Below are 72089 nucleotides of genomic sequence, written 5' to 3' on the forward strand. Positions count from 1 at the left end.
TTGGTTTTATTATATGTTCTCAAATATATCTGCTCCAGTTGGAGTCAAACTTCATTTCGATTGTATGGTTTTCTTTGACTGGGGAAATGTATAGAGGTCTGGGTGAAATTTCAAAACAAGTCAAAACTGTTGAATTTGGATGGAATGAATACCTCAGACCTGCAAACTCCTCAGAGGAAAAAAGGTGACAGTGTCACGGGGGGATTTTTTTTTTATTGTAATATACAAATAACACTAGTCTGAGCGTGACTTAACAAAACTCAGCATACTTTATCAAAAATCAATGTCAAAACATCCTTGAGGCTTATAAAAAATATTTTATTTACAACTGTCACAATTTTTTTATTATTATTATTTTTACTTATTGGAGAGACAAAAAACTATTATTATTCTGTGAAGTTGATGAATTGTCACTTTTAGGTTTTCTACCCAGTTACCCAAAAAATAAACACTTGGAATAGTATGCGCTGTGGCAAGCACATGGTTTGCATGCGTTACTTCGAAGGCAAAAAAAATCAAAAATACAAGAAAACACAAAAACCTACATTCAACCAGTGGGGTATGGCCCCTGACTCTCTGAGGAGGTAGGTACCTCCAGGTACCCCCTCCATGCCAGGGCGCCCTGAATTTATGTTTATTAACAGCTCCTCCACCGGGGTCAAGACAATTTGAGGGCCAGATCCAGTCTACCGACTGTCGGCCTTTTCACGATTGGCTTAAAAAATTTGCTTATTTAAATTTATACCAATACGATGGTGGGAAAAGCTTACCAGTTTGTATGTTTTTTATACTTCCTTTTTATACTTGATCCGCTGACCGCTTGGAAGCCATCGGAGTACATATTTTTTAGAAGAAAGGGGTTATGTGGTAGGATCTTTAAGAATGCTTAACTGGGATATTTATATATTCATGGCTCAAATATTAACGATCATGCTTTTGACGTGTAACTAACGCATTCACACAGTCAGCGATCCGCTGCCAGGCTTTGGTTCTCCGGGTTGCAGAGGCTTTAGCGTTCCCTTTTCTTGTGATAATGTCCTTCTCCTCGTCATAGCTCCCCAGGAGAACCTGAAGTTCCATTTCATTGAAATAAGCGGCCCGTTTCGCCATTTCGATCTGGGTTTCCATGACCCATACATCACGTCTTTTTAGGTTTGGCGGTGACGCGCACGACCCTGTGTTAACCAACCCCGAGTTGGTTGAACTAATGCATAACCGCTGCTGTGGAACCGAAAACTCTGGGTTAGTCGGCACTGGGTAAATCAACCTAGAGTTCAGCGTTAACTCAGTGTTTGTTAAACCTCCGTTCGTGGAACACCCCTCTAGACGAGTGTTTCGCAAGCTCTCTTGCTTTGTTTGGCCGCATGCATGCGCGGTAGCCAGGCGACCGCCTCATCCAATGGCTCAGTTGGCGCTGTGTGCTTCAAGATTCCGATTGGCCCAGAGAAATTTCAATTATAAGAAAGATTCTGAAGCAAGTGCTGAGATTCCGATTGGCCCAGAGAAATGTCAATTATAAGAATGATCGCCGAATGATCGCCGAAAAGCGACAAGTTTGCAGCTTTGATACCTATAGTGATATGTCAGTGAAATAAAATTAGTTTTACAGTCTGGTACCTTAGAAAGGTCAAATGGCACTGATGGTGCCCAAAAGTGCCCAAATGGCACCATTTAGTCCGTCTGGACCTACCTGTACTAAAACCTCTCTAAAATCACTTTATTTACTTGATTAGCATTTATCCTGGAACAGGGTACTCATCAGATGTTGTTACATGTTTCCCTAAAGGTTCTGGGCTACTATCCCATAGTTTCAAGGTGGTATTCACTCTAAATAATGTGTTTTCTCTAGGCGAAAATTGAAAATTGACATTTCTTACTATGTTCTAGCTGAATTTACTCTGACACAGTAACATCTATATTGATTCTGACACTTCTGCAGCCACCTCACAGGTGTTAGCTTCTTTTTTAAACCAACTTTATTTATATAGCCCTTGTAGTTGTGGAGGCATACTCTATTCATTATGGGCATGTCATTTCGGGCAGGAGGCCTGTGAAATAGGCCTAGGGCTTAACAGGTTAACAAGCAAATAGTTACATTTTACAGCAAGGTCAACACATTCATAGGTTAACACAAAATCCTACATAACTCAGTGTTCTCTATTTTCCAGAGTTCCTTACATACCACAATTCCATATCGTTCCTTGTCCCTCCAAACATAATCATTTAACAAGGTTATGCTCAAATTAACTATCGATTCCGCTGAAAACAAAAGGCTTTTGTACACCATTAGGTTACGACACCTCCAAATCGACTCTTTTATGCAATTAATCAAGGCCCACCATAGGGCTGGGCGATATATCGAATATATGCGATGTATCGCGAGATGTTCTCCAGGGGATGTATAAAATGCCCATATCGCGAACATCGAATATAAATTGGGACGCAATGTTTCTTTTTGCCGCCGCCGGCATACTCGTTGTGCTTTCACGCGACGGGGCAACAAGATCTCATACAAAGTGAACGTAGAGACGCGTATCTGCCAATCAGCGTTCAACAGCGTGGCCACTGAGTGACATGTGTAACGTAACAGCCAACCAGCGTTCAACCGTCAAACTCGGTGCAGTGCAGTCCGGGGTGAACTGCAGCACGGAGGAGAAAGTGATTGTTGCCGTTTGCGACTCCCGGAGCTCTATATATAATAATATATAATATAATATAATATAATATAATTATCAGTGATGTTGCTAGGTACGCGTCCTGCGTCCCTGACGCATTAAAATCTGAAAGGACGCACTAAACTCACTATCCATGCGTCCCGGGGACGCATCTCATTTTCCCCATGAAAAACGATACATTGTGAACATTAAACAACTCGTGTTTAATCACAGTAACTGGCCAAAGAAACCTTATTGTGAGCAGATCGGACAAGCGCTGTTTCAACCCTCTGCGCATCTACTCGGCGCAGACGTGATCCCCTGTACAAAGTATCGCGACATGCTAATTTAGCCGCTACCAAAACAACTAGCTCGTCACCGCTGATTTCATTTCAACAATTAAAAATACGAACTTCATAGAAAATAAACCCACGTTTCCACTACTCGATGCTGTGCTCATTCGTGTCGAATGAGAAAATCAAACAGGATTTTTTTGCAATCCTTCTGATTGAATATATGTACATTTATGACAAAATCGTGAGGACTAGGCTTGTGACCCTTGTGACACACACACACACACACACACACACACACACACACACACACACACACACACACACACACACACACACACACACACACACACACACACACACACACACACACACACACACACACACAAATGTGGCGCTCGCGAGGTAATAGCTCATTGGCGCCACCTAGTGATCATTATGTGCAAATGCACAGCCTCTCATTAAAATGACTTAGGGGTCATTTGACCCCTCTTGCGGCGCTAGGAGTAAGTAAAAATGGCCCGGCGTTTCTAGTGTTAAACATGAACGGTTGAGTACTCCAGCTCTAACCATATCATACCACCATCAAGGAGTTTAACACTATTAATTTAATTTAAGAAATAGAATAATAATAAAAAAGAAACACATTTTTTAAACTGGGGAGTCGGGACCCATTGAATTTCTCAGGGACCCACCCAACTCGCCACCTGTGGGTCCCGGGGACTCACTACATTGAAAACCTATCAACATCACTGATAATTGGTTATATAAAACGGATAAAAGCTCTGTGCGCCTCCTGATGGCCGTAGCGTGGGGAGCTCTCATAGGGATTGGGCTTCTCGGGGTTTGTTTAACGCACAGCGTTCCCTTCTCTCGCTATTTCCGGTGGCTCTCTAAACTCACTCCCCCCGCCCATTGCGAGTCCACGAGATTCTCATGGACGCGCGTGTGTGACGTAGTCTGGAAGGCGCGCTGCTGTAGGTGCGTGTACCTCCGACTGGTGAGTGACAACAGCCAGAAAGAGAAAAAAGGATGGAAACTGAGGATTTGGTTTCGAAAAAGAATAGCACTGGATCCTTCGTCTGGCAGTGTATATATAATGATTATTATTCAAACTGTTAATAAATAATTAACGGTTAGAATAAATGCTGTGTTGGTAAATCTAACTTGCTGTGATTTTCCTTTTCTTATGTGCAAGTTCTAAATTGTTCCAATAGAAAGCACTGATGAGTTTAAACAATATGTTGTTTCATGTAATCTACATGCAGACTTATGTTTCAGTAATACTAGAATTATTACTGACGTAACATTATGCCAGACATGGTTGAATCGAGCATTTATGATGTGCTCTAGAGGAGATTCAAAATATATCGAGATATATATCGTGTATCGAGATATAGTAAAAAAATATCGAGATATTCATTTTGGCCCATATCGCCCAGCCCTAGCCCACCATCTTTCCCATCCCTTACAATCACCACTCTGTATAACCCCATACAGGACATCTGATTCCGTGGGGACTCTAAACAGGTCACCCAGCCATTGCCCCAATAAGCGCCAAACCCTCCGAGCCACCCCACACGACCACAACAAATGCGAAACATCCTCGTCTCCACCTCACCCCACCCTGGGACATCTTGCGCTCTTAGATGACCCCTGTCTCTTCAGAAATTCTCGTGTAGGGAGACACCTCTGAACTGCCTGCCAAGTGAGATCTCTATATGCATTGAACAAAAAAAGCGAATTAACATTTCTCCACACCCTAAGGTAGCTGGCTTCAGCCAGCGCGCCAACAGTAACCAGTCTTGACCGTTCGGGGCTCTAACAGCTCTCTACAAAGGCTCGGTCTACCCGACCAACATCCCGCCACTTTCCAGACTTTACAAAGGTCACCACCCTTTCATATAGCAGAGGCCTCTTCTCTGCATGAGGTCTTTTTAGGCACGGTCTTAAGGCACGGCCTTAAGGCATGGCCTAAGGAAAGTGGGGACTTTCCTTAGGACTTGATGGCCTATCCAGAACATGGAGAAATTTGGTCATAGGCTCCTCTTATTTTAGTTTAGTACTGCTGCCTGCAATATGGGCGTCAGAAATGGAGCTTTCATTTTCTTTGCTAGATCAGGGACATTTTTACCCCCTTTCTGTAATGGCCTACACCAAGCAAGTTAAGTGGGCGCCAGTTCTTAATGTCTTTTTTGTCTCCTTTTTTGTAAAGCAAGGAGATGATACCTGTTCTTAAGGATAATGGTAGGTTATTACAATGCAAACTTTCATTAAACATCTCTAAAAGTGGGTCTTTTAATTAGGGCCCGACCGATATTGATTTGAGTGGCGATGCCGATTATTTTCAGAGAAAAATTACGATTACGATTTAATCGGCTGATTAAAAACAAAACAAAAAAAAGCATATAAAACGTAGTTTTTGATACCTTAAATATACTTTAAACACTTTTGACGAATATGTGAATTGAATGCAGAACCTTTGAGTGTTTTAGAATACATTTACAGTCAAAAATTAGTGTAATGTAAAATGTAAAAACAGGCACAACATGCTCAAACAACGCGTCTTGTGTACATTGGTGAGGTGAGCGCGCAGCTGCCTGAGCGAGCGTGCTTTCATTTTGTACGGTAAAATTCAATCTCCTCTTTTTTACTCCAGCTAAAGTTGTTAGTTAGCAAGGCGAGTAGGAGCGCACTCTGCAGGATACTAAGCGCAATAACATTTCTAAAAAAAAGAAAGAAAAAAATCGGTTGTAATCGGGGTCTTTTTGGCAGATGTTGATTATTTTCAAAAAGGCTATAATCGGCCGATTAAATCGGCAGGCCGATGAATCGGTTGGGCCCTACTTTTAATTCATCCCCAAAGGTAATATACAATTACTTGGGTAACCCATCAGCTCCTGGGGGCTTATAATCTTGCATGCTCTGTATGGCTTTGGTCAATTCATTTACATTTAAGTCACTTTCGAGTTCAGAGGCAATACCGACGTTTGGCTTAAGAATCTCAATAGGTTTTCCAAGGCGGTTATCAGTCACCTCTTCTTTATACAATTCAGTATAAAATGTATGTATTAAATCAAGGATGTCTTTAGTTTCTGTTTGTTCTTTTCCATCCTCATTCGGAATGGATAACATAGTATTCCTGGGCCTGGCTAATTTCCTAAAGAAGTATCTTGAATTTTTTTTGTTATTTTCTATGTGTTTAGTCCTGCTACGCATAAGAAGGCCTTTTGAATCCTCAGCAGTAACAGCTATCATCTCCTTCTTTAGCCTCAAAATCTCTACTGCCACATAAAACCCTGAATGGGCCATCATAAATAAACGCTGTAACTTTGCCCGTTGTTTTTTGTATTTGAAACACTTTTTCATTGCAATTCTTTTCCCTTCTTTAGTGAAAAAGTTTTTGGTCCGACTTTTTAAGTCTTCCCACCACTCTCCGACTGACTGGAATAAAAACTGTAGTGATATCCATCTTTTTAACTTGTCCTTTAGTCTTTCTGGTTGCTGCGGGTCTGCTTTCCCGAACTCACCGTTGTGTTTCAGGAGCATATGTTGCTGCATAGTACTTGTAGTACTCTGGTAGCTCGATTTCGCTTGGCATATTTAACATTTCACCTTATGATCTCCTATTTCTTTAAAGTATTTAAATTCTTCGCTGCGCTTTGCTTTAACCGCTATCTCTTAACTTTTTTAATTCTGGCGTGCTTGCACACGGCACGGAACGCGCCACACAGAAATTTGATACATTTCATTTGCTTTGTGCCCATGGCTTGCGTTAGTGGCGCAGCACAGAAAATTGATACATTAGCTTCAGAAAACTTTGTTTGTGTGTGTATGTGCAAACTCGAGTTTGCCTGTCCACCAACCGAGTTCATTTGTAACGAGGAGTACTCGAGTAATCGAGTAATCGATTCCTCACGCCCATCCCTACTTGGTAGTCAATTTTTCACCACCACCTCAATATAAAACGAGTTTCCATTTTTTTGTTTACATGTTTTAACTTAATTTAGCCTAAAAAATACAGTATACGGTGCTAACAGGACCTGAACTGAGTAGCCGTTAAGAGTTGGCGTTGCTGGTTGCTATAGTGACGCCGGTGTTACACCGAATTCTGCGACCCACCGAAAAGTGTGACCCCAGGGGGCGCTGTTGCATATTTTCTGCAATATGCACGAGTTTGAGGCGTAGACAGGCGTGACAAAAACATACATAAAACGTAAGATCTCCCCAAAACCAATTACCTTTTTATTAAAGGTGCTTAATAAATACAGTTGATTTGATTTGATTAGCATTTCACAGACCCATACAATGGATAGGGCGTTTAGTAGGGTCCTTCACCGTTGCTTTTTTTACCCATAAAAAGCTACAGTCATGGTTAAATTCCGCTGATTTACCTTTGAGCATTTCCTATTATAGGCTACTGTGTAAAGTGCTGTTTAGAATTAATGTTAGTATCAAGAAAAGAAAGACCCACCGGAGATCTTATGTTTTATTTATGTTTTTGTTATAATGCACATGTGCATGTTGCAGAAAATGTGCAACAGCGCCCCCTGGGGCCACACTTTTCGGTGGGTCGCAGAATTCGGTGTTACACCAGCACCATTTTCCGCCTTTTCCCCTCAGAGTTCTATACGGCTGAGTTTCTAGCTCTATGAGAGAATGGGTAAATGCAAGTTTTCGCAAACATGGGTTGACAACCCGACATTTAAAGACTGGCTGAAAACTGTGATGGGAAATGACCGAGAAGCTTTTTGCTCGTTGTGCAAAAAAACTATCAATGTGACATGGAACAGCATTAAAGCGATTAAATCACACAACGCTTCGAGCATTCACCAGCAGCGGCTTCGTGCGAAGGGGGAGCAGCTCTCTATTAGAGGTCTGCGCGAGACACAATATTCACTCCCACTCCCGCCTTGTACAGTGCCGCTCCCACTCGCTCCTCCAAAGAGCTGTAATATTTAGTCCCGCTCCCGCCCGCATCTATGATATTATATCCCGCTCCCGCCCGCAAGGATGGATGTTTACTTTCTGTCTCAGGAAAGGCCTGTCCATTGGCTTGGAAAAAACGAGCGTGCACATAATTCATTAGGCTACCAGTATTGGTAGAATATTTATTGGTAAGCCTGCGTGTTTTCAACCATGCAAAACATTAAATAGGCCTCAGTAAATGAAACACGAAACAGTCACATATTTAAAAAAATAAAAACTCTGCAGGTCGGTACCAGCACGTCTAAATGAAAAATGAAAGGTAAAAGAATCAGCTGCTGCTTCGACCATGAAGGAAAAGTTGTTGGAAAAGTAGGTTTTGCTTATTGATGAGGGCCGCATGATAATTTGTATATTTTACTTTACCCTCATATTTGATTTGCGGGAGTGCAGTGTATCATCCCGCACCCGCAAATGCACCTCTATCATCCTGCCCGCAACCGCAATGAGCTTTAATTTTTTGTCCCGCGCTGCACTATTTTGCGTCGCGTCCCGCGGGAGTGAAGACCTCTACTCTCTATGTCGCTGTTTTGCGGTGCTAGCAGCAGCAGCACTAGGGCTACAGGGATCGCGGTGTCACATTTATACCTTATAGTAAGTAGTAAGTGGTGCTTTGCATACCCCCCGCCCCGCTGCTTGATGTCGTGTTGGTAGTAAAAAAATATTGTGGAGGTAGTAAAAGGTAGTAAATTCATCTCTATGATTCCTGCATATACCCTGATGAGCCTTGACATGGCACGTTATTGTAGTCAATTTTTGAATGGTCGCTGAAAAATACTGGGGTAACAGCAGCATCAGAAACTAAAATGTTCTTTGTCGTCAACAGAAAATCAATACGTGAACAAATGGTACCATTTGACCATGTATAGCCTGGTGTGTTAGGGTTCTTATTGCGCAAGGTATCATTAAGTTTAAAATCCTTGATGAGGTTATTCAACATTTCTGAACTTGAGTCCAGCCTGACCGTAGCAACGGTCATTCTGTCCTTTTTGTCCATGAGACAATTGAAGTCCCCGCCCAGGATCACATCGCTTCCACACACAAGAAGTGGCTGTAATTTCTTTAAGAACCTCTAGGCGTTCATTTAGATCAGGTCAGAACCTCTAGGCGTTCATTTAGATTACCCATACCAAGTCTGTAGTCGAGCGGTGTATGGGACACAGTGAATTGCGGACAGAACACGCAGTCTAGCTAAGCCGGCCATGGCTTCATCAACTGCTCCGGCAGTTGCCATGGCCTTGCAACAGAATTGAAGGAATGCAGTGAAATTCCACCTCCTAGAAGATCTCGAAATGGACCGGCTTCAGTTCAGTAGACAAATTCTCCTGAAAGACCTTCAGTTTTCCACCAACGAACTGGATTACATCTTTGCCTTCCCGGGCAAGAAGGTATATTAAGTTGTGTTTACAACAGTACAGAACTTTGACCTTTGTATGCAAAGATTTGAGGAGAAGAAGAGATCAGCACCGAGCTTCAAGAAGATCACAATGATACCACTGGCAGAAAGAGATGTGAAGACAGTCAACGTGATGATCCTTTCTGAAAAAGTTAGAAATCAAGATGTGTGGACCTGGTTATCGAGGTTTTGCGATGTCACCAATGGAAGGTAGGTTACAGACATCGATGGAGTGAAAACAGGAACCAGACGTTTCCAGGTGCGTTTATGACGGGCTGAGGGAGCAGTCCCAACACATCCCTAACACAGCTGGGAGCCTTCCGTAGCTCTGCGTTCTACCCTGGCCAGCCCAAGCAGTGCAGGAGATGTGGAAGCCTGGACCATCTTGCAGCCTCCTGTAAAAGCAACAACTGCAAAAGGTGCAAAGGATCAGACCACAACACAGACCAGTGCACAACCCCACTAGAATGCAGCCTGTGTTCTTCAACCAGCCATAGATTCAGGGACTGTCCCAAAGCCTACTCCAACCGAGTGAAGCTCAATACGATCACAAACAACCTTCCGATGAACCAAGGTCCGAACGATGACCAACCCTTAAACCAGGTGCCGCTCGCCCCCCAAGGACCGGATGCAGCCCCAGATAAAGGACCGATACCGGATGATGTTGTAGGGTCCACTGGCATTGACACCTCCATTACCACAGCCACCGACCAACGGCCTGCACAGCAAGCGGAATCCAACCGAGCGTCAGGGGTTGTGACTTTGAACTTGATGTTAGGGTCATCTGTCCATGAACCTCTTGATTAGATGTCTGATAAACTGGGTGGTGTGTGGCGTGAAGATTGTTTTCATTATCCATTGCTTGGACTTCTTGCAGTGCACCCGTTTGAACCGTGGTTCTCCTGTAAATGACAAGGAATATGATTGCACAGAAAATCTGAATGAAGATTTGTCTAGTAGACTTCTCTCCCCAGGAATAGATTAAACCTTTCAGCGACGTATGCCTATCTTCTGGTGTTGACATCATTGGTGCTGACTGGTGTTACTCTTCTTCTGACGACGAGAAAAAAGCCGCAGCAGACGTCGTTTGAGTCTGAAATGCGATACGTCCAATAAACATTTTAAGAACATCAAACTAACACACGTGAAACATCGTAAAACATTGATAACAGCAAACGTATATAGAACATAGCTAGTCTAACGTTAAATCCAGTGTTGTGCCTGAACACGTTCATTGAACGATAGTTCATGAACTCGTTCATATTTTCGGCGAACGTGAACTGAACGTACTGTATTACTGCCTGATGAACGTTACTGTGAACTCGTTCATTCTGGTGTCTGTGAACGGCACGCGCACTCGGTTTAACTTCGTTCAATTGGGGGGTTATTTGTTTATCAAAACGGCGGATGCGCGCGCAGAATGATTTGTTTGACCGGTTGCCATGGTTATCTCCGTGTGTTTCATTTGCAGTTGCGGCGTTGTCAGCTTACTGTTACATTAAACTGCAATCAGAAAATGCGGTTATATGCTATAGACCCTATAGTGTCTGTGGTGTAAAGGCTGGGACGAATTAAAAAATATAAATACACTTTATGTTGAAAGTATAGACCGTCCCGATTCCCATTGAAACGAATGGCGCGGTGATTATTCTTCAGAACGAGATCTGTTAAATAGTGAAAAATGAATCAAACTGTAATCAGACAACACGGTTATATGCTATGGACCCTAAAGTGTCTGTGGTATAAAGGCTGAGACGAATTTCGAATTATAAATATGTACAATCCATAACGTTATCTCCCGCTGGCTCATAGCTCAGCGGACTAGAATACCTCCTAGAATCATTGCTTGTTGGCCGGAAACGTAAATGGGGGCTGTTTACGTTTGGTTGTAGTCTTTTCGCTCGGTTCTCAGACTCAACAGTAGGGCTAGAACCGAGCGAAAAGACTACAACCAAATTTGAACTACAACCAAACTAGTTCCCTTTCCGCTTCCGGCCAACGAAGCAATGAGTCTTCCAACAGAAATCAATGGGATTTACAAAATGCGCTAAATGTACAATACATTTTCGCTACGATGCTTGATTCAACCACTCTATATCATCCTAGACAAATCACGAAGTGGGCTCGATGTTCAAAATACCGGAAAAAAATAATAGCTCACACAGCAACATATTGAAAAAAAGAACTATGAACTAGTTCATTTTTTGGAACTTTTAGCGCTGCTAGTTGCAGACATCCCAGGCGGTTCGTCGTCACATGGAAAGGTAAATATCGACGGAATTGCGGTGTTCAAAAGAGCGGCTCTCTTCATTCCCAGGACATTGAATTCAAAGTTTTCCGGCTTGAAATGGAGACTGAAAAGCTTCTTGTGTTTTACGGCTTCCATGGCTGTGTCTTCTTCAAACTTTGGATGATTGATAGCCCGTAGCCACTGTTAGCATCGCTCAAAATCTCTAGGTAGGAGATGAAGACTTACTGCTTGTCCTTTCCTTGTCCTGCTTGAACATCCCGGCAATTCACTAATGAGTTCACCAGAGTTCACTAGAAATGTTGTGTGAATTGATTTTCAAGCTGTCTTGCGGTATCAGCTTGGTAGATGGAACCGCGAGGTCTCTGATAGGTGGAGATCTAGATCAGTGGGAGTGGCATGCGCAGCTGTGCATCAGGGTGCATTGTGGGAGTTGTTGTCTTCAATCCACAAGCACCAAAAAGTCACTTTCTGCCTTTTCTCGGTCAAGACGGCACCAAATTAGAAATGTATTTTATTATTCAGCTACATATACGACCCAATTTCAATACATATTCATTTTTTCACCGGTGAAATTCCCCTTTAATTTTACGATGCAGAATTTTTCAACAAAGGATCTGGTTGTTTTTTGAGTCTAAGGATCCCTTCAACAATGCAATAATATAAAATAATACAATTTATAAGAGAAAACAAAAGTCAACTGAGACATGAATAAACACATAGTGCAAAGAGAAATAAATATCTCTTTTTTTTTTCTCGCTTTTTCTATATATATTTCAAGACAGGGTTCTAACTAGGGATGGGCACGAGTAGTAAATTCCAAACTCGAGTGATCGAAGGAATTCCTCAAGGATCAATCGAGTACTCGTTAAATCAAATCTATTTTTAGAATGCAACGCATCTGCAGCAGGAATAGGCCTGATGATGAACGGCAATATTACCAACCAAACATGTAGGCCTAATGCTTATTCTCCATCAAAACAGTCAGGGCCCTATTTTAACGGTCTGAAACGCAAGTGGGAAGCGCAAAGCGCAAGTAGCTTTGTGGGCGGTTCTACGGCGCTATCGCTATTTTACAGGCGGATAAATGACACTTGCGTCGCGGCGCAAGTGTCAAAAGGGTTGGTCTGAAGCAGCCTAATTACCCGTAGGTGTGGTTTGGGCGTAACGTCCAACAAACCAATGAGAGTGCCAGCTCCCATCCCCTTTAAGAGCCATGAGCGCATGGGTTGATATTTTGACAGCGCGTCTGCAGTCTCCGATGAGACAGATGCACATGAATTTCAAACTGCAAATGGCTCAGTTTATTGCCAAATAATATGGCCTAATTCACACATGGAATAAGGGGTTTTCTTCCACAACTTCAGAAATACTGAGTCTTCAAATAAATTTCGCCAAAGAAAACGTATATGATATAACATATGATATGCTGTAACTGTGGTTCTATTTAATGATATACGCAATACATTATAAACATTGTTTCTTATCAGTATTGTATGCTATCCTAATATGCATGTGTCCCCGCGGTAATAGACATTGCCATTGATTGTATTATGCGTTACGTGTTTAGTTTGCGTGTGTTTAAACAGAGCACACACGCGCGCCCGCATTCATTCATTCTTTTTAACACTCACTCGCGGTAAAACAATGTTTTTCACGATCAAATACTCATCAATCCTAAAAGTTATGGGCATGTAGGCCTACACGATGTCTGTGTCAAGAAAATATGTTTTTGCTGTACGGTGTTTGCAGATGCATTGATTTAAAAGTACAACTTATTACCGCTGCATCAGCTGTTCTTTCCCAAATAATTTACCAAGAATGTGCGGCTAGGTAGATCAGAGAAGCAAAGTGTATGCGCGAGGTGCACAAGCAATCCGTATGCATCGCATGCGCATGTATGCATCCGCCCTTAAAATAGCATCTGAACAACGCGCCACTGACTTTAAACCAGGTATTTCCTGGTCAGTAGCGCAATGGTATTCAGCAACGGCAAAATAGCGTTTGCGCCAGAACACGCCTCCTCCTTCCGCCGAACCGCCCCTTGGGGCGCATGATCAATCCCTAATTTACCGGCGAGTGGCGCTGGTGGGAAAAGAACGCTCTGCGCCAGTTGTAAACTAGCAACGACACATGCGCCAGTGACTAAGTCGCTTGCGCCGGATGCAAGATAGGGCCCTCAGAGTTATCAGAGTATTCATTATTTATTTTTGCAAACGTTCAAAACACATTTCCCTTACAAAAATAAATATGCGTCTCACAATTTAAATCACGTCGAACCAAGGCCTGTAACAGTTTAAAAAAAACGAAACAAGTAGCCTAACCATTGCAAATAAATGCTTAAAGCTGCAAATAAAACGGCAGCAAATGGACTATGGAAATACTCAGCGTTGTGATCTTCTCTACACGCCCGGGATTACAGCTGCGTCTTGCGGCGGTGAAAATATAGCCGACACACTTTCACTTTCACCGTTGCTGCGGGTCTGCTTTCCCGAACTCACTGTTGTGTTTCAAGAGCATATGTTGCCGCATAGTACTTTCTGGTAGCTCGATTTCGCTTGGCATATTTTACATTTCACCTTATGATCTCCTATTTCTTTAAAGTATTTCAATTCTTCGCTGCGGTTTGCTTTAACCGCCATCTCTTAACTTTTTGAATTCTGGCGTGCCTGCACACGCCACGGAACGCGCCTGCACACGCCACGGAACGCGCCATGGAAATGGATGCATTTAATTTTCTTTGTGCCCACGTCATGCGTTAGTGGCGCCGACAGAAAATTGATACATTTGCTTCAGAAAACTTTGTTTGTGTGTGTATATGCAAACTCGAGTTTGCCTGTCCACCAACCGAGTTCATTTGTAACGAGTAGTACTCGAGTAATCGATTCCTCACGCCCATCCCTAGTTCTAACGTGTCTGGGGAACGGGAATTGGGAATCGCTTCTCTATAGCAAATCCAGTGTAGCTATTGCAGTACCACAAAGTTGACATTATATTTGTGCCTACTATTAATATGAACATCTAATTTATTGTCCATGAAACAGTTGATTTGGTTAGGAGCATGACCCATAGATAGCTATAGATAGATAGCGAGGCATATCTAGTTAGGAAAAGATCTCGGTTTAGCTTCTAAAAATGTGCATTTCGGTGTAGTTCCACAGTTTGCATTTAATTATTTTCTTTCTTTTTTTACAAATAACAAGCACCATATCTTTATCAATAAGGTGGCATTCATTGCATTTGGTTTGTAGAAAACAATGAGGGTAAAATGGTTGTTCCTCAATGCTCCTGCAGAGGGCAGTGATGCCGCATGATGGCTTTAAATTATGGGAAATCCCAGAAGATGAATACTACAGTGCATGAAACATGTTTGACCTTTATTCAATATGTTACTGGTCATTTATGTTTGAATTGTATCTTCGGGATACAGATATCAGACTAATGTCATTTGTCAGTCCAGGCATTGTGGGTTTTGTTTTTAGTAAAATGTTAGCACCATGATGTAGACTCTGATGTGGGAGAATCCCTACAGCACGAGAGCCGTGTAAAACTCATACTTACCTGGCAGGGGAGACACCATGATCAAGAAGGTGGTTCACCCAGGGCGAGGCTCAGCCATTGCACTTCGGCTGTGCTGACCCGTGCGAATTCCTCAAATGTGGGAATCTCGACTGCATAATTTGTGGTAGTGGGGGACTGCGTTCGCGCTCTCCCCTGAAATTTTTGTGGAAATTTAAAAAAGGAAATTATTGCAGCGCTTAGCATTTGTCAATTGTGTGTGCTCTTACATTAGAATGCTGGATTGTATGGGTGTGACGAGATCTCGTGCCACGATATCTCGCGAGAATAAACTCGACGATATTACCCGTCGCATTAAAAATCTGTCTCGCGAGATTTGTGAGCTATCCAAACTTCTATTTCTGCCCAGTGGGGGCAGTAATGCGCCTTTGCTACGTCTAGACTGCCAGAACCTAAAGAAGGAGAAGGAAAATCAGAAGAGGAGAAGGAGGGGAAGCAGGGGAAGCAGCCATAAGCTGTGTTCGAAATCGTTCCCTATCACGGATATAGTGCATTATATAGGGTGCTCGCTATTTTGTAATGAATTCTCAGTGGTTAATTTCATGTACTATATAGTGCACTTAAAATACCCAAAATGTTAGTGTACATACGATGTTCCCTACATTTTACTCCCGTATACCACAATGCAATGCGGTCATGTCTTTCCGGAGGAGAAGAAGAAGCTGAATAAACGCGAAAACGAATACATGATGGAGTCTCCGGCTTTCGTTTAGAAATGTCAACAATTTATTTGGGATTTAACATAGAATATTTAACATTCAAAATTAATTTAAAAAAAACTTGAACAAGGAAATGTAACTTTCAACAACAATACAACCTCCAGCTTTCCTCGTGAGTGCCCGGTTTGTTTACATGATGTGGGCGCATCTGTCTACGTCACACAAATACTCGGCGCATTTACTGACGCAAATGACGTTTAGAAATGTTCAGCGTAGTGTACGAATTCTCGTTTGTTCGTTCCCTAAATAGTGCAGTATATCATGAACACTATGTGGGGAATAGTGAGTGAGTGTATAGGGAACGATTTCGAACACAGCTAAAGACAGCCAGAATGATGTCTGAAAATACCCCCCCCACTTTTAAATCATTTGTTTGGCAGCATTTTTGGTACTTTGATTTGGTTTTTGCACGTAATATTGTATGCACTGGAAAAAAGAGAATTATTTAATTTAATTTATTTTACTTTAACTTTTATACATTTTAGTTTTAGTTTCAATTTCATGCATGTAAAGAGTTATAATAAAGCATTTCAAAATGCATGTGCAACTCGGTTAAATAAAAGTCTGTTGGTACAGTCATATATTTTGTCATCGTAGTTTTCTTAAAATCTCGTCTCGTCTCATTCTCGTGAACCTAATATCGTGTCTGGATCATTTGGGCTTGTGGTTTGTTTTGCATGACGATTTAAATTTTCCAAAACAATCAACGTACAGCTAAATCTATCCCTATGGACCTGATGGACCCAATGGCAAAAAGATTCAGCTTGTCAAATAAGGCCAAGATACCAAGTTTCAGATTTTTTTATAATACGGGGCACGGACATATAGGTTTGACTACAAGTCATAGCGCCCCCTGTGGTCATAGCGGGACAACACTTTTTGGAGACCTCCTTACTTCCTGTCTACAAATGCTAATGAAATTGTACATTTCTCTGGTGTTCAGGTTTGAAGTGGTTGATTTTGCGCTTTTGCCGCAATCAATTAATATATTAAAAAATAATTGTATTGTAAATATTAAAAATAAAAACTGGCTGTAGTGATTACAACTTTTTTAAAAATTCTAAAATTGTGCACGGTTCTTATAATTGTATTTCTTTGCAATGGGCTAATTTTTTATACCTGCAACTATGTAGTAGGAGATAATTACTGAAAGTCAGAAGGAAGAATTATAAGATGCATAATAACTGTGTGGCGTGTTTTGCAACTAATAATTTACATTTAGAACCACAAAAATAACGAGGACATTATCTTCATCATAAAGGTGTCCTTCATTGCATTTGGTTTGTAGAAAGAACACAGAAGATTGTTGTTGGTCGTGTGTGTTTGACATCTCGATTCTAGACTACATTCCTCAATTCTCCTGTAGAGGGCAGTGTTGCCCCATGAAGGCTATTATTTATAGAAAAATCCCAGAAGAAGAACACAGCAGTGGATGATACAGGTTATACTTTCATTCATTACGTTAATGGTCATTTGTGGTTGAATTATTTCTGCCGGATACCATTAGATCGATTGTAATATGTCAGTCAAGGCGTTTTTGTAATGTTGTCAATAAAATGTTAGCACCATGACGTAGACTCTTATGTGGGAGAATCCCTACAGCACGAGCGCCGTGTACAACTCATACTTACCTGGCAGGGGAGACACCATGATCAAGAAGGTGGTTCACCCAGGGCGAGGCTCAGCCATTGCACTTCGGCTGTGCTGACCCGTGCGAATTCCTCAAATGTGGGAATCTCGACTGCATAATTTGTGGTAGTGGGGGACTGCGTTCGCGCTCTCCCCTGATATTGTTGTGGAAATTAATTACTTGCATACTAAATATGTCATATATCCCTCTAAATTCTCTAGAGGACTCGTGATTGGTTTACTAAAGGCATAATGGTATTTTCACATTAATCGGCCATAACTCAACCATTGCTATCATAATCGGAACCAAAAAAATAGCATAATTTTGGGCATTAGTATGTGGTATTTTGACGAAATTGTGGATAATTTAGGATTACGGTTCGTTAAATTTCCAAAACTTTATTTTTGGAAATGAGTAATAATTATTACTCATTCAAAATGTCCCTTCAAATGCGATTCTCATTGATTGGTGTTAGTGAATAGCAAATCAAAATACATTTTAAAGAGGTGTTTACACTTATTTCATTCAAGCAAATGCTGTGTTTTATCATTTTTCAGGTACACTTCAGCACCTGAAAGGTGGGAGAGATTCCTGAAGTCTCAGAACTTTACTACACCAACATTTAACCTAGAACTTTATTTTCCACAATGTATCAGGGGAGAGCGCGAACGCAGTCCCCCACTACCACAAATTATGCAGTCGAGATTCCCACATTTGAGGAATTCGCACGGGTCAGCACAGCCGAAGTGCAATGGCTGAGCCTCGCCCTGGGTGAACCACCTTCTTGATCATGGTGTCTCCCCTGCCAGGTAAGTATGAGTTGTACACGGCGCCCGTGCTGGAGCTTTTCTCCAACATGATATTCTACATCATGGTGCTGACATATTGCTGACCACACATCAACCACAACGCCTTGACTAAAAAAAACACAAAAACAATCAGCAGTCTGCTATCCATATCCCAAAGATATATTTAACATAGAACTTAATATAATAATACACTTGCATCTCTGCGTTTCCCATCATGCATTTCTGTATTCTTCTCTGGTCACAAGCTATGTAAGTCACATCTCGACCCTCTGGAGGACTATTGAGGAATTACATCAACCACATCAGTAAAACGTCCCTCCTATTCTCACCAAATCTGCTTTTCAGACATTCATAAAATATATCACCCGTAATTTAAGTGAGAAAATCCACATCGCTAAATTTGAAGTGTAAACTCATTTAAAGTAAATTACTATTTGCACGAAATTTGAGAAGTATTAATTGTATTAATCCACAAAAGTTAGCATTCGTGGTTATCAATATTACACTAAATTGTTCTTAGGCTTTAATTTCCACAACAACATCAGGGGAGAGCGCGAACGCAGTCCCCCACTACCACAAATTATGCAGTCGAGATTCCCACATTTGAGGAATTCGCACGGGTCAGCACAGCCGAAGTGCAATGGCTGAGCCTCGCCCTGGGTGAACCACCTTCTTGATCATGGTGTCTCCCCTGCCAGGTAAGTATGAGTTGTACACGGCGCTCGTGCTGTAGGGATTCTCCCTCATAAGAGTCTACGTCATGGTGCTAACATTTTATTGACAACATTACAAAAACGCCTTGACTGACAAATACATTCGGCCTAATGGTATCCGGCAGAAATAATTCAACCACAAATGACCATTAACGTAATGAATGAAAGTATAACCTGTATCATCCACTGCTGTGTTCTTCTTCTGGGATTTTTCTATAAATAATAGCCTTCATGGGGCAACACTGCCCTCTACAGGAGATTTGAGGAATCTAGACTAGAATCGAGATGTCCAACACGCACGACCAACAACAATCTTCTGTGTTCTTTCTACAAACCAAATGCAATGAAGGCCACCTTTTTGATGAAGATAATGTCCTTGTTATTTTTGTGGTTCTGAATGTCAATTATTAGTTGCAAAACAAGCCACGCTGTTATTATGCATCTTATAATTCTTCCTTCTGACTTTCAGTAATTATCTCCTACTACATGGTTGCAGGTATAAAAAATTAGCCCATTGCAAAGAAATACAATTATAAGAACCGTGCACAATTTTACAATTTTTTTAAGTTTTTATTTTTAATATTTACAATAAAATTATTATTTAATATATTATTTGATTGTGGCAAAAGCGCAAAATCAACTACTTCAAACCTGAACACCAGAGAAATGTACAGTTTCATTAGCATGTGTAGACAGGAAGTAAGGTCTCGAAAAAGTGTTGAAAATTGAAATCGTCATGCAAAACAAACCATAAGCCCAAATGATCCTCAATTTGTTCCAAATTCTGCTTGTGCGACCTTATGGTATTTTGGTTTTTATTTTGTTCAAAATCGCAGTTATGGCAGATTTATGTGGAGTTACCCTTATGCAATTGTGAAGTCTGCTGCAGAGAACCCCAGAGCCCTCACATTTGGTGTGTCCATCAAGGTCCTCCCCCGTAGGTTAGGTTTTGATAGCTTAAAAAATAAGTCTAGGGTGAAAAAACGCTAACCTCCACCATTCCAAACAGGAGCAACTCAGGGTGGTCAATGTTGGTACCCGTGTAAAGATCAGATATTCTGTAGCAGTGCTACAACACCATTTAATATGCTCTAGTCAAGACAATCCAGCATTGTACATGTAAGAGAGCGCATTTCTCTTATAAATTGTATTATTTTATATTATTGCATTGTTGAAGGGATCCTTAGACTCAGGCATTTCTTTGCTGTTGCTTTAATTGCTGCGAATATGACAAATGCTTGGAAAAACAACCACATCCTTTGTTGAAAAATTATGTATCTTAAAATTAAAGGGGAATTTCACCAGTGGAAAAATTAATATGTATTGAAATTGGGTCCTAAAAGTAGTCAAATATGTGACGACCCCACCACTCCACTAGGGGCCTCTGTGTTCTTTGCTGCTTTGCTCTCCCTTTGCAGGTTCCAGGTCGTGGGAGGGTCATCTTCTTGATGAGACACCTGGGCTGGTGTGGTGCTATATAAGGCTCGCCCTTCTGCAGATCTGGGCTGGCTCTGGCTGATGCAGCCATTGCTTTTGTTCTATTTGTTTGACACACATTCACACACATGCTTACACTACTGATAACTGACATTTATATATATGTTCGGTTGTTTATTAGTCTTGGGTTGTGAATAAATGTTGAGATAATTTCACTCTTTAGTCTGGTCTCCCATCTTTGCCACAGTCAAGAGCCGGGCTGTGACAAATAATAAAATACATTTCTAATTTGGTTCGTCTTGACAGAGAAAAGGCAGAAAGTGACTTTTTGGCGCTTGTGGATTGAAGACAACAACTCCCACCATGCACCCCGATGCACAGCTTCGCAGGCCACTCCCACTGATCTAGATCTCCGCCTATCAGAGACCTCGCGGTTCCATCTACCAAGCTGATCAATTAACACAACATTTCTAGTGAACTTGCATGGTGCCGGGATGTTCAAGTAGGACAATGAAAGGACAAGCAGTACGTTTTCATCTCCTATCTAGAGATTTAGTGCGTTGCTAACGGTGGCTACGGGCTATCAATCATCCAAAGTTTGGAGTAGACACAGCCATGGAAGCCGTAAAACAAAAGAGGGTTTGCAGTCTCCATTTCAAGGAGAATCCGGAAGACTTTGAATTCAATGTCCTGGGAATGAAGAGAGCCGCTCTTTTGAACACCGCAATTCCGTCGATATTTACCTTTCCATATGACGACGAACCGCCTGGGATGTCTGCAACTAGCAGCGCTAAACGCGTTTGCCTGGAGGTGAGACTCACTCGACTATATTACTGATAATGATAAGACACACTGATACAGTCATTTGCAGTAAAGCACCACATCTCATAGGAGTTGTATATAAGTTGGCTGTTTACAAAGTAAATCTGCCTTCTTTCGCATGTTTTTGTCGCATGTTGTTCTACTGTGCCGGCGACTCTAAAACTCGACTCCTCAACAGTGAATAAGCAAAGTTGGCAATTTAACGTTAGACTAGCTATGTTCTATATACGTTTGCTGTTATCAATGTTTTACGATGTTTCACGTGTGTTAGATTGATGTTCTTAAAATGTTTATTGAACGTATCGCATTTCAGAGTCAAACGACGTCGTCGAATTATAAAACCACTGTAATTTGTGGAATTTAACATTGAAAATAAACCTCTTTGTTTTATAATCACCAGGCCTCAATATCAGTGCCAGTAGCATTGAAGTTGGTGAAACCGACCAGAGCTATCAGCCTGAGTCAACCCTCACCCCCACATCTGTGTTGTCATCAGAAGATGAAGGTGTAAAGGACTGGCGTGAAAAGAAGATTATTGTCAATGGATCCAGCCTCATGTAACTATTCCAATTCAAACATACTGGTGTGAATAGATGCCCCTTTTCTCTCGCATATTAACGGCAATACACTATGGGGGAGGTGGACATGTCTGCAAGGCTTCAAGGTATCTATTCAACAAAGAAGTCAGTAGATTGGCCTGGCCTTAGTATCAGACTTAATGGCTCCAGTGCAGGGCTCCACAGTGCGCCCATTTCACTCGCATTTGGGAGTGAATATTTCGGCGTGCGAACGAGAAAAACAAAACCGGGCAATCGTGCGCGTGACATCTCCTAACGCTAAGTTAGGAGTTAATACAGTAACCTAACTACTGTAAAAAGTAAAGTTACGTGCAACTACTGGAAATATGGTAGCGGAACGTAGTTCCTTTTTCAATTTGGGGCAATGTTACTTTTCCCAGGGACAGATTTGACAGCGATACTGCCTTCTCAGGCATTATGGTATTGCGCAGGCGCGCAGCAAGCCCCCAGGCGCTCAGCAAGCACGCAGACGCCAGCAAGCTTGTAGGCGCGCAGCAAGCAAGCTAACAGGCGCAATAGTCCCTTCACAAGCTCTCATTCCACGCCGTACCAGACAGACGCTGGTAGCGTGAAGCTGTCTCTGCATATCGGACATTGCTTCCACAGGCATTTTCCAAAGCCAGTCCTTACAACAAAATGCCAGTGGTGGAACGAGATAATAAACGCTGTCACTGTTTACCTGTGTAATGACCTGGTTCCCTTTCAAAATGTCGATAGAAAGGGCTTTAAAGAGATGGTCGAAACACTCGACCCCAGGTACGCGTTACCTGCCCGCACACACTTCAGCCAAATTGAGACGCCAAAACTATACGGCAAGGTCCGCAAGCAAGTGGTGAAACAAATCCATACTATTAAACATCAGTGTTTTTCAGAGATGTAACTTTTTTATTCATAGTTTTGCTGCCTTACCTTTATTTTACCCCTTCAGAAGCATTTATATCGAAAATAGAAGATAAAATTAACATAAGTACCGTGATATAATACCGTTACCTTCTATGCCTCAAATCATACCGTGATATACATTTTACTCCATACCGTACAGCCTTAATTTGAAGGAACTATCTTATGTTAAATTCGTGGGGGGGGGGGGGGGGGGGGCATTCTTTTTGGAGCAAAAACAGCTATTTGTTTGCTTGATTCAACTATCGTTAGCTACCACTTTTTTGATGTGATATAATTTACAATAATATTGTATATTTAGGATCGAGTCAATGCCGAGTAGGCCTACTGCACGAACGTAGACCTTGCATAAAGTTATTAAATTCTAACAACATAGGGCTATTTAGATAAATAATCTGGCAAGGGTGTTGTCCTAGGCTAATACACCAACAGCAAATGTCTGTATAATAAAGGGCTACATTTTCCAAGTCTGTCATTTGAAATCTTTCCATTGTATTGTGTGCTACAACATCCGTAATGAATATTCACGCTAAATCCCGCACAGGGTAGCTCAGAATTCGAGTAGCCGTGTATCCGATCAGTCCGATGATTCCCCCCCCCCCCCAGTGGGAATGCAAGTTGAACTATCTTAACCTCTGAGTTAGAGAGAGGAAGCGATGTATATTAAGATAAAGGGAGAATGTATACAATTCCTTTTGATTGTGAATAGTAATTATATAAACAAGGTTAATACATTTTTTATATTTTTGTTATTGATATTTCCACGACACTAATGAACATGTTTTAATTAGTCCTATCCATTCTCTCTTTAATTGCACACAGGGCCACTTGAGATCTTTCATAGTGCCCTCCTGAAATACCTCCCCAAACGCCAGGCCTTCTCATATGATGGAATGAGGGAGAGGTGCTACCTCGCTATCCTAAAGCACAATGAAAACATTGTGAGAAACAAGCCACCAGTGACAGGTGTGTTAACATGTGCTCTTTGAATAGTATAATAACCAAAATTAGAAAGTTCACAGCTAACTCGATAGGCATACGTCGCTGAAAGGTTTAATCTATTCCTGGGGAGAGAATTCTACTAGACAAATCTTCATTCAGATTTTCTGTGTTATCATATTCCTTGTCATTTACAGGAGAACCATGGTTCTCCTGTAATGACAGCCCTGAGAAGATGCATTTTTCAGTTTGTGGGGAGCGCAGCAGGAGAGAATTCGACGAGACATACAGGCCATTACAGAAAGGGGGTAAAATGTCCCTGATCTAGCAGAGAAAATGGAAGCTCTATTTCTGACGCCCATATTGCAGGCAGTACTAAACGAAAATAAGAGGAGCCTATGGCCAAATTTCACCATGTTCTGGGTAGGCCATCAAGTCCTAACTGTGCGTTCACACCAAACGCGAAATTTGTCGCCCGTTCGCGTTGTCGCCAAAGTTTTGTCGTGCCACAAATCATAATCTGTCTCTGTGCAAGTTTTGTCAAATTTGTCGCGCCACAACTTGACTCCAGGTGCTTCATTCACAACCATGGCCGAAATAACGAGCATTGCATGTCTTTACCTTTTGTGGAAGAGGGAGAGACGTCAAAAGGCCCATCGTTAGCCGTACAGAGCTCGGCGAATTTCACCGTCTTCTACAGGAGCTCCGTCTGGATGACGACCGCTTCCAGCGCTATTTGAGGTTGACTCCGGCCCAGTTTGATGACCTGCTAGGTAGGATCGGTGCTAGGATTTATCGGCTCGACACCAACTACAGGCGCTCCATCTCAGCTACGGAGCGCCTGTCCATCTGTCTCCGGTGAGTGGTAGTTTCATAATTCGTGTGTCAAAATCGAAACATAAACGTAATAATTTACTTCAGGTTCAACCAGCAGGCGTCTCCATGGTAGACAGCTCCATTTAGTGGACATAGCAGATTACAGTTTGAAATGATTGATTATCCTCTGCCGACAATAGTATAGTAGGCTATGTAGTCAAATACAATAAGTAGATCCATTATTTTGATCAAATATGACTCCTGCCATTTGTAAATGTTTTTTATTTTAATTTTTTATGAATGAACGGGGCAAAATTATTGTAAATGAATGACACCTATAGTATCTTCCCTACAATCCAATAATTTTCTTTTTTATTATGCAGATACCTAGCCACTGGGGACTCCTACAGGACCATCGCGAATAGTTTCCGTGTTGGGACCTCCACTGTCTCCAGCATTGTCCCTGATGTTGCCACTGCAATCTGGGAATGTCTGGTGGAGGAGTTCATGGCTGTGCCCACCACAGATGAGTGGAGGTCCATTGCAGGGAGGTTTGAGGAGCGGTGGAATTTTCCTCTTTGCTGTGGAGCATTGGATGGGAAACATGTGGTCATCAAAGCCCCTGCTCACTCAGGATCCCAGTACTTCAATTATAAGGGAACTTTCTCTCTTGTTCTCTTGGCGGTTGTAGACGCGGAATATTGTTTCCGGGTGATTGATGTCGGGGGCTATGGAAGAACCAGCGATGGTGGGATTCTGGCCAACTCTGCTTTTGGTGCAGCGCTTCAGTCTGGCACCCTCCAACTGCCTGCTGACCTGCCACCAGTGGTTAATTTGAGCCGGATCCTGCCGGAACAAGATCCGGCACCTCTTAATTTTGGCCTCCCTGTGTTCCGGTACTTATTTGGGCAGATCCGGTACCTCATATAAAAATTTGTTAAAATAATAATATGCATACATACATTTACAGAACAAATCCTAAGAATTTCATGTTGTTTATTAAGATTTAACGTCATTTGAAAATGTCGGAGATCTGTTGACGCACTGAAAGGAGCGGGCCAACATTTACCACGCCCGACAGTTTTGAAATTCGCCGCATCTGAGGAGCAAGCAGCAGCGAGGAAAAAACGATGCATGGACACATGCATGTGCGCCACGCACAAGTTAATAGAAATTACGATAAATTAAATATCACAGAGCAGGATTGTGAACGTTTACAATTTCTCTTGTCAATTTACAATCGGCAAAATGTGCCAGCGTTGGCCGACTAACTCTTTTTCATTAGGATATTGAACCTCCGCGCCTCCTCTTTGCAACGGAATTTGTTTAAGATATAAAAACATTTGATTGAACATACACACATTCAAACAGATATTTTAGTTTTTAAATAAATAGTTGGAAACTAAAATTCATGTTTCCCACAGTGTGCCTCTCTGGCATTGAGCGGGTCTTCAGGATCGCACTCTGCACAACCCAGTCGTTGAAAAAGTCACGGTCAAGCACGACTCCGTAACCGACGCTTTCCAAGCATCGTGGTGATGGCAACATTCTCCGCTAAGGACAGGATCTCACGGAGGGAGGCTGCTGCTTCGCTGTACATTTTCTCCAGCCGCACAGTCCTAGTTTGGCGACATGGCACTGCGTAATCTGACTCGAGAAATGCGATCAGATCGCGGAAGACTAACACGTCACATCTCTGGAAAAGACTGCCGTATTTAAAATAGCATGCATATGCATCAGTTATATTCTCAATTGAATTTACAGAGCAATCCCAGCAAAGTATTTAGGTTAACTCTATAAGAGACTAGGATTAGTGTTCGTCTGAAAGGGGGGGGGGGGGGGGGGGCATGCCATCACGATGGTGGCCCTCCATCCTGATGTCAGTCAGCCATCACGACGGACGATGACATCGTTCATCGGCACAACCCTAGTAGGCAGTGTATTTTTCTTTGTTCCATTACCTCTAACCCACGTACTAAGTCGCCGGATCCACCCCCCCTCTGCGTTCCGGGACCTCCCACTTTACAAATTAAGCACTGCCTGCCACTAACAGGAGCTGACCACCGAGGACCACAGCCACATGTCCTTGTGGCTGATGAGGCCTTTCCAATTCGGAAAAACCTCATGAGGCCATTCCCTGGTCGCAACCTGGCAAGAGAGCGCCGGGTTTTCAACTCCCGTCTGTCCTGAGCTCGGCTGGTTGTTGAGAATGCCTTTGGGATCCTTCCTTCCCAGTGGAGGGTCTACAGGCGTGCCCTCGAGGTCAACGTAGAGGTTGTGGAGAAGTGTGTGAAGGCTACCTGTGTTCTCCACACCTTCATGCGGAAGACCACCCCCCCCCCCCCCCCCCCCCAAGTGCATTGAGGGGGAACATCCCAGCTGGTGAGGTGGACCCACTGCCAGGTCTGGGAAGAGTTGCTGCCAGCAACTCAGTGAGGGAAGCAATCAGGATTCGGGAGGCCTTCACGTCCTACTTCTCTGCTGGGGGAACCGTCCCATGGCAAGACAACGTGTAGCGCACCAGCACACCCAAAACGGCTCTTTTAAGAGCCACCCACACATTACTATTGAGCAAACTTTCTGAAATTACCATATTAACTATGATCTTCTGACTTAATGAAGTGTGTTTCCTTAACATACAACAGTAATATGCCATTATTAACTAAGTTTGTTAATGTTAATTTGTTTATATTTTGAAATCAGGTAACTGACGGCCCTGAGCCGTCTTGCATCCCTTCTGCTGGCCTCTGTTTTTCTTCCAGGGAAGATCGGCTGGCCACCTCATTGAGGGATTGAACTCAGCTGCCGGAAGCCTGCATAAGATGGGGGGAATCCAACATGGCGCTCTCGCTCTCCCACCTGGAAGGCTGGTGCTGCCTGGCACCCAACTGAGTTTTGTTTGGGGTTGTTATTCTAGCCCTTTAGCCTTTGTTTGCATACTCATAGTTTAGTTTGTAAACACCACACAACACTACAGAATACTGATTTGTGTTTTTTTTCGAGTTACTAAATAAATGTAACGTACATTTAACTGTCGCTGTGTGGACCTCCCGTTCTTGGTTGTGCTTAATACCTTTAGCAAAGTTGCTTGGACCCTAAAATCTGTGGCACAAAATAATTTGCAACATTTCCCTCAAGCAACTTAAATGGCCATTCAATAAAGAATATGAAGCCACATTTTTTTAATTAAAATAATCATTTATTGGGGTGTGTGTACAAAAAAATGGGCATGGTTCATTCCCTGCAACGAATGTCACCCCAGTGAACCTATTCAGCAAATGGTTCAAATTAATTTTCCAAATTGAGCAGTTCTGGATTATAGTAACTGTTAGCGTCATGCAATAAATTTGAAATTTCATGTGTTCTTTGGCATGGGGTGGTAATCGTTGCAGGGAAAAAAATGTTCGTCCTCGGAGAGAGGCGCTGGAGGAGGCGGAGGCGCTGGAGCAGGTGGAGGCTGCCTCCTCAACACCTCCAGGAGGCACTTCTCTATCTCTCCCTCCCCCCCACTCTCCTTCTTTTCTGTGTCCTCACTGTTTCAAATGGAAACACCATTTTTCGGTCAGGTAACAGACAAAAATACATTCAACATGAAAGGCTATGAGTTCATAACTAGTCATACTCATAACATACCATTCACGCATAGGGACCCTCATGACCACATAAATGAAGTGTAGCATAAAATAAATAATTTCTCTCATGTTAAATGACATACCTGGGGCAATAGGAGGAGTGGTGACCGCAGCAGGTGATGGTGGTGGAATGGGTTCAGAGGCAGCAGCAGCCTCCGGCTCCTCACAGCTTGTACAGGTTACATCTTCTGAGGTGACGAGGTAGTTATCAATCTATAGAACAAATCATGAGTTTGTGATGCTGTGTATGGACGAGCGTGTGTCTTCACTTATCGACCAACCTCCTAGGTCACTCGCTGTCCCTGCTGCTGCCTCTGAACCCTGGTCCCCGACTGGGTACTCTGCAATCCCGTCTTCCTCGACCCCCAGCCCCATATTGCTACTGGTCTCCCTCGGAGTAACAAATGGGTCGAGGAAAGACAGGATTGCGGAGTACTTCCACCTCTTTGATGGCCCTGCTGCTGACCCACTCCTCTTTCCCGCCTCTTTCCGTCTCTCTCTGAGGTAGGTGTCCCTCAGGCCCTTCCATCTCTTGCGGCAGACGTCCTCTGACAAGAAAAAAAGCTACGTTGTGTAATCCTGAACTGAACTGTTGAATGGTAAATGCTAACTCACTAGCTTGGTTCATAGTTAAGTACAATTGATAGCTGGAATAAAGTAACTTTTAAAGTAAAGTAAATATAAAAAACTTACCAGTTAGCCCAACCTCTTGGCTCACCTTCTGCCAGGCCCTTGCCTTCACCGTCAGGTCCTTGTAAGCAGACAAGGTGCAATTAAAAAGCTCAGGCAGAGCGGTCACCGAAATGATAATTTTCTCCTCCATTGCAGTTTGATCTTGATCGGGAAGTGAACGCTGATTGGCTGTCATCACATGAAATTCGCGTCAAAGTTGAAATATTTCAACTTGAGCGAATTTTTCGCGCAACAAATCCTCGTGAACGCGCTCGCCTGTGCACGGCAAACGTGTGGCGCGACAAATCAAAACTTGTCGCCGGTTTTCTCTCGCGAAAAATTCGCCCGATACGCGTCTCTTCGTTCACTTTGTATGGGATCTTGTCGCCCCGTCGCGTTTGGTGTGAACGCACAGTAAGGAAAGTGGGGTTAAGACCGTGCCTAAAAAGACCTCATGCAGAGAAGAGGCCTCTGCTATATGAAAGGGTGGTGACCTTTGTAAAGTCTGGAAAGTGGCGGGATGTTGGTCGGGTAGACCGAGCCTTTGTAGGGAGCTGTTTGAGCCCCGAACGGTCAAGGCTGGTTACTGTTGGCGCGCTGGCTGAAGCCAGCTGCCTTAGGGTGTGGAGAAATGTTAATTCGCCATTTTTGTTCAATGCTTATAGAGATCTCGCTTGGCAGACAGTTCAGAGGTGTCTCCCTACACGAGAATTTCTGAAGAGACGGGGGTCATCTAAGAACGCAAGATGTCCCAGGGTGGGGTGTGTGGAGACAAGGATGTTTCGCATTTGTTGTGGTCGTGTGGGGTGGCTCGGAGGGTTTGCCGCTTATTGGGGCCATGGCTGGGTGACCTGTTTAGAGTCCCCACGGAATCAGAGTTCCTGTATGGGGTTATACAGAGTGGTGATTGTAAGGGATGGGAAAGATGGTGGGCCTTGATTAATTGCATAAAAGAGTTGATTTGGAGGTGTCGTAACCTAATGGTGTACAATGTTTTCAGCGGAATCTAGTTAATTTGAGCATAACCTTGTTAAAGGATTATGTTTGGAGGGACAAGGAACGATATGGAATTGTGGTATGTAAGGAACTCTGGAAAATAGAGAACACTGAGTTATGTAGGATTTTGTGTTAACCTTTGAATGTGTTGGCCTTGCTGTAAAATGTAACTATTTGCTTGTTAACTTTTGAATGTGTTTTGACCTTGAAACCATGTCGTAAAATTTAACTTTGTGCCTGACTTAAATAAACGCCTAAAAATTGAAATTGGTTCACCCAGGGCGAGGCTAGGCCATTGCACTTCGGCTGTGCTGACCCGTGCGAATTCCCCAAATGTGGGAATCTCGACCGCATAATTTCTGGTAGTGGGGGACTGCGTTCGCACTCTCCTCTGATGTTTTTGTGAAAAATTAATAATTTTGTCTGGTTATGTTTCTGATTTAGTTTATCTACAGCGTATACAAACTTTGAAAACCCTGAGTTGTTCGCCTTCCTAATGGTTGAAGTCAGTGTTATTTCCCCATTGGCCTCCATTATAAAATATAGCTCCCTGAGTACCTTCAACAGTGGTTATATGAAATTGACCCAGTGAAGTCATTTTTTAGCTATGAAAATCCCTTTACCTAGTGGAGAGGTCCTTGATGGGCACACCAAATTTGAGGCCTTTGGGGTTTTCTGCAGCGAACGTGTGATTGGTTGAATAATGGGAACGCATCAAATTTCACATGAAATCGGCCATAATTCAGCATTTTTTAACATAATCAAAACCAAAAAAAAAACGTAGTGTCTGGCAGTAGTAGTTCAGAGCATTTGGATCAAATTATGGATAATTTAATCTTACGGTCGTTCAATTTCCGAAACTTCAAAGGTGCAGCATGATGGATCCTGACGGGCCGTATGGGTGAAGAGCACAGCGGCATGATACAACGAGTTTAAACTATATCGCTTTATTTCTAGTAATTTGTGTGGAAATTGTCTGACTGCTGATTGTAATTTGTCAGTCAAATGTTAGCACCATGATGTAGACTCTTATTTGGGAGAATCACGAAAACACGTGAGCCGTGTACAACTCATACTTAACTGGCAGGGGAGACACCATGATCAAGAAGGTGGTTCACCCAGGGCGAGGCTCAGCCATTGCACTTCTGCTGTGCTCACCCGTGCGAATTCATCAAATGTGGGAATCTCGCCTGCATAATTTGGGGTAGTGGGGGACTGCGTTTGCGCTCTCCCCAGATGTTGATGTTGAAAATAAATGCTGTAGTATTCAGCTCTGACCTTAGCATGTACTTAAGGCAACCTCAGCTGTCTATAAGCAAGCTACTACTAAATACAAACACAATATTCCTGCCTATTATTAAAATAATCTACAAACATCAAATTTATTGTCCATAAAACAATTGATTTGGTTTGGAACATAAACTTCCGATTATTGATAACGAGGCATACCTAGTTAGGACAAGATGGTAAAACTTCTAAACATCTACATTTCGGCCTAGTTCCACAATTAGTTTTTTGTATTTGTTGACAATTGCCAGTGTACACGGAAGCAAGACGTTGTTTCTCTTTGTTTTGTTCTCTTTGATAAATGTATGGGTGTCAATGGACGGAAAATTTGGCGCGAAAGTTTTAAAAAGTGTATTTCATGGATGTATTCTAAGAGTTATTACTCCCATGTTGGTGAGTGTGATTTCGGTTTTTGTAATTAATGAGTTATGTTAAAAATCACAAATAAAAATAAAATTATCTTTATCAATAAGTTGGCATTAATAGCATTTGGTTTGTAGAAAACAATGTGGGTAAGATTGTTGTTGGTTTTGCATGGTTGACCTCTTTTAAATTCCTCAATACTCCTGCAGAGGGCAGTGATGTACCTTGATGGCTTTTAATTATGGGAAATTCAAGAAGTACAGAGCAGTGCATGAAACAACAAGTTTTAACTTTATTCATCTTATAATGGGTCCTTTTAGTTTTAATTGTATATGTGGGATCTAGATATCCGATTAATGATTGCAGTTTGTTGGCCAAGGCGTTGTTGTCATGTTGAAGCCAGTAAAATGTTAGCACCATGATGTGGACTCTTATATGGATATAGATATATATATAGATAGATATATAGATAGATAGATATAGATTCTTCAGTGGGACTAACCCGATAAATATTTTTGAAAGCTAAATATTGGTTGGGACAAACAAAACTGCTTTCACCTTTGTATTATGTATTGACGCAATTATGTCCACCAATCGGTTTTATGTGCTTACGCAAAGGGAAACAAAACCTTTCATCCACTGCTCTTCATCGCCTTATATTGAATAAGCTTCCATCACTCCCTTTTTCGGAAAAATTGGTAATGACGGATTAATGGCAAAAAATAGACTGAATTTCCTTTATTTTAGTAAAGATTGGTTGCAGTCACTGAGCGCAGCATTGCTTTTATTTGAAGGCCTGTTAACTTACTTGAACTTTGGCAGGACCCAGTCCAAAGGGTGGAAATGCAGTCAGTGATTCATTGTTTAGCACATTGAATATGTTCTGCTTTAATCTGTGTTTAATCTGGCTTCCAGCCACTAGTTGGTGAAGAAAAGCCTCCGGGCATCCCACTGTGTCCACATCTGCTTGACAACATGGTGAAGAGAGAGAGCCAATGGGTCTGAGGTGGCTCAGAATTGTATAAGGCTCAACATGACAGAATTCTTGAAATTCTTCTAGCTTGGTGCATTTTTTTCTTTCTTTTTACAAGTAGCTATACACATTCCTGACTAAATGATAAATGGACTGCATTTATATACCATTCACCCATTCATGCAGACATTCACACACCAACGGCGGTGTCAATCAAGCAAGGCGACAGCCAGCATGGTTGGCTGTCCAAAAGCCACACACTTTGAGGATGATGGTTGCAGGCCACACCTTTGTGCAGAGATGCAATGAGTGTCAGGTGCAGTGTTGCACCGTTAACCCGGGTCGACTAGAGACGCAGTTTTTCCCCATCATGGTGTGGCAACAATCTGAGCCAAATCCCACGAGATTCTTCAGTGGGATATTGGCAGCTGGGAAGGACTTTGTCATTTTGGTATGCTGCCTTTCTGTTGAAGCCCTCCCAGTGTCAATACTTGAGCCAATTTCCAGGAAGGGGGCTGGACAGATTTGGACCCATCATCAAAGAAATGAACAACAATGCAAAGTGTTTTCACTGTTCCGATGTCTGTTTTCATGCTGATTTCATGGAGAGCAGTGGAGCTGATGTGAGTGTTTGCTATCAAACCGCAGGCTCTTACTTTCTGGGTTTATTGAAATAGCTAAGTTATCATACATTCTGCCATTTCGGAATTAGTGATTGTATAACAAATACGATAATTACCGCACATCTGGCATTACTGTCCGTGCGTAATCAGACGGAACAGGGGTCTCCGTCTCAACCAAGACCGGCCGTTGTCTGAACTCATAATGTATTATATTAATGACGGTATATTATTTATATTGATGAACTCTAACGTTCTAATATATACTTTTCTGTATATATAGCCTATGTTTTCTCTATTTGGAATTCAGATGACGTGGGCGCTTGTAGTTTGTCGTCACAACTTGAAGAGTTATGGGGCCCTATCTTGCATCCAGCGCAATTGACGTTGCTAGTTTGCAACGGCGCAGAGCGTTCTTTTCCCTCCACCGACACGCGTCGGTAAATTAGGGAATGACCTTGCGCCCCAAGGGGTGGTTTGGTGAAAACCGCTCCGGCGGAACCTCCTTTCACCGCTCCGGCGGAACGTTTGCGCCGGAGTTCTGGCGCAAACGTTCCCTGGTGCTATTTTGCAGTTTCAGAAAACAAGTCCGCCACAAAGCAGGAAATACCTGAGTCAATGGCGCGTTGTTCAGATGTTATTTTAAGGGCGCATTCATAATGTTGCTTGTGCACCTCGCGCATACACTTTGCTTCTTTCATCTACCCAGCCACACATTCTTGGTAAATTATTTGGGAAAGAACAGCTGATACAGTGGTAATGAGTTGTATTTTTAAATCAATGCATCTGCAAACACCATACAGCAAATACATATTTTTTTGACACAGACATCGTGTACAAGCCCATAACTTTTAGGATTGATTTTTAGTATTTGATCGGGAGAAACCATTGTTTTACCGCGAGTGAGTGTTAAAAAGAATGAATGAATGCGGGCATGCGTGTGTGTATGTGTACAATAATTAATGATTGCCGGCGTGCATGTGTGCGTCCATCTGTTTAAACACACGCAAACTAAACACGTAGCGCATAATACAGTCCATGGCAATGTATATTAACGGGGGGAATATTAGGAACACAAGTCGATAACGATAATGCATACAATACTGGTAAGAAACAATGTTTGTTAATGCATTGCGTATATCTTGCACAATACATTATTATACATATAAATGCGCTCATGGCTCTTAAAGAGGATGGGAGATGGCACTCTCATTGGTTTATTGCACGTTACGCCCAAACCACACCTACAGGTAATTAGGCTACTTCAGGGCAAGATTTGCGACTCATTTATCCACCGGTAAAATAGCAACGTATCGCCATACAACCGCCCACAAAGCTACTTGCGTTTGGCGCACCTCAATTACGTTTCAGACCTTAAAATAGGGCCCATGGTGTGTTCCAGATACCTTGGTTCCAGATACCAGCCTTCTGAGTTGCATGTGGGGAAATCTCCCAGCTTTCTTGCGGCATTTCACGGAGGCATGCCCCCTTTTGGTCGGGCCACCTCGGAACTCTGAGAGTATTCCGATTTCAGCGATGACGCACTCAACAAAAATGCCTGCATCCGTAAAGAAATGTTCTTTGTATTTGTACCACGTTGGTTATTTAAATGTCGATTTGAAATGCTCTTACACACTTAATTACATTGCTACTTTATTCCTGTCACCAATTTATCTATTACTAGGTCTTACTGTGCGTGCAATACAATGTAAAGTTTTGTTGATTATGAGCTGGTTTGCTAAAGAGGCTAATGTAGCTGACAATAAACAACGACTAGCCAATGACATGACACAATCACAAAGAAGAACGGGAACGCTACAAGTGCTACGAGACAGGAAATGACCTCCCAAGTGCACTCGGAAGGCTGGTGTCAGAGTCATCTGGAACACACCATTAATTTGTCCGTGGAGGCGGCCGTTTAGTCATTCATTAGCCCTGTATTGCGTTTTATTAATAGAAAGTAATGTCGGCCAGATTGTTGTTGGTCTCTCGTGTAGGACATGTGGTGGATGTAATTCCTCAATGCTCTGCAGAGGGCAGTGATGTGCTTGGACCCGTTTATTTAGCTGGATACCCCAAAAGAAGAATACACAGTTGGATGATGGGAAACAACAGAGATGCAGCTATAAGCATTATTTATATTTTTATTACATATTTTAATTGTATCTTTGGGATACGGAAATCAGAATGCTTGAATGTAGTTTCTTAGCCAAGGCGTTCTTGTAGTCTGTTAAATGTGAGCACCATCATGTAGACTCTTATGTGGGAGACTCAGTTCAGCACGTGAGCCGTGTACTACTCATACTTACCTGGCAGGGGAGACACCATGATCAAGAAGGTGGTTCACCCAGGGCGAGGCTCAGCCATTGCACTTCGGCTGTGCTGACCCGTGCGAATTCCTCAAATGTGGGAATCTCGACTGCATAATTTGTGGTAGTGGGGGACTGCGTTCGCGCTCTCCCCTGATAATGTTGTTCAATGTAATGAAGATAATATAGGAACTTACAATCAGTGTATGGTGTGGCTGGTATGTGTAATGTCCTATAAGTTAAGATAAGGATATTTAAGGGTACTGTTTATTCAGTTCAGTTGCAATTGGCTGACATTCATTTATCTTATCTTATCTTATTGTTTATTGGTTTGGTTTTCACACAGCAGCAATGGTAGAGAAGGTCCTGGTCTTATTTGTCTCTCGTCCTCCTAGGTCAATTCATTCCTAGGTGAACCAGGGGTTAGTCAAGTCAAGTCACTTTTATTTATATAGCACATTTAAAAACAATGTGCTATATAAATAAAAGCGGAATTTGCAGAAATCAGGGTTGGGCAGGACAGTTGTTGAAAGGGGCCCAGGGATACACAGGTCTTGACTAAAAAAGAAATTTATAAAATAAGTAGAAAATAAGTAGAAAGAGAGCAATAAAAATAGTAAGAACATGGTTAAGGGTGTTAAGGCAGAGTGCAACTTCCATGAGGATATTTGTCGGTAGACAGGACTTTAAGGAAAGAATTGTTGTATTTCAGTATATTGTGACGCTGAAATACTAAAAACTGATATTGAATACTAATTTCAGACTGAATTCTGAGTTAAACTGAATACTGTGGAACACAAAACTGCATACTGCGATACTTTTATTGCAATTTTCTGCACAAGTTCAAAAAAATTAAATAGTGAACTTAAAGGCCATTACATGGTTTTGTTTAACTCTGAAGCATGAAATGTTGAGTTATCTGCTTTTGCCAAAGTAAAACAAAGTTACATTTTGTAAGTAACCTGTATTTTAACTTATCAAAGCAAGCCAACTGAAGTGATTTATGAAAATTATTAAAACAAGAAATCTATTTTTGCAAATCACAATCAAATCACAAAAATCACTCATTTGCAATCACAACACTGAGCTTATCAATGGCTATTTAAATTGTTGGCATAATCATCAAGCCATGGTTCGGTGGGCTCCTCCACTCGGAGACCTGACATTTAATGAGACTCTCGTGTTGCACGTTGTTCCCATTAAAAAAAAACAGTAAATCCACAGTGAACCGCTTGTAAATATGCAAAGGCTGCAAAATTATATTTAATTTGTGCATTTAAATTAGTTGGTGTATTACTATATATTTATTATAAGAGTTATTAAACACAGGTCGGTGAGTGTAAGGTGACATCTCACATGAATGAGGGATGTTTTCACACACTTAAATAATCAGACACATTGCACATTAGTTTTTAAGAATTGTATTTATATAACAGATACCAGGCGAAACAAGTATACGTTCCTGGTTTGTAATCTAAGCTAAAGCCATCGCTAAAATCGAATCCATGGTGGAAATGCATAATAATGAACGATTTTATTGTATTTCATTTCAGTACATCCTGCGTATGTAATAGATTTGGTAATAGATTGGGCCCAATTCCTAGCTAAAGGTAGAGCCAGTTGGCTGCAGTTTTAATAAAACACATCTCTGTCTAGAATGAGTGAGATTGATGCTCACATTGGCCCAGATCTAGTGGAGACCTTTTGTCTCAGGTCTTTGCCTAACAGCTTTTACCCTGCATCATCCTCTTGTTTTGTCCCCAAACCTCAACCCCCCTCCTTAGTAAGACCACCCCCATATTGAATCCCCCAAATGGGTGATTCTCACAACAACATCATTCCTGGTAGTGGGGGGTCTTGCTGCATCAGTATGCGCCCTGCCCCCCTCATTAAGTAACAGTAATCTCCTGCAGTAACCAGCCATCGATGGTGCCCTCCTCACCACATATTACAGTGAATGACTTGAACCGTACAACCTTGATTGTCCCTCGCAAAGGGACGTTTTTTGAAGGTTTAAACTAGAAACTAGCAAACAAAAAATGCAAAATTACAAATTTAATTCAGGGGCCACTTTTGCCCCCGGGCCACAGTCCCCGATTGAAAGCTGATTGTCCCCCCACCCACTCCTTCCCTCACCTCCACGACGCTACACCCACACCTTCCCCTTCCCGCTGGCAGAGCCCCCCCGCGGGCCACCCCCCGGGCAGCAGCAGCCGGGGGCCAGGCCGCGGTGCTGTGTGGCGGGCAGGTTCTTGTAGACGGCGCGGCTGTAGGGGATGAAGCAGAGGCCCAGCTGGAGGTGGCGGGCCAGGCGGCAGTAGGCGGCCAGGGCCAGCACCAGCAGGGGGGTGACGAGCAGGAAGCCCACCACCAGCAGGGCCACGCAGCCCCCGTCAGACAGCAGGTCGGAGCAGTAGCGGGAGGTCCCGTGGGGGCGCACCTGGAGGGGGGGGGGCAGAGGGAGTGGGGGAGATGAAGAAGGGGAAGGTGAGGGTTGAGAGGTAGCAGGGTGATGGAGAGGGGAGAGATGGAGGAGGGGGTGAGGTAAACAGCGATAAGAGAAAGGATATAGAATAGAATAGACTTTATTTGTCATTGTGCATTGGATACACAACGAAATTTGTTTGTGCAACCACTAACAAAAGTGCAGTTGTGCTGGGTGGAGGGTAGGAGTGTAGTGTGATTATTAAGTTCTGTGATGGCCCTGGGGATGAAACTGTTCTGCAGTCTGGAGGTGCGGGCTGTAGTGGCCCGGTAGCGCCTGCCAGAGGGTAGCAGGGTGAAGAGATGGTTTGCGGGGTGAGTCTCATCCTTTAAAATGCCACATGCTCGGCGGAGGCAGCGCGTCCTAAAGATGTCATCCAGGGGAGGCAGTGGAAGTCCAACTATTCTCTCAGCAGACCATATGACCCGACTGAGGGATTTCCTGTCCTTTTCTGTGCAGTTGACGTACCATGCAGTGATACAGTAAGATATGGGAGAGAGGGAGAGCAGGAAAGAGATATGGGAGACGAGACTTGAATAAATAAGAACAAATAGTTTCCACCAATCACACTCCCTCAATTGACCTATCAGTTCTTAAAACTATGATGAAAGTAAATGTATTGCCTATCGTTTAAAGTTATATCTTTACCACCAACTGATCTAATATATATTCTAGCTCTAGGTTCAGGTTGGTGTTCAGGGTATGAGAGGGATCGCGGTGCAGCGGAGACGATAAGGGATGATGAACCATGAATGGAATGCAGGTCTGCGGTGTGTGGTCAGATAGTGCTCAGTGTTATGACACACACACGCTCACACGTATTGTGAGAGCCCCTCTTCTAGGGCTTAAATGACTCATTCCAACACATTCAAACCCCCAACCAACCCTTGAAAAACAAACAATGTCACTCTACTGTATCTTTACCCCTTGCTACTTGTCTGTTCTTTTTTATACCTCTGAATCCAATGTCTGGAGAAAAGTTACAAATTTCAAATGAAAGTTAAGGTAGCAGTTAACAATTGTTTTTGCTTGTGTAGGGTTCAGTTGGAACCAGGTATGGCTGGTTCTGGTTGGTTGGGGGTCTAGAAGGAACCGAGCCAGGGAGTGATTGAGAGGTTTCCTATCAAGGCTTAATCCCCCTTATCTGTTGTGAGGGGTGAGAGCCGCAGGGCTGGAGGAAGAGGAGGAGAGATGGAGGAAGGGAGGGGGACATTCCCCAGCAGATTGGCCAAGAAAGAATCAACTATATATTTTATAATTATAAGGCAGATCTGGTCGTTGCTTCATTTTAATGTTGACATGTAAAATACGGCGTACACTAAACATTCAAGTTCGCTCTGTCAGGTGTCAGACCTCCAGTTCCCTCGTGTTTTGAATTTTGTAATATCTTATGTTCAATATGTCGTATGTACTACTAGATTGAGTTCTAACAACTAACTACAAACACCTCATTATTGAACATCTAACCAGTGACTTTTGGGATAACGGCGAGTAAGGTAGAATGTTAATCTCCCCCTTATTTGTTTTCACTCTCTCCTTTCCCACCCATCTCTCTCCCCCTTGCTCGCCCTGGCTCTCTGTCGCTCCCTTAATCCCCTCTGTTAATCCGGAGTCACATGAGGTGTAGTCAAACTGGCGGGAGTCCCAGAGCTGGGGGGTTTTCCGTGTTCATTAAGATGCTCTTCTGAGCTGTGTTGTAGCATCCCATTCAAAGCCCCTGAACCAGAAGGACTGCTTAGGGGAGCGATGTCGCTACGGAACCGGCCAGGTTAAGAGGCCCTCCTGACCCGGGGTGCGCTCCAGTGATCCCCCGGGTGTTAGGACTCAGAACGACCCTGAACCCTGACTTGTCATATCCTGAACCCCCCCTCTGTCGTTGGGTGGATCAGAGAAAAACGTGTTTGGAACTCCGAGAACGAAACTGATGAACGTGCTAATCTGTCGCTTGATGGCAACATGCAGCTATAGGTGAGGTTTGATCATGTCGTGGGGCTGGATTTGGACTCCTTGCCAAGATCTACAGGGTTCGATCTCTAATATTCGTTACCTAAGATACTTGCCTCCTTAATGATATGTATCTGAACTCATTGTGACACGCTTTGGATCACAACATTTGCCCCGCCAGGGGTTCCCTAGCCTTCCCAAGCCATACCCCCTGTTGGTTGGCTTTTCGTCCCAAGGCCCATCAATATTTTACATATTCAGGCCTCCCTAGGCCGATTTATAAAACAGGCCTGCGGAGGCGATGCTGCCAGCCACTTTTGGGATGCGACACCCAAGTTGGAGACCCAACGAATCCATAGCGATTAAGACATCCACTAAACCAGCTCAACAGAGGAGCCCTCCTTACCGTGGAATGGCAGAGGAAGCCGAACGCCACCATGGTGGTGGCGGGCGTCAGGATGGTGCCAAACACCACCCCGGCCAGGCAGGCGTTGATGGCCGCGATCAGCAGGTTCTGGGCCGTCACCAGCACGGAGCACGCCCAGCAGTCCAGAGAGCCGCGCAGCTCCAGCGGGGCGTCGCTCCCTCCTCCACCACCGCTCTCGGCGGCAGAGTAGGGCGGAGGCACCACCACGCGCGGTGGCGGCGTCTCTGAGCCTCCGCCCATGCCCACGGCGGTGGTGGAGGCCAGGGAGTTGGAGTGCTGGAGGTGCTGGTGGTGCTGGTGGTGGCCGAGTTGGGCCAGTTGCTGCTGCTGGTGGTGCTGGAGCTGCTGGTGGTGGTAGTGGTGGTGCGGGGGCACCTCCTCAGACAGGTCCAGGTTCTGGTGGTGAGCCCCCTTCTCCAGAGTACCAGACATACTCATTGGGAACTGGAGGGAGGAGAGGGAAGGCACAATTAAAACATTTGATAAACAAATAGAATAAAACTAACTCATTAAATGTGTCTTCCAATAAATGGCCGTAGGGCCATTTGGCATGTATGGTAAATGGTATATGGACTGAATTTATGTAGCGCTTTTCTAACTAGTGGCCACTCAAAGCGCTTGCAATATCGCATAACATTCACCCACACACTCACACACCGACGGCGGTGTCAGCCATGCAAGGTGACAGCCAGCTCGTTGGGTCTTGCTCAGGGACACCTTGACACACAGCTTGGATGAGCTTGGGATCAAACTAGCAACCGTCCGGTTATCAGCCTCTCTCTACCTCCGGCGCCACATGCTTCCACATATATTGGTAAACCAATACATACAATAAACGAGGAATGATTCAGTCAGAGGAGGATTGAGGTGTCTGGCTCTCCAGCCAGTGACTCCATGGTGCCGGGCTTAAAAGACCCCAGGTTCTTGTTCAACCGTGGGTCGGAGGTCTTATCTATGTGAACAGGAAGCTTGCCTCAGAGCATGCCTGCCTGTAATGATGAGACGATGGCTATCTCAAAGCTGATTGGCAGAAAAGGAAAGGGGGCCCCCTGTTTATCGGAGTGTGTGGCGGAGAGTTGAAGGGCATCTTGAAATGAAAGCGTGTTTTTGTGTTCCACACAGCATGTAGCTGCTCTGTGTCTGGGGAGTGCAGGGTGGATCAAGGGATGGTGCCATTACATTTAAACAAGGTTTGATGTTGTTGCCCAAGGGAAGTGGCAATCAGAGCATAACTTACTCCCGTAATGAAATACTATTGATATATTATGCATGCCACTTTCAACCCGAGTCAAAGTAGGGGACTTGCAGCTAGGATACTTTCTCTGTCACCATAACACTTGGGCAAAGATACTTGGCTTGCCGACCAGAAGTCTGACAGTGTAAGCTTGTGAATATGCGGCCAACCACATTTTTTCATATTTTGTTTAACTGGTTGCTTCAAAGTAACCAAGAAACGGCCGCTTTTATAGAAATTAAGTAAAGTCAATAATTCCTCTTTGAAATGTAGAAGGTTGAACTGAAAAATGACTTGAGTGAAGCACTTGTGTAAATACACTACGGTGGATACATTCAACAGAGCGGCGGTGAGATATTTTAAAATGAGACACAGCTGGCTGTGGCAGAGTCACTATAGAGAGGAAACATCTTGGTTAGACTGTCTCTCTAGGCTTCTCGCTAACTTCCTAAATCGTCTTCTATCTAAATAAGACCATGTATAAACTCTTGTACCACGACCTGAGCATTTTGTAGACCAGCCATCTTCCATCCCAGCTAGCTTGGTCCATCAGTTAGCAGAACTGTAGACCTGGCCATCCATTAGCTCAATGCTAGCCCCAGCCATACATCAGTAGGAGCTAGATGTTAGATGTCATCCTGTCTCGCCAAAAAATGCTTATTCCGTTGAGCTCAGAGTAACTTGTGCAAGTCTAGTATTAGAAATGGATTGCTGCACAGTGTTTGCTGGTAAAATACACAAACCTTTCAAACAACTTCTGATGGATAGATGGACAACCAAAAGTTCCCTGTCTCCTACTTTCCAAACTGTTCTTACGACTGCAACTCAACAATAAAGTAGTGCATCAGGAATACCGGAAGACAGCAATTGAAAATACCTTCTGAGAAAATGGCCTTTTGTTTACTTTCCAAATCTGTCCCCCATTGTTTGCACAAGTGTTGTGTTGTCCATTCCAAGGTCATGGGTTTTTCTGTGTGTGTGTGTGTGGGTTTTCATTGTCCCTAACACACATCTGGTTGCCACTAAATTGTTGTCTGAATAACAATAACCTGAAGCCCAAATCGTTATGGCCTCAACACTAATTTAATGAATGGAAGATTCACTAATCAGTAGTGGTTAAGACCCCCTCTCCCTGACCTAGAGAGTTTGATGCTGCATTCACAAGTTCTATTGTTTCACGATTCCATTGTGTTAAAACAAAAGCAGTGGCTTGCATCGATTGTTTTCTTCTTGGCAGTCTCACGTCCCTCATTGAGGTTATTTAGATCTCCCATGCTTTAGTTTACTAATTAATCCTAGCTTTGTTTACGGTTCATTTACCATGTATCCGAACTTGGTTTCAATTTAATTAGAATAAAGTTTACGGTGACTGCTTCATTTGTGTAACGATTTATCCATAATTGTCCACGGGAAGTTAACGCAGAGAACTAAATCACTTTTAAACGTAAAAAACAAACTAGATTTACAATGAATCCAGAGTGTGCTGAATTGTGCCTGAAAGTACCACCGGTCGGCAGACAGTGAATAAACGTTCAGGTGTTTCATGCGTGAGAGAGTGGTAGTGTTGGTTCTCCGGCGCTGAGAGAGGTGTCGTACTCACGCTCTGGTGCGGGGCCCGTTGGAACTCGAGCTGTGGGTCCTCCAGGTTACGGCCGGTTGATCTCCTCTCCTTTCAGAACAGCCTCTTAACACACTTCTCCAAACCCGTTGGCCCTCAAAGCACGCCGCCGTGTGCGCCGGGGTCTGTCCTGGCTCCCCGCTCCCGCCGTGCTTCTCGTCTGTGCAGGGCTCTGCGCTGCAGGTCAGAGTGGCGTTGGCTGTGATGTATATGTGTCTTTAAAGCGATGCACCACTAATCCCCTTCCCTCCCCTCTGCTTGTCTACTTTCTTATCTATCCCTGATGGTATGCCGGTATGTCAGCCTCCCGCCCACCTCCATCTCCTCCTCCTCCTCCTCTTCCTCCTCCTCCCAGCAACCGCTGGTGTTGGAACCGATTAGAGTCCTGACCCAAGTTCGACTGAAGTGGGCCGTCAATCCAAAGATGAAGGTTGTGAATCTTGCTCGGTATTCATCAGATCTCTCTGTCTGTGCGTGTATGCGTGTGTGTCTCTCGCTCTCTCGCTGTCTCTTGGTATTGCAGCCTGGTCCTCCTCCTCCACACAGGACAGCCCCCCCACCACCACCACCATACAGGACCCCCCGCCGCCGCCGCTTATGTGGTGTGAGAACCCCTCTTAGGAATTCCCCCCCTCACCGCCAGCCACACACACCCCCTCTCCCTCGATCCAACTTTCTCTCCCAACACCAGCTCGGTCTAAAGTCCCCCACCCCCACTCCCCCTGTGGAACAGCCTGGCCCTGTTCTTGAACTGCGCCCCCTCCGTCCTCCTGTTGTTCCTGTGGCAGGGCGGGGGTAGGGGAGAGTGAGGGCGGCTGGTCTGATAAGTTGAGGTCGGCAGAGTGCCTGCAGAGACCAGGTCGGGGGGCGGGGGGGGGGGGGGGGGGGGGGGGTTGGGGGGCTACCGGGGGTCACACATGTTGCCTGTTTATATAAGGAGTCAACGGAGACGTTGACAGAGCGTTTCCAGTCTTCTGCTGTGGTTTGGGTAGGGGCTGGCTGGGGAGCAGCTCCGGCGCGGGGGGGGGCCGTACGGGATGCAGAGGCTCGCCTACGTTGCACCACAAGTCCCAACTTCTGGCAGTTTATGTTTCGTGACTGTTTACATTTTGTGATGAAACACAATCGGCCACATCAGGGTTCTGACATGGAGATGAACTTCCAGGGAGGGAGGGGGGGAGGAACAAAGGGGGAGTAGGGTTGAGGGTAGGAGGGGACTTAGGAGGAACAAAGAAGGCATGGGGGGAGGGAGAGAGGTGGAGGTGGAGGAGGAGGGGGTCAGTTAACAGATAGGAGAGAGATGGTTCCTGTAATCACTCTTAACTGATGCAGAGCCTTCCTGCATCATCTTCCCTGCTTTGAGCGCTCTGTGTGTGTTTACCGTTCCTTCGCTTCATCCCTGTTGATTGGGGCGTATAAGTCTGTGGGGAAGGGCTATTGATCTTCACATTAACATCAGACGAGCCTGAGATCTACTTGTGGATATTGTGCGTCACACAACAGGAGTGGGGTGAAGGAGAGGACAGGGAGCGTAGAGGAGGAGGCTGGAACGATTTGTGAAGCACATGTGGTCACGACTCATTTACATATTCGCTGTCATTTCCATTGGAGCCAATCGGAACTCAGTCCTGCAGCAAGCAGGTGGGTCGAGGATTTTAGAAGGGTTTTAATAATGAACCTAATTTGCTTCTATTTCAAAGTTTAAACTTGGCCAAAGGATACCAAAAACCACTGCCTACTAATAAGAGGCGCTAACATGCGCTGGTCCTGTTGTGCAATATCATCAAAATTGTGCAAAATGTTCAAACCACTAATTTGCATTCGGAAAATTTGTTGGACTTTCACACTATGGAAGCCGTGAGGGCCATCGGAAACTTTGAGGCGTCAATGAGTGGATCCCACTTGCATACATGTAGAAATTCGTGATACTGTAGTTTAGCATTTTGCGTTATCAAAATAGCACTGTTCATCTTTGTGTGATAGTTGTGTAACCAGACTTTTGGCTGTAAATCTGCCTCTGCTGTCTTTTTCCAAGAACTATCAGTTGGGAAAGGGAAGGTTCATAACATTTCCTGTTCCTGGTATTCCGAGCACTGTTGCCACGACAACTGTTCTTCCCTTTTGGGTTCCCTGTGTGTGTACACACAGTGACTGGCTCGTATCTCAACTATTTTGATGTGTGGGGGTAAAAAGCTTTTGATAAAAAATAATGGACAGAAGGTGATATTTTATGCCTCCATTTGAAAGCGGAACGAGGTGCTGGTCGCCGGGTTCGAAGACTTCCCCCACAGAGCCGGCAGGAAGCCACCACTTCTGCTGTCATCCCTTCTGCTGACAGGGGAGTCAGAGACGGCAGGAAGCCACCGCTGCCATCCCTTCAGCTGACAGGGGAGTCAGCAACACATTCTCACTCCGAGCGCGTCGATATTTGAGGAACGGTCAGTGACTTTGGCTTCAGCCTCTGACGCAAAAGGGCACCCTTGTGCTTCTTTTTTCGACGCATGGGGTTTTCCATTCATTACAGTGAAATCTGTGACATTCCTCAACACAACTACACCAACGTGTCCTTGTTAATTACACAACATGTATGGGTTAAGGCTATGGACATCAGTTGTCCTGTTTTGTGCTTTGATTGAGAGAAACAATAATTTTTTTGATCAGTGTTGGGTAGCTGAGGTCGTTGCTATAGAGACCACGTCCGTCCGCTTTTTTTGACAACTGACAGAGCAACCCTATCTCATCAAAATTACGTTCCCAGAGAACTATTCTGCATTCTCAATTACGTTTGTCTGAAAAACGTATTTTGTCCGTGATTACGTTTTATTGAACATATCGCAAATACGAATTTGTTCTCAGCCTATTTTTTGCCATTTATTTACCGTGTTACTATGGCAGAATAAAGAATAAATTCATGCATTATCATTCAACTTGAACATGTGTTTTTACAGTACAGAGTGGCGGAGGGATGACGTATGTTGGCCAACCCGGAAGTGAGGTTCCGGGTCGCCCTGGGTTCCCTTGACAACAAGCCAACGGCTTTTTCCATTGGATTTTGGATGATTGCATTTTGCATTTTTGAAGCACCTCCTCAAAAACTGACAATAAATAAAAAGAACAGTGCTCCAAATATCGAAATGTAAACCAATGCATTCTGAATGGGAGTTTTTCTCTGATTTTTCCATGCTACACAGACCGAAATGTAAACCCATGCAAATGAAGGCTCCATGGTCATAATCATTTAAATATAATTAATCTCCAGAGTGTGTAGGGTATGAATGTATGTATATATTATTATATATATTATTTGTATTCTGTCACTGGAAACGTCATTCACTTCTCTTTTTCGCTTCAGTCTGAAGACTAGTGGAAGTAGTCCAGCCGCCATTTGTTTGGCCTCCTCCATGAAGTGTGGGAACCTTCTGCCGTGCCTGTATAAATAAAGAGAAATGATTGTAGGAATTATACATATTTTGCTAATATTGGGGTTGAGGTATATATTCATATTTGAAATAAACAAAAACATACCCATCCAGGTGGAAGTTCTCAAGCAGTACTGTGCACCACCATTTTCTGAGGACAGGCATGTCTTTCTAAAGTAAGGGGATATTCCAAGAATTGACAATGATAAAATATGTATACAAGTATGAATTTTTCGATGTTGTAACCTTACATATGTCAAAAATCCAATTCTATTTTTAAACGTATCTTTTCAATCGTCAGCTCTTTTTTCATTTAATGTAATGCCTACTTACAACAGTGAAGTCAAACGGTGCCTCCATGGCAAGGTACCAAGCATACTGTGATGGAAAAATGTAATTGGTGACAACATTCACACGCGTTGTTATAGTGCTGAGAGGGTGTGTTTTTGAGTCAGTTGTGATCGCCGATGTCTTGCTTTCTTGTACTTTTGCCTCTGTAGTCTGTTTTGATGCTCGTCATTGTAGTCCTTTGCATAACCTGACCTTCTTTTCTCATATTACTATACAGATGTAAAGCCGTTCCGCCGAATTCAAAAACCGTAGAAACAGAGGAAAGGACACAACATTATCGAGACCAATCTCATGGGCCTTGACGAACCGGTGAAACGGATAAGTCTGATGAATTTAACCACGGGTCGAACCAATGATGGAAGTCTTCAACAGCAGATGAAACAGGACATGAAACAGTACATTTGATACGAATGAGATCAATCTTATTTTAGATTTCTGTTGCCTACTGTAAAACCGAAGGGATCAGTCGGAGTCAATTGCGAATCCGAAAAAGTTGGAAGGAAGCCAATGAGTTGGATGACACCTAGGATAATCCCTCAAACCACAAATCTATGAACAAGATATGCATTGAAGTAGAAACATTTATTTCCCTGTGATATCAAAGATGTTTTTCCACTTTGATTTTGGCTGGAAATGGCTGGAGATAAAATATAGGCCTTCCTAGACCTTCAAAGGAATTTAAAGGGATACGCAGAGGTATATGAAAATTTGCCTGTTATACCCAGATTGAGACGATTTGTTTAATCCCAAATTCATCATTGTGCGTCAAGAAGGGGAATTCCCCGGGTTAACATTTGCTTTCGACAGCCGCACCTATTGATTTGCAGAGTTATAGTATCTTTGCTCTATCTTACTTGAAACAAACATCAGCAGGAGTTGAACAATGGTGCAGTGGAGAGCACTGTTGGATAGCACTCTGGAGACCAGAGTGCAAATTCCTGTTAAATTCCTGTTTAATGTATGTGAATCAACTAAAGGGTAAGTCTAGTAAGTCTAATAAGTCTGTAAAGTCTGTAATGATATTTCTATTGAACTGATTGATATAGCCTTCGACCACAGAATGATCCTAATCTCCATGGGGAAGTGGAATGAGCAGTTGGCTGACACTCCTGAGACCGGGGTTCAAGTCCATCTAATGTTCGCTAATGTTTTTTTCTATATCATGTGAGTTGTAAAGTCAAGTCTAACCGCCATCAACAAAATCGTCAAATCATCAAAAGTCAGACGCAGGTTAGAGTCCCAGCTCACAGGGATTAAGAATTTGCTCATCCTTTCTTGCTGAGCCTAGATTCTGTTCACCGCTTAGACCCAGGGTTTAAGAACCCTGATGGAATAAGTACCTTAATGGATACCTCTTATTTCTAGACTGTGTGAATTGTAAAGTCAAGTATAACCTCCAAAACAAACTGATCTGAGTCTTGGTGGTGTGGTGGTAAGGGCTGTGGGTTAACACTCTGCAGGTGCAGGTTCGAGTCCCTGCTCGCACGGTCAATAAAATGCTGACCTTCATGATGAGCTTTCAGACACTATGTAGGTTCGGGTTCCCTGCTCAGAACCAGGGTTTAAGTCCCCTGATTGAGTAAGTACCTTAATGGATACCTCTTATTTCTAGACTCAGGTTTGAGTCCCCGCACGCACGCACGGCTAATAAGAATGATGAGCATTCAGACACTATGGTTCAGGATCCCTGCTCTGAACCAGGGTTCAAGAGGTACCGTAATGGATACATCTTATTTCTCTATCATGTGAATGGTAAAGTCAAGTATAACCTCCAAACATGTCCTGGTCAGGGTCTTGGTGGTGCAGTGGTCAGGGCTGTCGGTTAACGCTCTGTAGACTCTGGTTCGAGTCCCCGCAAGCACACACGGCTAATAAGAATGATGAGCATTCAGACACTATGGTTCAGGTTCCCTGCTCTGAACCAGGGTTCAAGAGGTACCGTAATGGATACATCTTATTTCTCTATCATGTGAATGGTAAAGTCAAGTATAACCTCCAAGCACGCTCTGTTTAGCGTCTTGGTGGTGAAGCGGTCAGGGCTGGTGGTAAAACTTAAGGGGTAACACTGTTTTTTTTATTGGTCGTCATGAAAAAAAACATAAGGGGTAACGCTGTGGTTTTTTATTGGTCGACATGAAAAAAAACATAAGGGGTAACACTGTCGTTTTTTATTGGTCGTCATGAAAAAAAACATAAGGGGTAACACTGTTGTTTTTTATTGATCGTCATGAAAAAAAACATAAGGGGTAACACTGTTGTTTTTTATTGGTCGTCATGAAAAAAAACATAAGGGGTAACACTGGTTTTTTATTGGTCGACATTAAAAAAAACATAAGGGGTAACACTGTTGTCTTTGTCAAATAAAATATAAGGGGTAACACTGTCTTTTTTTATTGGTCGTCATGAAAAAAAACATAAGGGGTAACACTGTCGTTTTTATTGGTCGTCATGAAAAAAAACAAGGAGTAACACTGGTTTTTTATTGGTCGACATGAAAAAAAACATAAGGGGTAACACTGGTTTTTTATTGATCGTCATGAAAAAAAACAAAAGGGGTAACACTGTTGTTTTACTTTGGTCGTCATGAAAAAAAACATAAGGGGTAACACTGATGTTTTTTATTGGTCGTCATGAAAAAAAACATAAGGGGTAACACTGTGGTTTTTTATTGGTCGACATTAAAAAAAACATAAGGGGTAACACTGTTGTCTTTGTCAAATAAAATATAAGGGGTAACACTGTCGTTTTTTATTGGTCGTCATGAAAAAAAACATAAGGGGTAACACTGTCGTTTTTATTGGTCGTCATGAAAAAAAACAAGGGGTAACACTGGTTTTTTATTGGTCGACATGAAAAAAAACATAAGGGGCAACACTGTTGTTTTTATTGGTCGTCATGAAAAAAAACATAAGGGGTAACACTGATGTTTTTTATTGGTCATCATGAAAAAAAACATAAGGGGTAACACTGGTTTTTTATTGGTCGACATTAAAAAAAACATAAGGGGTAACACTGTTGTCTTTGTCAAATAAAATATAAGGGGTAACACTCGTTTTTTATTGGTCGTCATGAAAAAAAACATAAGGGGTAACACTGTCGTTTTTATTGGTCGTCATGAAAAAAAACAAGGGGTAACACTGGTTTTTTATTGGTCGACATGAAAAAAAACATAAGGGGTAACACTGTTGTTTTTATTGGTCGTCATGAAAAAAAAAAAAGGGGTAACACTGTGGTTTAATATTGGTCGACATGAAAAAAAACACAAGGGGTAACACTCGTTTTTTATTGGTCGTCATGAAAAAAACCATAAGGGGTAACACTGTTGTCTTTGTCAAATAAAATATAAGGGGTAACACTGTCGTTTTTTATTGGTCGTCATGAAAAAAAACATAAGGGGTAACACTGTTGTTTTTATTGGTCGTCATGAAAAAAAACATAAGGGGTAACACTGTGGTTTAATATTGGTCGACATGAAAAAAAACATAAGGGGTAACACTCGTTTTTTATTGGTCGTCATGAAAAAAACCATAAGGGGTAACACTGTTGTCTTTGTCAAATAAAATATAAGGGGTAACACTCGTTTTTTATTGGTCGTCATGAAAAAAAACATAAGGGGTAACACTGTTGTTTTTATTGGTCGTCATGAAAAAAAACATAAGGGGTAACACTGTGGTTTAATATTGGTCGACATGAAAAAAAACATAAGGGGTAACACTGTCGTTTTTTATTGGTCGTCATGAAAAAAACCATAAGGGGTAACACTGTTGTCTTTGTCAAATAAAATATAAGGGGTAACACTGTCTTTTTTTATTGGTCGTCATGAAAAAAAACATAAGGGGTAACACTGTCGTTTTTATTGGTCGTCATGAAAAAAAACAAGGAGTAACACTGTGTTTTTTTATTGGTCGACATGAAAAAAAACATAAGGGGTAACACTGGTTTTTTATTGATCGTCATGAAAAAAAACATAAGGGGTAACACTGTTGTTTTACTTTGGTCGTCATGAAAAAAAACATAAGGGGTAACACTGTCGTTTTTTATTGGTCGTCATGAAAAAAACCATAAGGGGTAACACTGTTGTCTTTGTCAAATAAAATATAAGGGGTAACACTGTCATTTTTTATTGGTCGACATGAAAAAAAACATAAGGGGTAACACTGTTGTTTTTATTGGTTGTCATGAAAAAAAACATAAGGGGTAACACTGGTTTTTTATTGGTCGACATGAAAAAAAACATAAGGGGTAACACTGTTGTTTTTATTGGTCGTCATGAAAAAAAACATAAGGGGTAACACTGGTTTTTTATTGGTCGACATGAAAAAAAACATAAGGGGTAACACTGTCGTTTTTTATTGGTCGTCATGAAAAAAAACATAAGGGGTAACACTGTTGTTTTTTATTGGTCGACATGAAAAAAAACATAAGGGGTAACACTGTCGTTTTTTATTGGTCGTCATGAAAAAAAACATGACGACCAACCACTGTTGTCTTTGTCAAATACAATATAAGGGGTAACACTTTCATTTTTTATTGGTCGTCATGAAAAAAAACATAGGGGGTAACACTGTTGTTTTTATTGGTCGACATGAAAAAAAACATAAGGGGTAACACTGTCGTTTCTTATTGGTCGTCATGAAAAAAAACATAAGGGGTAATACTGTCGTCTTTTATTGGTCGTCATGAAAAAAAACAAGGAGTAACACTGTGGTTTTTTATTGGTCGACATGAAAAAAAACATAAGGGGTAACACTGGTTTTTTATTGATCGTCATGAAAAAAAACATAAGGGGTAACACTGTTGTTTTACTTTGGTCGTCATGAAAAAAAACATAAGGGGTAACACTGTCGTTTTTTATTGGTCGTCATGAAAAAAACCATAAGGGGTAACACTGTTGTCTTTGTCAAATAAAATATAAGGGGTAACACTGTCATTTTTTATTGGTCGACATGAAAAAAAACATAAGGGGTAACACTGTTGTTTTTATTGGTTGTCATGAAAAAAAACATAAGGGGTAACACTGGTTTTTTATTGGTCGACATGAAAAAAAACATAAGGGGTAACACTGTTGTTTTTATTGGTCGTCATGAAAAAAAACATAAGGGGTAACACTGGTTTTTTATTGGTCGACATGAAAAAAAACATAAGGGGTAACACTGTCGTTTTTTATTGGTCATGAAAAAAAACATAAGGGGTAACACTGTTGTTTTTTATTGGTCGACATGAAAAAAAACATAAGGGGTAACACTGTCGTTTCTTATTGGTCGTCATGAAAAAAAACATAAGGGGTAACACTGTCGTCTTTTATTGGTCGTCATGAAAAAAAACATAAGGGGTAACACTGTTGTTTTTATTGGTCGTCATGAAAAAAAACATAAGGGGTAACACTGTGTTTTTTTATTGGTCGACATGAAAAAAAACATAAGGGGTAACACTGTGGTTTTTTATTGGTCGACATGAAAAAAAACATAAGGGGTAACACTTGTTTTTATTGGTCGTCATGAAAAAAAACATAAGGGGTAACACTGTGGTTTAATATTGGTCGACATGAAAAAAAAACATAAGGGGTAACACTGTCGTTTTTTATTGGTCGTCATGAAAAAAAACATAAGGGGTAACACTGTTGTTTTTATTGGTCGTCACGAAAAAAAACATAAGGGGTAACACTGTGGTTTTTTATTGGTCGACATGAAAAAAAACATAAGGGGTAACACTGTCGTTTTTTATTGGTCGTCATGAAAAAAACCATAAGGGGTAACACTGTTGTCTTTGTCAAATAAAATATAAGGGGTAACACTGTCGTTTTTTATTGGTCGTCATGAAAAAAAACATAAGGGGTAACACTGTCGTTTTTTATTGGTCGTCATGAAAAAAAACAAAAGGGGTAACACTCGTTTTTTATTGGTCGTCATGAAAAAAACCATAAGGGGTAACACTGTTGTCTTTGTCAAATAAAATATAAGGGGTAACACTGTCGTTTTTTATTGGTCGTCATGAAAAAAAACATAAGGGGTAACACTGTTGTTTTTATTGGTCGTCATGAAAAAAAACATAAGGGGTAACACTGGTTTAATATTGGTCGACATGAAAAAAAACATAAGGGGTAACACTGTCGTTTTTTATTGGTCGTCATGAAAAAAACCATAAGGGGTAACACTGTTGTCTTTGTCAAATAAAATATAAGGGGTAACACTGTCATTTTTTATTGGTCGACATGAAAAAAAACATAAGGGGTAACACTGTTGTTTTTATTGGTTGTCATGAAAAAAAACATAAGGGGTAACACTGGTTTTTTATTGGTCGACATGAAAAAAAACATAAGGGGTAACACTGTTGTTTTTATTGGTCGTCATGAAAAAAAACATAAGGGGTAACACTGGTTTTTTATTGGTCGACATGAAAAAAAACATAAGGGGTAACACTGTCTTTTTTTATTGGTCGTCATGAAAAAAAACATAAGGGGTAACACTGTCGTTTTTATTGGTCGTCATGAAAAAAAACAAGGAGTAACACTGTGGTTTTTTATTGGTCGACATGAAAAAAAACATAAGGGGTAACACTGGTTTTTTATTGATCGTCATGAAAAAAAACATAAGGGGTAACACTGTTGTTTTACTTTGGTCGTCATGAAAAAAAACATAAGGGGTAACACTGATGTTTTTTATTGGTCGTCATGAAAAAAAACATAAGGGGTAACACTGTGGTTTTTTATTGGTCGACATTAAAAAAAACATAAGGGGTAACACTGTTGTCTTTGTCAAATAAAATATAAGGGGTAACACTGTCGTTTTTTATTGGTCGTCATGAAAAAAAACATAAGGGGTAACACTGTCGTTTTTATTGGTCGTCATGAAAAAAAACAAGGGGTAACACTGGTTTTTTTTGGTCGACATGAAAAAAAACATAAGGGGCTACACTGTTGTTTTTATTGGTCGTCATGAAAAAAAACATAAGGGGTAACACTGATGTTTTTTATTGGTCATCATGAAAAAAAACATAAGGGGTAACACTGGTTTTTTATTGGTCGACATTAAAAAAAACATAAGGGGTAACACTGTTGTCTTTGTCAAATAAAATATAAGGGGTAACACTCGTTTTTTATTGGTCGTCATGAAAAAAAACATAAGGGGTAACACTGTCGTTTTTATTGGTCGTCATGAAAAAAAACAAGGGGTAACACTGGTTTTTTATTGGTCGACATGAAAAAAAACATAAGGGGTAACACTGTTGTTTTTATTGGTCGTCATGAAAAAAAAAAAAAGGGGTAACACTGTGGTTTAATATTGGTCGACATGAGAAAAAACACAAGGGGTAACACTCGTTTTTTATTGGTCGTCATGAAAAAAACCATAAGGGGTAACACTGTTGTCTTTGTCAAATAAAATATAAGGGGTAACACTGTCGTTTTTTATTGGTCGTCATGAAAAAAAACATAAGGGGTAACACTGTTGTTTTTATTGGTCGTCATGAAAAAAAACATAAGGGGTAACACTGTGGTTTAATATTGGTCGACATGAAAAAAAACATAAGGGGTAACACTCGTTTTTTATTGGTCGTCATGGAAAAAACCATAAGGGGTAACACTGTTGTCTTTGTCAAATAAAATATAAGGGGTAACACTGTCGTTTTTTATTGGTCGTCATGAAAAAAAACATAAGGGGTAACACTGTTGTTTTTATTGGTCGTCATGAAAAAAAACATAAGGGGTAACACTGTGGTTTAATATTGGTCGACATGAAAAAAAACATAAGGGGTAACACTGTCGTTTTTTATTGGTCGTCATGAAAAAAACCATAAGGGGTAACACTGTTGTCTTTGTCAAATAAAATATAAGGGGTAACACTGTCGTTTTTTATTGGTCGTCATGAAAAAAAACATAAGGGGTAACACTGTCGTTTTTTATTGGTCGTCATGAAAAAAAACAAAAGGGGTAACACTCGTTTTTTATTGGTCGTCATGAAAAAAACCATAAGGGGTAACACTGTTGTCTTTGTCAAATAAAATATAAGGGGTAACACTGTCGTTTTTTATTGGTCGTCATGAAAAAAAACATAAGGGGTAACACTGTTGTTTTTATTGGTCGTCATGAAAAAAAACATAAGGGGTAACACTGGTTTAATATTGGTCGACATGAAAAAAAACATAAGGGGTAACACTGTCGTTTTTTATTGGTCGTCATGAAAAAAACCATAAGGGGTAACACTGTTGTCTTTGTCAAATAAAATATAAGGGGTAACACTGTCATTTTTTATTGGTCGACATGAAAAAAAACATAAGGGGTAACACTGTTGTTTTTATTGGTTGTCATGAAAAAAAACATAAGGGGTAACACTGGTTTTTTATTGGTCGACATGAAAAAAAACATAAGGGGTAACACTGTTGTTTTTATTGGTCGTCATGAAAAAAAACATAAGGGGTAACACTGGTTTTTTATTGGTCGACATGAAAAAAAACATAAGGGGTAACACTGTCTTTTTTTATTGGTCGTCATGAAAAAAAACATAAGGGGTAACACTGTCGTTTTTATTGGTCGTCATGAAAAAAAACAAGGAGTAACACTGTGGTTTTTTATTGGTCGACATGAAAAAAAACATAAGGGGTAACACTGGTTTTTTATTGATCGTCATGAAAAAAAACATAAGGGGTAACACTGTTGTTTTACTTTGGTCGTCATGAAAAAAAACATAAGGGGTAACACTGATGTTTTTTATTGGTCGTCATGAAAAAAAACATAAGGGGTAACACTGTGGTTTTTTATTGGTCGACATTAAAAAAAACATAAGGGGTAACACTGTTGTCTTTGTCAAATAAAATATAAGGGGTAACACTGTCGTTTTTTATTGGTCGTCATGAAAAAAAACATAAGGGGTAACACTGTCGTTTTTATTGGTCGTCATGAAAAAAAACAAGGGGTAACACTGGTTTTTTTTGGTCGACATGAAAAAAAACATAAGGGGCTACACTGTTGTTTTTATTGGTCGTCATGAAAAAAAACATAAGGGGTAACACTGATGTTTTTTATTGGTCATCATGAAAAAAAACATAAGGGGTAACACTGGTTTTTTATTGGTCGACATTAAAAAAAACATAAGGGGTAACACTGTTGTCTTTGTCAAATAAAATATAAGGGGTAACACTCGTTTTTTATTGGTCGTCATGAAAAAAAACATAAGGGGTAACACTGTCGTTTTTATTGGTCGTCATGAAAAAAAACAAGGGGTAACACTGGTTTTTTATTGGTCGACATGAAAAAAAACATAAGGGGTAACACTGTTGTTTTTATTGGTCGTCATGAAAAAAAAAAAAAGGGGTAACACTGTGGTTTAATATTGGTCGACATGAGAAAAAACACAAGGGGTAACACTCGTTTTTTATTGGTCGTCATGAAAAAAACCATAAGGGGTAACACTGTTGTCTTTGTCAAATAAAATATAAGGGGTAACACTGTCGTTTTTTATTGGTCGTCATGAAAAAAAACATAAGGGGTAACACTGTTGTTTTTATTGGTCGTCATGAAAAAAAACATAAGGGGTAACACTGTGGTTTAATATTGGTCGACATGAAAAAAAACATAAGGGGTAACACTCGTTTTTTATTGGTCGTCATGGAAAAAACCATAAGGGGTAACACTGTTGTCTTTGTCAAATAAAATATAAGGGGTAACACTGTCGTTTTTTATTGGTCGTCATGAAAAAAAACATAAGGGGTAACACTGTTGTTTTTATTGGTCGTCATGAAAAAAAACATAAGGGGTAACACTGTGGTTTAATATTGGTCGACATGAAAAAAAACATAAGGGGTAACACTGTCGTTTTTTATTGGTCGTCATGAAAAAAACCATAAGGGGTAACACTGTTGTCTTTGTCAAATAAAATATAAGGGGTAACACTGTCATTTTTTATTGGTCGACATGAAAAAAAACATAAGGGGTAACACTGTTGTTTTTATTGGTTGTCATGAAAAAAAACATAAGGGGTAACACTGGTTTTTTATTGGTCGACATGAAAAAAAACATAAGGGGTAACACTGTTGTTTTTATTGGTCGTCATGAAAAAAAACATAAGGGGTAACACTGATGTTTTTTATTGGTCGTCATGAAAAAAAACATAAGGGGTAACACTGTGGTTTTTTATTGGTCGACATTAAAAAAAACATAAGGGGTAACACTGTTGTCTTTGTCAAATAAAATATAAGGGGTAACACTGTCGTTTTTTATTGGTCGTCATGAAAAAAAACATAAGGGGTAACACTGTCGTTTTTATTGGTCGTCATGAAAAAAAACAAGGGGTAACACTGGTTTTTTTTGGTCGACATGAAAAAAAACATAAGGGGCTACACTGTTGTTTTTATTGGTCGTCATGAAAAAAAACATAAGGGGTAACACTGATGTTTTTTATTGGTCATCATGAAAAAAAACATAAGGGGTAACACTGGTTTTTTATTGGTCGACATTAAAAAAAACATAAGGGGTAACACTGTTGTCTTTGTCAAATAAAATATAAGGGGTAACACTCGTTTTTTATTGGTCGTCATGAAAAAAAACATAAGGGGTAACACTGTCGTTTTTATTGGTCGTCATGAAAAAAAACAAGGGGTAACACTGGTTTTTTATTGGTCGACATGAAAAAAAACATAAGGGGTAACACTGTTGTTTTTATTGGTCGTCATGAAAAAAAAAAAAAGGGGTAACACTGTGGTTTAATATTGGTCGACATGAGAAAAAACACAAGGGGTAACACTCGTTTTTTATTGGTCGTCATGAAAAAAACCATAAGGGGTAACACTGTTGTCTTTGTCAAATAAAATATAAGGGGTAACACTGTCGTTTTTTATTGGTCGTCATGAAAAAAAACATAAGGGGTAACACTGTTGTTTTTATTGGTCGTCATGAAAAAAAACATAAGGGGTAACACTGTGGTTTAATATTGGTCGACATGAAAAAAAACATAAGGGGTAACACTCGTTTTTTATTGGTCGTCATGGAAAAAACCATAAGGGGTAACACTGTTGTCTTTGTCAAATAAAATATAAGGGGTAACACTGTCGTTTTTTATTGGTCGTCATGAAAAAAAACATAAGGGGTAACACTGTTGTTTTTATTGGTCGTCATGAAAAAAAACATAAGGGGTAACACTGTGGTTTAATATTGGTCGACATGAAAAAAAACATAAGGGGTAACACTGTCGTTTTTTATTGGTCGTCATGAAAAAAACCATAAGGGGTAACACTGTTGTCTTTGTCAAATAAAATATAAGGGGTAACACTGTCATTTTTTATTGGTCGACATGAAAAAAAACATAAGGGGTAACACTGTTGTTTTTATTGGTTGTCATGAAAAAAAACATAAGGGGTAACACTGGTTTTTTATTGGTCGACATGAAAAAAAACATAAGGGGTAACACTTGTTTTTATTGGTCGTCATGAAAAAAAACATAAGGGGTAACACTGATGTTTTTTATTGGTCGTCATGAAAAAAAACATAAGGGGTAACACTGTGGTTTTTTATTGGTCGACATTAAAAAAAACATAAGGGGTAACACTGTTGTCTTTGTCAAATAAAATATAAGGGGTAACACTGTCGTTTTTTATTGGTCGTCATGAAAAAAAACATAAGGGGTAACACTGTCGTTTTTATTGGTCGTCATGAAAAAAAACATAAGGGGTAACACTGGTTTTTTATTGGTCGACATGAAAAAAAACATAAGGGGTAACACTGTTGTTTTTATTGGTCGTCATGAAAAAAAAAAAAAGGGGTAACACTGTGGTTTAATATTGGTCGACATGAAAAAAAACATAACGGGTAACACTCGTTTTTTATTGGTCGTCATGAAAAAAACCATAAGGGGTAACACTGTTGTCTTTGTCAAATAAAATATAAGGGGTAACACTGTCGTTTTTTATTGGGCGTCATGAAAAAAAACATAAGGGGTAACACTGTCGTTTTTATTGGTCGTCATGAAAAAAAACAAGGGGTAACACTGGTTTTTTATTGGTCGACATGAAAAAAAACATAAGGGGTAACACTGTTGTTTTTATTGGTCGTCATGAAAAAAAAAAAAAGGGGTAACACTGTGGTTTAATATTGGTCGACATGAAAAAAAACATAAGGGGTAACACTCGTTTTTTATTGGTCGTCATGAAAAAAACCATAAGGGGTAACACTGTTGTCTTTGTCAAATAAAATATAAGGGGTAACACTGTCGTTTTTTATTGGTCGTCATGAAAAAAAACATAAGGGGTAACACTGTTGTTTTTATTGGTCGTCATGAAAAAAAACATAAGGGGTAACACTGTGGTTTAATATTGGTCGACATGAAAAAAAACATAAGGGGTAACACTGTCGTTTTTTATTGGTCGTCATGAAAAAAACCATAAGGGGTAACACTGTTGTCTTTGTCAAATAAAATATAAGGGGTAACACTGTCATTTTTTATTGGTCGACATGAAAAAAAACATAAGGGGTAACACTGTTGTTTTTATTGGTTGTCATGAAAAAAAACATAAGGGGTAACACTGGTTTTTTATTGGTCGACATGAAAAAAAACATAAGGGGTAACACTGTTGTTTTTATTGGTCGTCATGAAAAAAAACATAAGGGGTAACACTGGTTTTTTATTGGTCGACATGAAAAAAAACATAAGGGGTAACACTGTCGTTTTTTATTGGTCGTCATGAAAAAAAACATAAGGGGTAACACTGTTGTTTTTTATTGGTCGACATGAAAAAAAACATAAGGGGTAACACTGTCGTTTTTTATTGGTCGTCATGAAAAAAAACATAAGGGGTAACACTGTTGTCTTTGTCAAATACAATATAAGGGGTAACACTTTCATTTTTTATTGGTCGTCATGAAAAAAAACATAAGGGGTAACACTGTCGTTTCTTATTGGTCGTCATGAAAAAAAACATAAGGGGTAACACTGTCGTCTTTTATTGGTCGTCATGAAAAAAAACATAAGGGGTAACACTGTTGTTTTTATTGGTCGTCATGAAAAAAAACATAAGGGGTAACACTGTGTTTTTTTATTGGTCGACATGAAAAAAAACATAAGGGGTAACACTGTGGTTTTTTATTGGTCGACATGAAAAAAAACATAAGGGGTAACACTTGTTTTTATTGGTCGTCATGAAAAAAAACATAAGGGGTAACACTGTGGTTTAATATTGGTCGACATGAAAAAAAAACATAAGGGGTAACACTGTCGTTTTTTATTGGTCGTCATGAAAAAAAACATAAGGGGTAACACTGTTGTTTTTATTGGTCGTCACGAAAAAAAACATAAGGGGTAACACTGTGGTTTTTTATTGGTCGACATGAAAAAAAACATAAGGGGTAACACTGTCGTTTTTTATTGGTCGTCATGAAAAAAACCATAAGGGGTAACACTGTTGTCTTTGTCAAATAAAATATAAGGGGTAACACTGTCGTTTTTTATTGGTCGTCATGAAAAAAAACATAAGGGGTAACACTGTCGTTTTTTATTGGTCGTCATGAAAAAAAACAAAAGGGGTAACACTCGTTTTTTATTGGTCGTCATGAAAAAAACCATAAGGGGTAACACTGTTGTCTTTGTCAAATAAAATATAAGGGGTAACACTGTCGTTTTTTATTGGTCGTCATGAAAAAAAACATAAGGGGTAACACTGTTGTTTTTATTGGTCGTCATGAAAAAAAACATAAGGGGTAACACTGTGGTTTAATATTGGTCGACATGAAAAAAAACATAAGGGGTAACACTGTCGTTTTTTATTGGTCGTCATGAAAAAAACCATAAGGGGTAACACTGTTGTCTTTGTCAAATAAAATATAAGGGGTAACACTGTCATTTTTTATTGGTCGACATGAAAAAAAACATAAGGGGTAACACTGTTGTTTTTATTGGTCGTCATGAAAAAAAACATAAGGGGTAACACTGGTTTTTTATTGGTCGACATGAAAAAAAACATAAGGGGTAACACTGTTGTTTTTATTGGTCGTCATGAAAAAAAACATAAGGGGTAACACTGGTTTTTTATTGGTCGACATGAAAAAAAACATAAGGGGTAACACTGTCGTTTTTTATTGGTCGTCATGAAAAAAAACATAAGGGGTAACACTGTTGTTTTTTATTGGTCGACATGAAAAAAAACATAAGGGGTAACACTGTTGTCTTTGTCAAATACAATATAAGGGGTAACACTTTCATTTTTTATTGGTCGTCATGAAAAAAAACATAAGGGGTAACACTGTTGTTTTTATTGGTCGACATGAAAAAAAACATAAGGGGTAACACTGTCGTTTCTTATTGGTCGTCATGAAAAAAAACATAAGGGGTAACACTGTTGTCTTTGTCAAATACAATATAAGGGGTAACACTTTCATTTTTTATTGGTCGTCATGAAAAAAAACATAAGGGGTAACACTGTTGTTTTTATTGGTCGACATGAAAAAAAACATAAGGGGTAACACTGTCGTTTCTTATTGGTCGTCATGAAAAAAAACATAAGGGGTAACACTGTCGTCTTTTATTGGTCGTCATGAAAAAAAACATAAGGGGTAACACTGTTGTTTTTATTGGTCGTCATGAAAAAAAACATAAGGGGTAACACTGTGTTTTTTTATTGGTCGACATGAAAAAAAACATAAGGGGTAACACTGTGGTTTTTTATTGGTCGACATGAAAAAAAACATAAGGGGTAACACTTGTTTTTATTGGTCGTCATGAAAAAAAACATAAGGGGTAACACTGTGGTTTAATATTGGTCGACATGAAAAAAAAACATAAGGGGTAACACTGTCGTTTTTTATTGGTCGTCATGAAAAAAAACATAAGGGGTAACACTGTTGTTTTTATTGGTCGTCACGAAAAAAACATAAGGGGTAACACTGTTGTCTTTGTCAAATAAAATATAAGGGGTAACACTCGTTTTTTATTGGTCGTCATGAAAAAAAACATAAGGGGTAACACTGTCGTTTTTATTGGTCGTCATGAAAAAAAACAAGGGGTAACACTGGTTTTTTATTGGTCGACATGAAAAAAAACATAAGGGGTAACACTGTTGTTTTTATTGGTCGTCATGAAAAAAAAAAAAAGGGGTAACACTGTGGTTTAATATTGGTCGACATGAAAAAAAACACAAGGGGTAACACTCGTTTTTTATTGGTCGTCATGAAAAAAACCATAAGGGGTAACACTGTTGTCTTTGTCAAATAAAATATAAGGGGTAACACTGTCGTTTTTTATTGGTCGTCATGAAAAAAAACATAAGGGGTAACACTGTTGTTTTTATTGGTCGTCATGAAAAAAAACATAAGGGGTAACACTGTGGTTTAATATTGGTCGACATGAAAAAAAACATAAGGGGTAACACTGTCGTTTTTTATTGGTCGTCATGAAAAAAACCATAAGGGGTAACACTGTTGTCTTTGTCAAATAAAATATAAGGGGTAACACTGTCATTTTTTATTGGTCGACATGAAAAAAAACATAAGGGGTAACACTGTTGTTTTTATTGGTTGTCATGAAAAAAAACATAAGGGGTAACACTGGTTTTTTATTGGTCGACATGAAAAAAAACATAAGGGGTAACACTGTTGTTTTTATTGGTCGTCATGAAAAAAAACATAAGGGGTAACACTGGTTTTTTATTGGTCGACATGAAAAAAAACATAAGGGGTAACACTGTCGTTTTTTATTGGTCGTCATGAAAAAAAACATAAGGGGTAACACTGTTGTTTTTTATTGGTCGACATGAAAAAAAACATAAGGGGTAACACTGTCGTTTTTTATTGGTCGTCATGAAAAAAAACATAAGGGGTAACACTGTTGTCTTTGTCAAATACAATATAAGGGGTAACACTTTCATTTTTTATTGGTCGTCATGAAAAAAAACATAAGGGGTAACACTGTCGTTTCTTATTGGTCGTCATGAAAAAAAACATAAGGGGTAACACTGTCGTCTTTTATTGGTCGTCATGAAAAAAAACATAAGGGGTAACACTGTTGTTTTTATTGGTCGTCATGAAAAAAAACATAAGGGGTAACACTGTGTTTTTTTATTGGTCGACATGAAAAAAAACATAAGGGGTAACACTGTGGTTTTTTATTGGTCGACATGAAAAAAAACATAAGGGGTAACACTTGTTTTTATTGGTCGTCATGAAAAAAAACATAAGGGGTAACACTGTGGTTTAATATTGGTCGACATGAAAAAAAAACATAAGGGGTAACACTGTCGTTTTTTATTGGTCGTCATGAAAAAAAACATAAGGGGTAACACTGTTGTTTTTATTGGTCGTCACGAAAAAAAACATAAGGGGTAACACTGTGGTTTTTTATTGGTCGACATGAAAAAAAACATAAGGGGTAACACTGTCGTTTTTTATTGGTCGTCATGAAAAAAACCATAAGGGGTAACACTGTTGTCTTTGTCAAATAAAATATAAGGGGTAACACTGTCGTTTTTTATTGGTCGTCATGAAAAAAAACATAAGGGGTAACACTGTCGTTTTTTATTGGTCGTCATGAAAAAAAACAAAAGGGGTAACACTCGTTTTTTATTAGTCGTCATGAAAAAAACCATAAGGGGTAACACTGTTGTCTTTGTCAAATAAAATATAAGGGGTAACACTGTCGTTTTTTATTGGTCGTCATGAAAAAAAACATAAGGGGTAACACTGTTGTTTTTATTGGTCGTCATGAAAAAAAACATAAGGGGTAACACTGTGGTTTAATATTGGTCGACATGAAAAAAAACATAAGGGGTAACACTGTCGTTTTTTATTGGTCGTCATGAAAAAAACCATAAGGGGTAACACTGTTGTCTTTGTCAAATAAAATATAAGGGGTAACACTGTCATTTTTTATTGGTCGACATGAAAAAAAACATAAGGGGTAACACTGTTGTTTTTATTGGTCGTCATGAAAAAAAACATAAGGGGTAACACTGGTTTTTTATTGGTCGACATGAAAAAAAACATAAGGGGTAACACTGTTGTTTTTATTGGTCGTCATGAAAAAAAACATAAGGGGTAACACTGGTTTTTTATTGGTCGACATGAAAAAAAACATAAGGGGTAACACTGTCGTTTTTTATTGGTCGTCATGAAAAAAAACATAAGGGGTAACACTGTTGTTTTTTATTGGTCGACATGAAAAAAAACATAAGGGGTAACACTGTCGTTTTTTATTGGTCGTCATGAAAAAAAACATAAGGGGTAACACTGTTGTCTTTGTCAAATACAATATAAGGGGTAACACTTTCATTTTTTATTGGTCGTCATGAAAAAAAACATAAGGGGTAACACTGTTGTTTTTATTGGTCGACATGAAAAAAAACATAAGGGGTAACACTGTCGTTTCTTATTGGTCGTCATGAAAAAAAACATAAGGGGTAACACTGTCGTCTTTTATTGGTCGTCATGAAAAAAAACATAAGGGGTAACACTGTTGTTTTTATTGGTCGTCATGAAAAAAAACATAAGGGGTAACACTGTGTTTTTTTATTGGTCGACATGAAAAAAAACATAAGGGGTAACACTGTGGTTTTTTATTGGTCGACATGAAAAAAAACATAAGGGGTAACACTTGTTTTTATTGGTCGTCATGAAAAAAAACATAAGGGGTAACACTGTGGTTTAATATTGGTCGACATGAAAAAAAAACATAAGGGGTAACACTGTCGTTTTTTATTGGTCGTCATGAAAAAAAACATAAGGGGTAACACTGTTGTTTTTATTGGTCGTCACGAAAAAAACATAAGGGGTAACACTGTTGTCTTTGTCAAATAAAATATAAGGGGTAACACTCGTTTTTTATTGGTCGTCATGAAAAAAAACATAAGGGGTAACACTGTCGTTTTTATTGGTCGTCATGAAAAAAAACAAGGGGTAACACTGGTTTTTTATTGGTCGACATGAAAAAAAACATAAGGGGTAACACTGTTGTTTTTATTGGTCGTCATGAAAAAAAAAAAAAGGGGTAACACTGTGGTTTAATATTGGTCGACATGAAAAAAAACACAAGGGGTAACACTCGTTTTTTATTGGTCGTCATGAAAAAAACCATAAGGGGTAACACTGTTGTCTTTGTCAAATAAAATATAAGGGGTAACACTGTCGTTTTTTATTGGTCGTCATGAAAAAAAACATAAGGGGTAACACTGTTGTTTTTATTGGTCGTCATGAAAAAAAACATAAGGGGTAACACTGTGGTTTAATATTGGTCGACATGAAAAAAAACATAAGGGGTAACACTGTCGTTTTTTATTGGTCGTCATGAAAAAAACCATAAGGGGTAACACTGTTGTCTTTGTCAAATAAAATATAAGGGGTAACACTGTCATTTTTTATTGGTCGACATGAAAAAAAACATAAGGGGTAACACTGTTGTTTTTATTGGTTGTCATGAAAAAAAACATAAGGGGTAACACTGGTTTTTTATTGGTCGACATGAAAAAAAACATAAGGGGTAACACTGTTGTTTTTATTGGTCGTCATGAAAAAAAACATAAGGGGTAACACTGGTTTTTTATTGGTCGACATGAAAAAAAACATAAGGGGTAACACTGTTGTTTTTATTGGTCGTCATGAAAAAAAACATAAGGGGTAACACTGGTTTTTTATTGGTCGACATGAAAAAAAACATAAGGGGTAACACTGTCGTTTTTTATTGGTCGTCATGAAAAAAAACATAAGGGGTAACACTGTTGTTTTTTATTGGTCGACATGAAAAAAAACATAAGGGGTAACACTGTCGTTTTTTATTGGTCGTCATGAAAAAAAACATAAGGGGTAACACTGTTGTCTTTGTCAAATACAATATAAGGGGTAACACTTTCATTTTTTATTGGTCGTCATGAAAAAAAACATAAGGGGTAACACTGTCGTTTCTTATTGGTCGTCATGAAAAAAAACATAAGGGGTAACACTGTCGTCTTTTATTGGTCGTCATGAAAAAAAACATAAGGGGTAACACTGTTGTTTTTATTGGTCGTCATGAAAAAAAACATAAGGGGTAACACTGTGTTTTTTTATTGGTCGACATGAAAAAAAACATAAGGGGTAACACTGTGGTTTTTTATTGGTCGACATGAAAAAAAACATAAGGGGTAACACTTGTTTTTATTGGTCGTCATGAAAAAAAACATAAGGGGTAACACTGTGGTTTAATATTGGTCGACATGAAAAAAAAACATAAGGGGTAACACTGTCGTTTTTTATTGGTCGTCATGAAAAAAAACATAAGGGGTAACACTGTTGTTTTTATTGGTCGTCACGAAAAAAAACATAAGGGGTAACACTGTGGTTTTTTATTGGTCGACATGAAAAAAAACATAAGGGGTAACACTGTCGTTTTTTATTGGTCGTCATGAAAAAAACCATAAGGGGTAACACTGTTGTCTTTGTCAAATAAAATATAAGGGGTAACACTGTCGTTTTTTATTGGTCGTCATGAAAAAAAACATAAGGGGTAACACTGTCGTTTTTTATTGGTCGTCATGAAAAAAAACAAAAGGGGTAACACTCGTTTTTTATTGGTCGTCATGAAAAAAACCATAAGGGGTAACACTGTTGTCTTTGTCAAATAAAATATAAGGGGTAACACTGTCGTTTTTTATTGGTCGTCATGAAAAAAAACATAAGGGGTAACACTGTTGTTTTTATTGGTCGTCATGAAAAAAAACATAAGGGGTAACACTGTGGTTTAATATTGGTCGACATGAAAAAAAACATAAGGGGTAACACTGTCGTTTTTTATTGGTCGTCATGAAAAAAACCATAAGGGGTAACACTGTTGTCTTTGTCAAATAAAATATAAGGGGTAACACTGTCATTTTTTATTGGTCGACATGAAAAAAAACATAAGGGGTAACACTGTTGTTTTTATTGGTTTTCATGAAAAAAAACATAAGGGGTAACACTGGTTTTTTATTGGTCGACATGAAAAAAAACATAAGGGGTAACACTGTTGTTTTTATTGGTCGTCATGAAAAAAAACATAAGGGGTAACACTGGTTTTTTATTGGTCGACATGAAAAAAAACATAAGGGGTAACACTGTCGTTTTTTATTGGTCGTCATGAAAAAAAACATAAGGGGTAACACTGTTGTTTTTTATTGGTCGACATGAAAAAAAACATAAGGGGTAACACTGTCGTTTTTTATTGGTCGTCATGAAAAAAAACATAAGGGGTAACACTGTTGTCTTTGTCAAATACAATATAAGGGGTAACACTTTCATTTTTTATTGGTCGTCATGAAAAAAAACATAAGGGGTAACACTGTTGTTTTTATTGGTCGACATGAAAAAAAACATAAGGGGTAACACTGTCGTTTCTTATTGGTCGTCATGAAAAAAAACATAAGGGGTAACACTGTCGTCTTTTATTGGTCGTCATGAAAAAAAACATAAGGGGTAACACTGTTGTTTTTATTGGTCGTCATGAAAAAAAACATAAGGGGTAACACTGTGTTTTTTTATTGGTCGACATGAAAAAAAACATAAGGGGTAACACTGTGGTTTTTTATTGGTCGACATGAAAAAAAACATAAGGGGTAACACTTGTTTTTATTGGTCGTCATGAAAAAAAACATAAGGGGTAACACTGTCGTTTTTATTGGTCGTCATGAAAAAAAACAAGGGGTAACACTGGTTTTTTATTGGTCGACATGAAAAAAAACATAAGGGGTAACACTGTTGTTTTTATTGGTCGTCATGAAAAAAAAAAAAAGGGGTAACACTGTGGTTTAATATTGGTCGACATGAAAAAAAACACAAGGGGTAACACTCGTTTTTTATTGGTCGTCATGAAAAAAACCATAAGGGGTAACACTGTTGTCTTTGTCAAATAAAATATAAGGGGTAACACTGTCGTTTTTTATTGGTCGTCATGAAAAAAAACATAAGGGGTAACACTGTTGTTTTTATTGGTCGTCATGAAAAAAAACAAAAGGGGTAACACTCGTTTTTTATTGGTCGTCATGAAAAAAACCATAAGGGGTAACACTGTTGTCTTTGTCAAATAAAATATAAGGGGTAACACTGTCATTTTTTATTGGTCGACATGAAAAAAAACATAAGGGGTAACACTGTTGTTTTTATTGGTTGTCATGAAAAAAAACATAAGGGGTAACACTGGTTTTTTATTGGTCGACATGAAAAAAAACATAAGGGGTAACACTGTTGTTTTTATTGGTCGTCATGAAAAAAAACATAAGGGGTAACACTGGTTTTTTATTGGTCGACATGAAAAAAAACATAAGGGGTAACACTGTCTTTTTTTATTGGTCGTCATGAAAAAAAACATAAGGGGTAACACTGTCGTTTTTATTGGTCGTCATGAAAAAAAACAAGGAGTAACACTGTGGTTTTTTATTGGTCGACATGAAAAAAAACATAAGGGGTAACACTGGTTTTTTATTGATCGTCATGAAAAAAAACATAAGGGGTAACACTGTTGTTTTACTTTGGTCGTCATGAAAAAAAACATAAGGGGTAACACTGATGTTTTTTATTGGTCGTCATGAAAAAAAACATAAGGGGTAACACTGTGGTTTTTTATTGGTCGACATTAAAAAAAACATAAGGGGTAACACTGTTGTCTTTGTCAAATAAAATATAAGGGGTAACACTGTCGTTTTTTATTGGTCGTCATGAAAAAAAACATAAGGGGTAACACTGTCGTTTTTATTGGTCGTCATGAAAAAAAACAAGGGGTAACACTGGTTTTTTTTGGTCGACATGAAAAAAAACATAAGGGGCTACACTGTTGTTTTTATTGGTCGTCATGAAAAAAAACATAAGGGGTAACACTGATGTTTTTTATTGGTCATCATGAAAAAAAACATAAGGGGTAACACTGGTTTTTTATTGGTCGACATTAAAAAAAACATAAGGGGTAACACTGTTGTCTTTGTCAAATAAAATATAAGGGGTAACACTCGTTTTTTATTGGTCGTCATGAAAAAAAACATAAGGGGTAACACTGTCGTTTTTATTGGTCGTCATGAAAAAAAACAAGGGGTAACACTGGTTTTTTATTGGTCGACATGAAAAAAAACATAAGGGGTAACACTGTTGTTTTTATTGGTCGTCATGAAAAAAAAAAAAAGGGGTAACACTGTGGTTTAATATTGGTCGACATGAGAAAAAACACAAGGGGTAACACTCGTTTTTTATTGGTCGTCATGAAAAAAACCATAAGGGGTAACACTGTTGTCTTTGTCAAATAAAATATAAGGGGTAACACTGTCGTTTTTTATTGGTCGTCATGAAAAAAAACATAAGGGGTAACACTGTTGTTTTTATTGGTCGTCATGAAAAAAAACATAAGGGGTAACACTGTGGTTTAATATTGGTCGACATGAAAAAAAACATAAGGGGTAACACTCGTTTTTTATTGGTCGTCATGAAAAAAACCATAAGGGGTAACACTGTTGTCTTTGTCAAATAAAATATAAGGGGTAACACTGTCGTTTTTTATTGGTCGTCATGAAAAAAAACATAAGGGGTAACACTGTTGTTTTTATTGGTCGTCATGAAAAAAAACATAAGGGGTAACACTGTGGTTTAATATTGGTCGACATGAAAAAAAACATAAGGGGTAACACTGTCGTTTTTTATTGGTCGTCATGAAAAAAACCATAAGGGGTAACACTGTTGTCTTTGTCAAATAAAATATAAGGGGTAACACTGTCATTTTTTATTGGTCGACATGAAAAAAAACATAAGGGGTAACACTGTTGTTTTTATTGGTTGTCATGAAAAAAAACATAAGGGGTAACACTGGTTTTTTATTGGTCGACATGAAAAAAAACATAAGGGGTAACACTGTTGTTTTTATTGGTCGTCATGAAAAAAAACATAAGGGGTAACACTGATGTTTTTTATTGGTCGTCATGAAAAAAAACATAAGGGGTAACACTGTGGTTTTTTATTGGTCGACATTAAAAAAAACATAAGGGGTAACACTGTTGTCTTTGTCAAATAAAATATAAGGGGTAACACTGTCGTTTTTTATTGGTCGTCATGAAAAAAAACATAAGGGGTAACACTGTCGTTTTTATTGGTCGTCATGAAAAAAAACATAAGGGGTAACACTGGTTTTTTATTGGTCGACATGAAAAAAAACATAAGGGGTAACACTGTTGTTTTTATTGGTCGTCATGAAAAAAAAAAAAAGGGGTAACACTGTGGTTTAATATTGGTCGACATGAAAAAAAACATAAGGGGTAACACTCGTTTTTTATTGGTCGTCATGAAAAAAACCATAAGGGGTAACACTGTTGTCTTTGTCAAATAAAATATAAGGGGTAACACTGTCGTTTTTTATTGGTCGTCATGAAAAAAAACATAAGGGGTAACACTGTCGTTTTTATTGGTCGTCATGAAAAAAAACATAAGGGGTAACACTGTTGTTTTTATTGGTCGTCATGAAAAAAAACATAAGGGGTAACACTGTGGTTTAATATTGGTCGACATGAAAAAAAACATAAGGGGTAACACTGTCGTTTTTTATTGGTCGTCATGAAAAAAACCATAAGGGGTAACACTGTTGTTTTTATTGGTCGTCATGAAAAAAAACATAAGGGGTAACACTGGTTTTTTATTGGTCGACATGAAAAAAAACATAAGGGGTAACACTGTTGTTTTTTATTGGTCGACATGAAAAAAAACATAAGGGGTAACACTGTCGTTTTTTATTGGTCGTCATGAAAAAAAACATAAGGGGTAACACTGTTGTCTTTGTCAAATACAATATAAGGGGTAACACTTTCATTTTTTATTGGTCGTCATGAAAAAAAACATAAGGGGTAACACTGTTGTTTTTATTGGTCGACATGAAAAAAAACATAAGGGGTAACACTGTCGTTTCTTATTGGTCGTCATGAAAAAAAACATAAGGGGTAACACTGTCGTCTTTTATTGGTCGTCATGAAAAAAAACATAAGGGGTAACACTGTCGTTTTTTATTGGTCGTCATGAAAAAAAACATAAGGGGTAACACTGTTGTTTTTTATTGGTCGACATGAAAAAAAACATAAGGGGTAACACTGTCGTTTTTTATTGGTCGTCATGAAAAAAAACATAAGGGGTAACACTGTTGTCTTTGTCAAATACAATATAAGGGGTAACACTTTCATTTTTTATTGGTCGTCATGAAAAAAAACATAAGGGGTAACACTGTCGTTTCTTATTGGTCGTCATGAAAAAAAACATAAGGGGTAACACTGTCGTCTTTTATTGGTCGTCATGAAAAAAAACATAAGGGGTAACACTGTTGTTTTTATTGGTCGTCATGAAAAAAAACATAAGGGGTAACACTGTGTTTTTTTATTGGTCGACATGAAAAAAAACATAAGGGGTAACACTGTGGTTTTTTATTGGTCGACATGAAAAAAAACATAAGGGGTAACACTTGTTTTTATTGGTCGTCATGAAAAAAAACATAAGGGGTAACACTGTGGTTTAATATTGGTCGACATGAAAAAAAAACATAAGGGGTAACACTGTCGTTTTTTATTGGTCGTCATGAAAAAAAACATAAGGGGTAACACTGTTGTTTTTATTGGTCGTCACGAAAAAAAACATAAGGGGTAACACTGTGGTTTTTTATTGGTCGACATGAAAAAAAACATAAGGGGTAACACTGTCGTTTTTTATTGGTCGTCATGAAAAAAACCATAAGGGGTAACACTGTTGTCTTTGTCAAATAAAATATAAGGGGTAACACTGTCGTTTTTTATTGGTCGTCATGAAAAAAAACATAAGGGGTAACACTGTCGTTTTTTATTGGTCGTCATGAAAAAAAACAAAAGGGGTAACACTCGTTTTTTATTGGTCGTCATGAAAAAAACCATAAGGGGTAACACTGTTGTCTTTGTCAAATAAAATATAAGGGGTAACACTGTCGTTTTTTATTGGTCGTCATGAAAAAAAACATAAGGGGTAACACTGTTGTTTTTATTGGTCGTCATGAAAAAAAACATAAGGGGTAACACTGTGGTTTAATATTGGTCGACATGAAAAAAAACATAAGGGGTAACACTGTCGTTTTTTATTGGTCGTCATGAAAAAAACCATAAGGGGTAACACTGTTGTCTTTGTCAAATAAAATATAAGGGGTAACACTGTCATTTTTTATTGGTCGACATGAAAAAAAACATAAGGGGTAACACTGTTGTTTTTATTGGTTTTCATGAAAAAAAACATAAGGGGTAACACTGGTTTTTTATTGGTCGACATGAAAAAAAACATAAGGGG

At 40.1% G+C, this 72089-nt stretch overlaps 1 protein-coding gene, 2 long non-coding RNA genes, 6 other non-coding genes and 1 pseudogene across 9 annotated transcripts; 6 read left to right on the top strand and 4 right to left on the bottom strand.

The window, feature by feature from the left end:
- The first annotated feature begins 15130 nt into the window (after nucleotides 1-15130).
- LOC132445803 (U1 spliceosomal RNA) lies at nucleotides 15131-15294 on the top strand. The gene has a single exon (XR_009522695.1). It is a non-coding gene; the product is annotated as a U1 spliceosomal RNA (small nuclear RNA).
- A 2204-nt stretch (nucleotides 15295-17498) lies between these two features.
- On the top strand, nucleotides 17499-17662 carry LOC132445804 (U1 spliceosomal RNA). Its single transcript, XR_009522696.1, has one exon. It is a non-coding gene; the product is annotated as a U1 spliceosomal RNA (small nuclear RNA).
- Nucleotides 17663-18158: 496 nt separating this feature from the next.
- LOC132445805 (U1 spliceosomal RNA) lies at nucleotides 18159-18322 on the bottom strand. The gene has a single exon (XR_009522697.1). It is a non-coding gene; the product is annotated as a U1 spliceosomal RNA (small nuclear RNA).
- Nucleotides 18323-18856: 534 nt separating this feature from the next.
- On the bottom strand, nucleotides 18857-19020 carry LOC132445806 (U1 spliceosomal RNA). The gene has a single exon (XR_009522698.1). It is a non-coding gene; the product is annotated as a U1 spliceosomal RNA (small nuclear RNA).
- Nucleotides 19021-20775: 1755 nt separating this feature from the next.
- Nucleotides 20776-24805, top strand: LOC132475436 (uncharacterized). Its single transcript, XR_009529916.1, has 3 exons — nucleotides 20776-21274; nucleotides 21687-21869; nucleotides 23587-24805. It is a non-coding gene; the product is annotated as an uncharacterized LOC132475436 (long non-coding RNA).
- A 5235-nt stretch (nucleotides 24806-30040) lies between these two features.
- On the top strand, nucleotides 30041-30213 carry LOC132445813 (U1 spliceosomal RNA; annotated as a pseudogene).
- Nucleotides 30214-30891: 678 nt separating this feature from the next.
- Nucleotides 30892-31055, top strand: LOC132445811 (U1 spliceosomal RNA). Its single transcript, XR_009522701.1, has one exon. It is a non-coding gene; the product is annotated as a U1 spliceosomal RNA (small nuclear RNA).
- A 4308-nt stretch (nucleotides 31056-35363) lies between these two features.
- Nucleotides 35364-35527, top strand: LOC132445807 (U1 spliceosomal RNA). The gene has a single exon (XR_009522699.1). It is a non-coding gene; the product is annotated as a U1 spliceosomal RNA (small nuclear RNA).
- Nucleotides 35528-36776: 1249 nt separating this feature from the next.
- Nucleotides 36777-43644, bottom strand: tmem88b (transmembrane protein 88 b). Its single transcript, XM_060076563.1, has 3 exons — nucleotides 43062-43644; nucleotides 40207-40671; nucleotides 36777-37811 (listed from the first exon to the last, which is right to left on the bottom strand). Exons 2-3 carry the CDS (start codon nucleotides 40663-40665, stop codon nucleotides 37518-37520), a joined length of 753 nt encoding a protein of 250 aa, XP_059932546.1. The 5' UTR covers nucleotides 40666-40671; nucleotides 43062-43644; the 3' UTR covers nucleotides 36777-37517.
- Nucleotides 43645-46355: 2711 nt separating this feature from the next.
- On the bottom strand, nucleotides 46356-47443 carry LOC132475433 (uncharacterized). The gene is made up of 3 exons (XR_009529913.1): nucleotides 46832-47443; nucleotides 46605-46669; nucleotides 46356-46507 (listed from the first exon to the last, which is right to left on the bottom strand). It is a non-coding gene; the product is annotated as an uncharacterized LOC132475433 (long non-coding RNA).
- Between the last annotated feature and the right edge of the window lie 24646 nt (nucleotides 47444-72089).

This window comes from Gadus macrocephalus, chromosome 17 (assembly GCF_031168955.1).
Source record: "Gadus macrocephalus chromosome 17, ASM3116895v1".
Taxonomy (NCBI): domain Eukaryota; kingdom Metazoa; phylum Chordata; class Actinopteri; order Gadiformes; family Gadidae; genus Gadus; species Gadus macrocephalus.

What these genes read in the sequence shown, in the direction of transcription:
- tmem88b (XM_060076563.1), bottom strand. Translation starts at nt 40,665, where the DNA reads ATGAGTATGTCTGGTACTCTGGAGAAGGGGGCTCACCACCAGAACCTG. An exon ending in GCTTCCTCTGCCATTCCACG is followed by an intron (nt 37,812 to 40,206) that starts GTAAGGAGGGCT and finishes CCCCCCCTCCAG; the next exon opens with GTGCGCCCCCACGGGACCTC.